Source organism: Felis catus, chromosome B2 (genome assembly GCF_018350175.1).
Source record: "Felis catus isolate Fca126 chromosome B2, F.catus_Fca126_mat1.0, whole genome shotgun sequence".
Classification (NCBI taxonomy): Eukaryota; Metazoa; Chordata; class Mammalia; order Carnivora; family Felidae; genus Felis; species Felis catus.
Window position 1 is genome coordinate 9,327,381 of NC_058372.1, and position 72,089 is coordinate 9,399,469.

The following is a 72,089-nucleotide window of genomic DNA, read 5'->3' on the forward strand; positions in this document are numbered from 1 at the left end:
TGAGCTCACGAACTGTGAGATCATATCTGAGTCAAAGTTGAATGCTTAACTGACTGAGCCACCCAGGGGCCCCTAAATGGTGAAAAATTAAAAGCATTTCTGTAAGATCAAGAAGACAAGGATGTGCACTCTATCACTTGTCCAACATAGTAATGGGAATACTAGCTGCAGAAAGAAGAAATAAAATACACCCAAATTCGTGAACAAGTAAAACTGTCACAATTTTCAGATGACATGACATTGTACACAGACACTAAAAAAACCACCCAAAAACTTTTAAAACTGATAAATGAATTCAATAGAGTTGCAGGATATAAAATCAATATACAAACAGTTGCACTTCTATAGAATAGTAATGAACAATTAGAGAAATTAAGAAAATGGCCATTTATAATTGAATCAAAATAAAATACTAATAAATTTAACCAAGCACAAAAACCTCTATGCTGAGTAATAAAAGACATTAATGGAAGAAATTAAAGACTACACAAATAAATGCAAAGATATTCCACGCTCATTAAATGGAACAATTAATATGAAAATGTCAACACTGTCAAGATAGGACATTTGAAATTATCTAGTCAGAGAAGAAAAAGAAGTGAAAAGCAAAAAGAAAGAATGAAAGAAAGATGAAGAAAACCCATGGTACTTATGGGACAGAATGTAAAGAACAACCTTGGCAATATGAGAATTCCATAAAAAATGACAAAGAAAAGGGAAAGTATATTTAAATCAATAATTATGGCTGACAATTTATAGTTCAGCCATGAAATGTCTATTTCATGTCTATGAAATAGACATCCGGACACAAGATGCCCAAAGAACCCCAAATAAGGTGAATAGGGCTACAAAGAGACAAAGTAATATCAGGTTATCAACCATCAATGACAAAGAAAGAGCTGTGAAAGCAGCAAAAGGAGAGAGAAGTTACATAAAACCCCCATAAGGCTCTAGGAAGATTTCTCGCAGAAACCTTTCAGACCAGAGGAGAATAGGATGACATAGGCAAAATATTGAGGAAAAAAATCATTAATCAAGAATGCTATATCCAGGGAAGCTCTTCTTCATAAGTGGAAGAAAGATGAAGGCTTCCCTAAATAAACAAAGGTTGAGGGAATTCATCACCACTAGACATGCTTCACAATTTAATGCTAAAAGAAGTTATTCCAGTGGAAATAAAAGCATGCTAATTAACATCATAAAAACATAAGATAGCAGCGTAAAACTCCCTGGTAATGGTAAATATATAGTCAACATTAGATTCTGTAATACGGTAATTGTGGCACATAATTCACTTGTAACTCTAGCTACAAGTTTTTAAAAAAGGAAGTAAAGGGGCGCCTGGGTGGCGCAGTCGGTTAAGTGTCCGACTTCAGCCAGGTCACGATCTCGCGGTCCGTGAGTTCGAGCCCCACGTCAGGCTCTGGGCTCATGGCTCAGAGCCTGGAGCCTGTTTCCGATTCTGTGTCTCCCTCTCTCTCTGCCCCTCCCCCATTCATGCTCTGTCTCTCTCTGTCCCAAAAATAAATAAAAACGTTGAAAAAAAAATAAAAAAAAAGGAAGTAAAAATAACCATAAGTACAATAATCTGTATTAATTATACAATATAAAATTATGTAAATTATAACATCACTAACCTAAAATATGAGAGGGAAGGTAAGTAAATTTTAAAGTGTAGGAATTCTATTGAGGTTATTAGTTTAAAATAGGGTATTATAGTTTTAAGACATTTTATATAAGCTTTATGGTAGCCCAAAAGGGAAAATGTATAGTAATTACACAAAAGACTAAGATAAAAAGTAAACACCTACTGATACCAAAGACATCGAAACACAAAAGAGATGGGAGGAGAGGAAACAAGAAACAATGGATTTGCAAGACTCCAAAAACAATTTAAGAAATGGCAATAGGGAATCTTTAGATATCAATAATTACTTTTAAATGCAAATGGACTAGGGGCACTGGAATGGCTCAGTTGGTTAAGCCTCTGACTTCAGCGCAGGTCATGATCTCATGGTTCATGAGTTTGAGCCCCGCAACAGGCACTGTGCTGATAGCTCAGACCCTGGAGCCTGCTTCAGAGTCTGTGTCTACCTCTCCCTCTGCTCCTCCCCCACTCATGCTCTTTCTCAAAAATAAGTAACAAACATTAAAAAATTTTTAAAAAATGCAAACGGACTAAATACTTCAATCAAAGACATAGAATGACTGAATAGATGTGAAAAAAAAATCCTGTGATCTGTTGACTACAAGAGGCTCACTTTATCCTGGAAGACTCACATAGACTGTGTGAAGGGACCAAAAAATATTTAGGCAAAAGAGATTTTAAATTAAAAATGATAAAAGTATTGGGGCACCTGGGTGGCTTAGTCGGTTAAGTGTTCGACTTCAGCTCAGGTCATGATCTTGTGGTTCATGGGTTTGAGCCCCGCATCAGGCTCTGTGCTGACAGCTCAGAGCCTGGAGCCTGATTTTGATTCTGTGCCTCCCTCTCTCTCTGTCCCTCCCCTGCTCATGCTGTCTCTCTCAAAAATAAAACATTTAGAAAAATGATAAAAGTATCAAATAATTGATAATGCTAAATGGGTCAGTGTAGCAAGGAGATCAAACAATTGTAGATATCTAAGCAACTATTCTGAGAGCCTGAATTTATTTCAAAATTAAAATAAAAAAGAGATTCCTTAGGCTATATAAAGAGAATCTATTAAAGAGAAGGCAAGAAAACATGTGGAGCCCATATAGCAGGTGGTATAGTCATCTGAGAGAGCAGTTCTGGTAACTTGGTAGCAGTGGTGATGGAGAGGAATTGAAGGAAACAATAAGTATTTAGGACATGCAACAGACAGGATTTAATGAGGATATAGGGCTGACAGGTGATGGTGATGCCATTCACTGAAATAAATAGTGGAGAATCTCCAGGAAATGACTTTCACTTTGTATAAGAAATATGAGATGCCTTTGGAATGTCCATGAGGAGAGTCAGGTTAGGCCGTGAAAATTTGCAGTTCTAGAGCTCAGGTAAGAGACCAGGACTGAAGACCACAGTTTGATTCTATTTATCACATGGATAGTAACTAGAGCCATGAGTATGGGTGAGGTTTTCTAAGAAAGCAAGTGGAACAGAGAGGAGGGCTGAGGAAGTTCAACATATAAATGTTGGGTGGAAAGGAAAACAAACATATCTGCATGAAAAATGAAAATGGAGAAGCAACCAGAGGGATGCATACAATAAAAATTATTTTTGTATTTATAATTGTTACAAAAGGATATCATATACAATATCAAATGTAGAGAAAATAGATAATTTTCGAGCAACATACAAATTACCAATTATAAAACTTGGACTGATCGTAACAAAAGAACAAATTGTAAAGGTTACTAAGGGTCTACTTGCCACTGAAAATGGAACAATACCCAGATATTTTTCATAGAGTTCTTTCTAACCTTACAATACAAGAAAACTTCTGTTTCTAAGGTCTTAACCTTGGAAATACACCTAATTTGGGGACAGATGAAAAACTAGGAAGAAATGATCAGAGAATTAAGAGAACATAAAAAGTCAATGGTATAATAACCAACACAGACAGGGGAGGACTGACTCATGGCCTAGTTCCTGCACTAGTATTCATAGTAAACATTCCCTGCTTGCTACCCAATGATAGTATTTCCAGTATCTCTAACTCTTGGTAAAATCACAACTTGAGGATTGGGACCTTGACACTGTGGCTAATTATAGAACATTTGTAGAACATTTGCCAGGCATTAAAGAGACATATTGTAGTACATAAATCCAAGACTAGTTATTATTGTCTTGTTTTCTAAGAATCTTCCGTAGAAAATTTGGATACAAGTATCTTCAAAATGTTGAGCTTGTGCTTGGAGCTTGGAGTCTCTCTCTCTCTCATTTACAAAGCCCTATGAGAATAAAATAGTGTCATTTTATAAAGTGGTCTAGTCTGAACTCTTACTGGATGGAGTCCTGGGATCCCTGGAAACCACAGTAACAGCTAACCAGGGTGCTGGTAAAGTCAGTCGCTTGAGTAAAAGGAGTTCATAAGATTTTCAGGCTGTGGAGCAGCTGGGATCAGTGTGAGTGGGCAGAGGTCCTGGGTGACTGTGTGGGACTTAGACCTGATTTGAGATTTGTGAATGTCTTTCCCTGTTGGTCTTTGGTCTTGGGCACTCAGAGCACAGTTCAGTTTTTGGTGCTAGATCTTAGGAACGTAGGTGTAGGCTGACACACACATGGGTCCTGGAGCTCTCCTTGCTTGGCACATGCTTTCTTCACCATATATTTTGGACCAGGACATGAACTTGAAAAATGTTTTTTTACATTACCAAGCTCCTAAAGCTGTGAAAATGGTGGTTGAAAATGACATCAGTATCATAGTCGTGTGAGACAATCTTTCTTTTTGTCTACCATTTTAAACAATGAATGAGACATCCATCCATGAACAAAAGTGCCTTTGCAGATGCTGTCCCATATGCCTAGGGACCTGAGAATAGTCTTATCCACTTGTACATCTGGTGAAAGGCAGACAGATTTTGGTACCAGTTTTGGATCAAGCAGAGCAAGCTAGCTTGCTCTAGCCCCTCTTAGCATATTTGAAAACACAACACAACAAAACTGGAACGTGATGACCAAGGCAAATACCTATAGACAGGAAAGAATTTGCAGAAGTGTAGCCTTCCCAAGTGGAGATTCAACATTCTATGGATGGATGGATGGATGGATGGATGGATGGATATATGTATATGCTAAGAGACATTTTCCCTGCCCTGCACCCTCCCCTAAGTCAACTTTGAATGGGGCTGACCTATCCAGTGGTGGTCACCTCTCCCACTAGGGAAAAGGAGAGCACTGAATGAATGTCCTGCTACCTAGTTGTATGGGATTTGGAGAAACCCATTTTTCTCCAGCAACACCCAGAGCACTGAAATGGGACCTGCATGACTGAAGGGCTGGGAAGATTAGGAAGAGGCAGATTAGAATAACAAAGGGCATTAAAGGGGTTCAGTTCCTGCTGATGGCATGTAGAACTTTAGCAGGCAGTGCACTCATAAGTCTCTGAGAGTGCCATATCCACACATCTCTTCACTGAGTCCATAGGAACTCCCAGTGCCCTTGTGCTAAACTCATACCTCTCCACACTCTGTGACCAACTCTTTGGGTGCAACACCCAGTGCATGGTGGGAGTAAGTCTGGTAATTGGAATGCTAGCAGAAAAACAGACCAGGATCTGTGGGTCAAAAGAGAAACCACAAACTTGAGCTGTAGCTAACTTCTAGAAAATCTATAAAGGGGAGACAACCCTAGACATATCAGCATCAGTGAAAACTATATCTCATCTGAAGGCATCTAGTATAGATGTAAGGAGCGTCTGCTACTTCAAATGTGAAAGCAGTGCACAAAAATGCAAAAAGATAAAAATCATGGGAAAAAAGATGATAATTCTGCAATATTCATACTCAGAATGGAATTGATAAATAAAAAATACCTTCATGAAAACTCAATGAACTATAGGAAAACTCAAAGAGATAATTCAGTGAAATAATGAAAAACACATTAACAAAATGAGATATTTGTCAAAGAGATAGGTACTACTAAAAAGAAGCAAATTAAACTTCTGGATCAGAATAATTCAATGAATGAAATGAAAAATGCAGAAGCAGGGGGTGCCTGGGTAGCTCATTTGGTTAAGCAATGTGATTTCAGTCATGATCTCATGGTTCATGAGATAGAGCCCTGTGTTGGGCTCTGTGCTGACAGTGTGGAGTCTGCTTGGGATTCTCCCTTTCCCTTTCTTTCTGCCACTCCTCCACTCATGCTCTCTCTCCCAAAAATAAATATACTTAAAAAAATTAAAAAAACCCACTATGTTCCTGGCATAAAAGTAGACACATAGACCGATAGAACAGAGTAGAGAACCCAGATGTAAGCCCATATATACACAATCAACTAACATTTGACAAAGGTTCCAAGAACACTTAACAGAGAAAGGATTGTCTGTTCAACAAATGATGTTTGTAAAACTGGAGAACACATGCAGAAAAATGAAACTGGACACACAATTTACACCTCTCACACAAAGTAAGTTGAATGGATTGAAGACTGAAACATAAGTCCTTCTACTGTAAAATTCCTAGAAAAACACGTAAGGAAGAAGTTTCTTGACATTGCTCTAGGCAATGATATTTTCAATCTAACACCAAAAGCACAAACAACAAAAGAAAAACATCAATAAATCAGACCACAATAAACTAAAAAGTGACTTCGCAGTAAATTCACCAATATTGCATCATAGGTCATTCCTAAGATGAACATTGAAAAACTATTAATGGACAGGACCCCGAGAAAATTTTAGAAGATGGGGTGAGGTCAAAGCACTCTCTTAAATCATAGTGACCAAGAATAAGAGGAGCGATTACATGACGACATTTCTCCACCCCAGGTTGGCCTATGCCACTGCACTGCACATAGACTGCATAGCCACCCAAGTCTGTGGTTTCTACAATGGCAAAGGAGGGCCCATGGTGGATATACATCTTCCTGGCATTGTTGGTCACTTCTTGGAGTCCCCAATGGGTTTGTGTGGGAATTTCTAGAAGTTGACCACAGGAAAGGTTATTCTGATGCAGAAAAATGCGAAAAGCTTGCAACTACCAACACTTGGACCTTGGCTGACCAACTTCCTACCTTTGCTGCCCAAGTAATAGTCCCAACCAGTATCTTTGCTCATCTGCAGAACAAAAATAGTGGTGCAGTCTGACCAGAAAACTCAGTGGGGTACTGGTATGCCTAATTCTGGTTTTCAAATGAGGAAATTTTCTGACCTTGGAATGAGGTCTCCCAGGCAGGGTTGCTGAATCAAATAGCATCTCATCGATGAATATAGTTTTTGATTGAATCTGACCAGAAAGGCTGTTCTGAACATCTAAAAATTTGGATAGCTCAGCAACACTAGACAGTAAGGCAGGCAAAGGTGAACATATGTAGAGTAATGCCAGTAGCACCATTTGGAAAGGAAACTTGGGGAGTTAATCAGCTTAAGTAAAGACCACAAAGAACCCCTGAGGCTTGGAGTGATTCCCTCACTCCATGCAAGCAGGGAAGGAATTCAGAGTCCCACTCACTGGTGAACATAGCTTTTGGGCCCTCCCAAATGGGAAGGTTGGTGGAATGCTGCTTGGAGTTGGACCTCCCAATTTGCAGGCAGGGGAGCTAATTCAGAATGCCCTGACAAGAAAGCCTGGCTAGAACACCTGAAAGCTACATAGTCCAGTAAAACTTGAGCAGAGACTATGTCAAGCAGAACTGATCATCTTCAGAGCAAAACCCCTGGCAACGTTTGGCCAGGGAACTTGGGCAACAGATCGGTTTGAGTCAAGACCATGAAAAAGATCTCTTGCAGTTGGGTTTGTTCCCTAGCTCTGCTCATGAAGGAGAGCGAATTCATAACCCCACTCACTGTCTTGACCAGAAAGCCCGGCCAGAACACCTGGAATGGCACAGCCCAACCACAATTAATGACTAGGAAAATAAAAGCCAAAATGTAGGAGAAAGGAAGAAATGCTAAGGATTAGAACAGAAATAAGTGAAATACATACAAAAACCCACAACAGAATCAATGAAACCAGTAGGAGTTTCACTGAAAAGATAAACAAATTTATAAGCCTAGAGCTAGACCAACTAAGAAAAAGAGTGTGAGAGCTCAAATAAGAAAATCAAAAAGTGAAATAACTGACACAACAGAAATACAAAAGATTATAAGAGATTATGAAAAATTATATCCCAACAAATTGAAAATCTAGAAGAAACAGATAAATTCCTAGACACACATAATCTTCCAAATTTTAATGAGGAAAAAATAGAAAATTTGAATTGACCAATTAATGTAATGAAATAAATCAGAAGTTTAAAAAAACTCTTAACAAATATACAATATCAGATATATTCACAGGTTAATTCTACCAAACATTTAAAGAAGATTTAATAACTACTATTCTCAAACTATTGCAAAAAATTGAAGAGAAAAAAATTCCAAATTTATTCCATGTGACTGGCATTATACTGATACCAAAACCACATAAACACACAACAAAAACAGAAAAATGTCAGCCAATATCTCTGCTGAACAAAGACACAAAAATCCTTAACTAAATATTAGCAAACTGAATTCAACAACACATTAAAAAGTCATTGGCCATAGTCAAGTAGTGTGTATTCCAGGAATACAAGGGTGGTCAACACTTGCAAATTAATCAATTTGCATTAATTAAAGGAAGGATAAAAATGTTATGATCATTTTAATAGATGCAGTGGAAGCATTTGACAAAGTACAAGATTCCTTTATGATAAAAATTATCAACAGTGGGTTCAATGGAAACATACCTCAATGTAATAAAGAACATATATGAAAAATCCATGGCTAACATCATAATTATGTAAATCTGAAAGTTTTTCCTCTAAGATCAGGAACAAGACAAAGATGTACACTCTCACCACTTTCATTCAACGTAGTGTTGGCAATCTTAGCCACAGCAATCAGACAAGAAATAAAAGGCACTCAAATTAGAAAAGTATCATTATTTGCAGATGACATGATACTATATATAGAAAATCCTAAAGACTCCACCAAAAACTATTAGAACTGATAGATTCACTAAAGTTGCAGGATAAAAAGTTAATATACAGGATCTGTTGTCTTTTTATACATTAATAATGAAGTAACAGAAAGATCAAGTAAAAAAACAATCTCTACAATTGTATCAAAAAGAATAAAACACCAATAAACTTAGCCAAGGTAAAATACTTGTACTCTGAAAACCATAAAACATTGATGAAAATAATTGATGATAGCTCCAACAAGTGGAAAGATATTCCATGTTCATAGATTGGAGGAATAGGTATTGTTAAAATGTCCAGGCTAACCAAAACAATCTAAGATTGAAAGCAATATTTATCAAAATACCAATAGACTTTTGCACAGAACTAGATCAAATAATACTAAAATTTGTGTGGAATTATAAAAGACCCGAATAGCCAAAACAATATTGAGGAAGAACAAAATAGGAGGTATCACAATCCCAGATTTTAAAATATACTACTTAACTACAGCAATCAAAACATTATGGCATTGGAATAAAACAGATATATACAAATGCTTATATGGTCAATTAATCTATGACAATGTGACAAGAACATACAATAAGGAAAAGAAAATCTCTTCAATAAATGGTGGCAAACTGGATGGGAAAACTGGACAGTTACATGCAAAAGAATGGATCTGGACCATTTTCTCACCCCGTACACAAAAATGAGACCAAAATGGATTAAAGTCTTAAATGTGTGACTTGAAACCATAAAACCCCTAAAAGGAAACACAGGCAGTAATATATTTGACATTGGCTTGGCAACATATTTCTAGATAGGACTTCTCATGCAGGAGAAACAAAATAAAAAGTAAAGTATTGTGACCATACCAAAACAAAAAGCTTTTGCACAGTGAAGGAAACCAACAGCAAAACAAAAAGGCAACTTACTGAATGGGGGAATATACTTGCAAAAGATATACCAGATAAGGAGCTAATAGCCAAAAAATATAAAGAACTATATAACTCAACACCCAGACAATCTAATTAAAAAATCATCAGAGGATCTGACTAGACATTTTTCCACAGAAGACACATACATGACAAGAGACATGTGAAAAATATGCTCAATATCATTAGTCATCAGAGAAATACAAATTGAAACCACAATGACATATACCTGTCAGAGTGGCTAGAATAAAAAAGACAAGAAATAACAAGTGTTGGTGAAGACTGAGAAAAAGGAAGTCTCGTGTACTGGTGGTGGGGATGTAAACTGGTATAGATACTATGGAAAACAGAGTTTCCTTTAAAATGTATAGAAATACCATACGATTAAGTAATTATACTACTACCCAAATAAAATGAAATCACTAATAAAAAATATGTAGTATTATTTACAATAGCCAAGATATTGAATCAACCCAAGTGTCCATCAAGAGACAGATGGATAAAAAAAAGATGTATATATTTACAATGGAATATTACTCAGCCATAAAAAGGATGAGATGTTGCCATTTACAAAAACATGGATGGACCTGGAGGGTATGATGCTAATGAAATAAGTTAGAGACAAATACCATGTGATTTAACTTATATGTGGCATCTAAACAAACAAAGGAACAAACGGAAAATAGAGTCAAAATACAAAGAATAGTTGTTGCAGAGGGAATGTGAGTGGAATCATATGTGAAATAGATAACTGGGATTAAAAGGTACAAAATTCCAAGTATAAAACAGGTTCCAGAGACAAAAGCACAGCACGGTGCATATAGTCAATACTATTGTAACAACACTGGTAAGATGGTAGAACAAGAGAATCCCAAGTTCACCTCATCCTCTGGATACACCTAGATAACACCCACCTCAGTGCCACAGATAATCCTAGAGAAGAGGCCATACTAAAAATAGTAGAAAGGGCAAGACACAGTGTGGAAACAAACTAACCTGCAAGACTAACACAAAAGGGAGGGACACCACAAGCATGGAGAAAGGAGTGGAGTAGACTCCACCACAGGCACCTCAAGTACAAAGGACCTGCAGCATTGGGAAGATGAGTCCCCATAACATTTGGCTTTGAAAACCAGAGGGGCTTAACACCAGCAACTTTAAAAACCAGTGGGCTTGGCTCTGGAAGAGTCTGCGGGTGACCGGAAATAGTTCCTATTCTTAAGGAGACAGCATAGGGGCACCTGAGTGGCTCAGTTGGTTAAACATCTGACTTTGGCTCAGGTCATGATCTCATGGTTCGTAAGTTCCAGCCCTGTGTCGGGCTCTGTGCTGACAGCTCAGAACCTGGAGCCTGCTTCGAATTCTGTGTCTCCCTCTCTCATTGCCCTGCCCTCATTCACACTCTCGCTCTCTCTCTCAAAAACAAATATTAAAAATATATATAAAAAATACAGTATGACAATCACAGAGATATAGCATAAAAACAGTGCTTCGAAATTGTCTGAGGTATATGAGATTTCCATAGTAATCTCAGAATGTGCAAGGGAGGGCAGGGATCTTTAGGAGACCTTGCCAAGGACAAAAGAGCTGATGGACTCCAACTCTCTCAGTCACCAACCCCCTGCCCCCAGATACAATGATATCTTTGGGAATGACAGCAAACGCTCTCCTTCTAGTTTGCAAATGGTATGCCCTGCTCCCACATTCTTCTACAGATCCACCCGATCCAACTGGCCCACTTGGCTGGAGTTCCTCCAAATTGGCTCCAGACCTCTTGCCATAAGCAGACCATGGATGTCTTGCTAACACCATGCATACCGACACTGTATTCTCCTGCAGACTGCTTCATCGAAAACACCCACCTCAGTAGGAGTCCATCCAAAGTGACATCACAAGCGTGGCATTGTACAAGCAGCTCCAATAGTGGCCAGCACCACTCCAAAGTGAGCCCACCCTGGGGAGAGGGGAAGATAATGGCACACACAAGTTTGACCATAGCCCCAGGGGTGGGCTTAGGGCAGACATCTGGTCTGACTGCCAGCCCTGCTCACCAATATAAACCAGCACAAGAGACAGCATAGTACTACAGGGTCACAGCAACCCCAACAAAAAGACTGGCAGATGGCAGATATCTGGTCTGACTGAAGGCCTTGCTTCCCAAGAAAAACCTCACAAGGGACAACACAAGGAGTGTGCCTATAATTTGATGCAACCACAGTTCTAGCAAACAAACTGAGGGCAGGCATCTGGTTGGACCCAACTGAAGCTCAAGGTGGCCCCCAGACTGGACCCTTAAGAGCATGGGACAAAACCTTGCCCATGACAGTCAAAGAGAGCCATTGCATATTACTTGATTGGGGGCAATTATTACTCAACCACAACAGTAGGGCACCCTTGCACTATAGGGCACCACAAGACCTCTTCTTAATTAGCCCCTACTTCCAAGAACTAGAAACATAGCTGACTTTCCTAACACATGGAAACAGACACACAGAGTTTTGGATTTGTGTGTCTAGCTGAGGGTGGAAGGAAGCAAAAATAAACAATTAAAACTGCTTCAAACCAATAAGTTTTTGCACCATCTTTTAAAAGAACCATCAGCAAAATGAAAATACTACCTACCGAATGAGTGTATTTACAAATAACCTATCTGATAAGGTATTAATATCCAAAATATGTAAAGAAGTCAAGTCCTACAGGTCAACACCAAAAAGGCAAATAACCTAAAAATAGGCAGAGGACCTGAGTAAATATTTTTATAAAGAATATATATATATATATATATATATATATATATATATATATATATATATGGTCAACAGACACATGAAAAGATACTCAGTGTTACTAATCATCAGGAAAATGCAAATCAAAATCACAATGATATATCACTCCACACCAATCAGAATGGTTAGTCTGGAAAAAAGAAAAAAAAGTGTTTCCAAGGATGTGCACTGTTCGTGGGAATGTAAATTTGTGCACTGGAAAACTGTATGGACTTTCTTCAAAAATTTAATCTAATACACCCAATGCTGGGTATTTACCCGAAGATAATGAATATACTAATTTGAAAAGACAGATGCACCCCTATGTTTATTACAGCTTTATTTAACAATAGCCAAGATATGAAAGCAACCTAAGTATCCACTGATACATGAATGGGTAAAGATGTGGTAAACACACACAATGGAATATTACTCAGACATAAAAAAGGATGAAATCTTACCATTTGGAACAACATGGATGGACCTAGAAAGTATACTAAGTGAAACAAGTCAAAGACAAATCCCATATGATTTCACTTATATGGAATCTAAATAAAAAAACTGAACAAAAAATAAATGAAACTCAAAGTACAGAGAAGAAACTTGTGGTTGTCACAGAGGAGGTTGGTGGGAGGATGGAAAAAACAGGTAAAGGGTATTAAAAAGTACAAACTTCCAATTACAAAGCAAACAAGCCACAGTAATCAAAGTACAGCATAGGGAATATAGTCAATAATATTATAATAACTTTGTATAGTGGCTGATGTTAAGTGCAATTATTGTGGTGAGCATCTTATACTATATACTGATCTGTATAATTGTCAAATCACTGTTTTACACCTGAAACAAATAAAATTGAAAACAAAAAGGTGTAAGAGTGTACGTCTTTTTGATCTGTCCACTTTAATGGAAGTTGAAAGCACTCCACCCACCATTTTTATCAACATAAACTTATATCTTAAAATAGTTTAAAGGCTTATGATGCAAGGCAAAGTAGATGTAATATTATTTTTTAAATAGGTGATAAAGTACAGACCTATGCATACAAGGATGCAAAAGTAATATTGCTACTAATCAAACAGATCAATGAGATGGAGTGAAAGCCATGCTTAAGTGTTATATCTTTAAACTAATATATTAGTAAAAAATAAGATCTGAAAATAAGCCTTCATCTCAAGAAATTAGAATGAGATAAATTAAGTCCCCTTCCCAAATACAAATATTAAGGTAAGAGAAAAAAACTAATGAAACAAAAAGCAATCAAGAAAGAAAATCATTAAAGCTAAGAGTTTGGCCTTAGAAAGGAATAATAAGTCAATTAAATCCAGAATAGATTGATTAAAAGAGAACAGGTAGAAACCACAAAGAACTAATACCAGGATTACAAAAGGAGACAACACTATGGATCCTGCTGCAAACACTTAAAAGATTTTTAGTATATTCTAATCTTTAAACAGTGTTTACTAAGTTAGAAAAAAGGACATTTCACAAAAATGTTAGTGGTGACTTTGACACAAGAAGAAATAGGAAAGTCAGAATTATATTAAATAAATTGGATTTATAATCAACAACCCTCTTATAAGGAAACTTTAGGCTCAGAAGTATCACTGATTAAACCTTCCAAATATTTTACAGAATACTAAATTTTATAACTTCAATTATAATGATTATTTTAATAGATGCATAAAACGCAATGAAAAACATTCAGTATCTAGTCATGATTTTAAAAAGCCTTGACAATGACACACAAATATGAAGGATTATAAGACTCTCCAAGCAATCATATGCCAACTTATTAGACAATGTAAAAATATGGATAAATTCCTAGAAACATTTAACCTTATAGTACTGAATCATGAAGAAATGGGAAATCAGAAGAGACTAATTACTACTAAGGAGAATGAATCAGTAATAAAAACCTCCGTGCAAACAATAGTCCAGGAACAGATGGTTTCGCAGATCTTTGTGAAAACAGACGTTTGGTGAATTCTGCCAAATATTTAAGGAAAAATTAATGCCAATCTTTTTCAAACTTTTCCAAAAAAGAAAAGAGGAGGAAATACTTCCAAACTCATTTTATGAGGACAGAATTACTGTGACACCAAACACAAACAAGGGAACTACAAGAAAATTGCAGGCCAATGTCTTTGATGAAATACAGAAGTGAATATCCTCAACAAAATATTAGCAAACCAATTTCAACAAAACCTTAGAAAAATTATTCACTATGATCCAGTGTGATTCATGCCAGTGATGCAAGGATGGTTCAATACACTCAAATCAATCAGTGTGACACATCACATTAACACAAGGAAGAATAAAAGCCATGTGATCATCTCAATAGGTGCAGAAAAAGCGTTGAACAAAATACAGTATCTGCTCATGATAAAAACTCTCAACAAAATGTGTTTGGAGAAAACACCCCTCAACACAATAAAGACTATATATAAAAAAACAGGGTTTATGGTTAAAAAAAATACCCGAAACTTTCGTCTAAGATCAGGAACAAGATGAGGATTGCAATCACCACCTTTATCCAACATAGTATTGGAAGTGTTAGCTGCAGCACTAATAAATAAAAGACATCCAATGTTGTAAGGAAGAAGTAAAATTTTCACAATTTGTAGATGATATGATGTTAAATACAGATCACAAAAAACGGAACTTATAAATGAATTCAGTAATGTTGCATGATATAAAATCAATATACAAAAAATTGGATTTCTATACAATAATAATAGAGACATCAAGAAAATATTCCCATTTACAATTGCATCAAAATAAAATACTAGGAATAAATATAAGGAGGAAAAATATGTGTAAACCAGCTCCTAGGACAGAAAGAAATTGAAAATTACACAAATAAATGGAAAGATTTTCTGTGTTCATTGACCGGAAGAGTATTGTGAAAATTTGCATATTACCCAAAGCAATGTACAGATTCCATGCAACCTTTATCAAAATTCCATTGGCATTTACACAGACATAAAAGAAGTAGTCCTAAATTTATATGGAGCCACAAGGACCCCATATCGCTAATCTAGAGAAAGAACAAAGCTGGAGGCATCACGCTTCCTGATTTCAAACTACGTTAGAAAGCTATGCTCATCAAAAGAGTGTGATATTGGCATAAAAACAGACATAAACGAATAAAGAGATTCAAAATAAACCCACTAATACATAGTCAATAAGTTTATGACAAAAGGTCTAAAATATACAATGAGAAAATGACAATATCTTCAATAAATGATGCTTGGAAAACTGGACAGCCACATGCAAAAGAATGGCTGTCATACATCATACCCAAAGTCAACTCAGAATTCATTAAAGACTGAGTGTGACACCTGAAACCATAACTTCCAGAAGGAGATTTATAGGGGTGTGCTTTTTGACACCAGCCCAGGTGATAATTATTTGAATTTGACACTGAAAAGCAAAGGCAACAAATATGAACATAGACAGCTGGGACTATGCAAAACTAAAAATCTTCTGCACAACAAAGGAAGCCACCACCACCACCATCAAAAAACAATCTATAGAATTGGTAAGATATTTGCAAACCACATATATGACAAGGGATTAATACTTTAAAAAAAACACAACAAATACAACTCAACAGCAAAACAAAAACAAAAACAAATCCCACCCCAAACAATTTGAATAAAAATGGGCAGAGAAGCTGAATAGACATTTTTCCAAAGACAACACACAAATGACAAATAGGTACATGAAAATATGCTCACATCACTAATCAGAGAAGGGTAAATCAAAACCACAATTGGATATCACTTCATACATGTTAGAATGGCTATCACCAAAAAGACAGGAGATAGTAAGTGTTAGCAGTAATGTGAAGAAAAGGGAACATTTGTACCCTGTTGGTGGGATCACTATGGAAAACAGTAAGGAGTTTCCTCAAAATATTAAAAATAGAATTACCATGTGCTATTGCAATTCCATCTCTGGGTAATCATCCAAAGGAAATAAAAACACTAACTCAAAAGGATATATGCACCTGCATGTTCATTATTTATAAGAGCCAAGACAAGGAAGCAACAAAAGAATCTATCAAAGGATGAGTGGATAAAGAAAATATGGTGTATATATATGTATGTACACACATACACACACATTCACATACAACCCATGGAATATTATTCAGCCACAAAAAAGGAGGAAATCTTTCCGTTTTTAACAACATGAATGGACCTTGAGGGCAATATGCTAAGTGAATAATTCAGACAGAGCAAGAAAAATACCATATAATGTCACTAATCTTAAAAAACCCCATGAACTCCTAGTTACAAAGTGGTGGTTGTCAGCAGCTGGGTGTGGAGTGTGTGTAATGGGTAAAGGGGTTCAAAAGGTAAAAGCTTCCAGTTATAAAATAAATAAGTCATGGGATATATAATATAAAACACAGTGACTATAGTTAATATACTGCATTGTATATTTCAAAGTTCCTGAGATAGATCTTAACATTTCATCACAAGAAAAAATTTATAAGTAAACATGGCGGTAAATGTTAAGTAGCTAGACTTATCACTTCATAATATACACACAAATATTGAATCATTATGTGATATATCTGAAAGTAATAAAATTTTATATGTCAATTATATCTGAATGAAAAATCCCATTTAAAATCAAGAAAAGAATAAAATACCTGAGAATAAGTTTAACTAAGGAGATGAAATACATATGCATTGAAAACTGTGAATATTAATGCCAAAAAAATGAAGACACAATAAAGATATTTTGAACTCATGGATTGAAAGAATAAATACTGTTAAAATGTCCACACTACTCAAAGTGGTGGACAGATTCAATGTAATCCATATCAAAGTTCAAATGGCATTTTTTTTCACAGAAATAAAACAATCTTAAAATTTGTGTGGATCCACAAAATACCCCTAATACAAAGATAAGCCACTCTTGATATAGAAGAAATTTAGAAGCGTTACACTTCCTGACTTCAAGGTACGTGGCAAGACTACATTCATCGAAATACTATGGTATTGACATAAACACACACACATTGATTAATGAAACTGAAAAGAGAGCCTGCAAATAAAGTCATGCATATATGGTCAATAAATTTATGATACCGTGTCAAAGAACATACCGTGAGGAAAGGACAGTCATTTAATAAATGATGCTGGAAAACTAGACCCCCACATGCAAAAGAATAGAATTAGACCTATTTTACCATACACACTAATGACCTCAAAATTTATTAAAGATTTGAATATAAAACTGGGAACTCTAAAACTCCTATGCAACTGAAATCAAATGCAATAAAAGGAAAAATAAACATGTGAGACTACATCAAACTAAAAAGCTTCTGCACAGCAAATGAGATGATTAACAAAAAGAAAGTCACACTATTGAATAAGAGAATATATTTATAAATCATATATCTGATAAGGGTTTAATACCCAAAATGCATAAAGTCATACACTCAACAGCAAAAAACAAAAACAAAAACAAACAAAAAAAACAAACCCACCAAAGAATCTTAACAAAGCACTGGCAGGGGAACTAAATAGATTTAGCCCTAAGAGCAATAAGTAGTTGAGTGTGTTCAACATCACTTATCAGCAAAATGCAAATTAAAACCACAATGAGATATGTATTTACCTGTTAAAATGGCCATCATCAACAAGACAAGAAAGAGTTGTCTATAATGTGGACAAAAGGGAACACTTGTGTATGGGAATGTTCATTCATTCAACCACTATAGAAAACAATATGGAAGTACTATAAAAAATTGGAAGTAGAGCTTCCGTATAATCCAGCAATTCCTCCGTTGTGTATATATACACACTCTTCTGAAGCTGTATCTGCAAACCCATGTTCATTGCAACATCATTTACAATAGCCAAGGCATAGAAACAGTGTGTTATTGACAGATAAATGGATAAAGGAGCTGTAGTATGTTATGTGTATATGTGTGTATACAGACATACACACACACAGTGGAATATTATTCAGGTATTAAAAAAAAGGAAATCCTTCCATGTGTAACAACATGGGTGGACCTTGAGGGCATTATGCTAAATGAAAATGTCACACAGAGAAAGGCCAATAGTTCATAATCTTACTTATAGCAGAATCTAAAAAAGCCAAACTTCTAGAAATGGGGAACAGATTGGTGGTTTCCAGATGTAAGTGGCGAATGGGGGGGGGGGATAGATAAAGGTGGTTAAAAGATACAAACTTCACTTGTCAGAATAGCTAAAATTAACAACACAAGAAACAAAAAGTGTTAGAAAGGATGAAGAGAAAAGGGAACCCTTCTTGCACTCTTGATGGGAATGCAAAGTGGTGCAGCCACTCTGGAAAACAGTAGAGGGGTTCCTCATAAAACTAAAAATAGAACTACCCTACAATCCACTATTAGGTGTATTTATTCACTATTAGGTATTTATCCAAAGAATAAAAAATACAGATTTGAAGGGGTACACGTGCCCCAATGTTTATATCAGATTGTCAACAATAGTCAAACTACGGAAAGAGCTCAAATGTCCACTGACCGATCAATGATAAAGGTGTGGTACACACACACACACACACACACACACACACACACACACACACACACACACAGAGGAATATTACTCAGCCATCAAAAGGAATGAAATATTGACATTTGCAACAACGTGGATGGAACTAGAGGGTGTTATGCTAAGTGAAATAAGGAAGGGAGAGAGACAAATACCATATGATTTCACTAACATGTGGAATTTAAGGGAAAAAAACCCACATAAACATAAGGGAAGGGGGAAAGAAGGGAGAGAGGGAAACAAACCATAAGAGACTCTAAAAGAGAACCGAGAGTTGATGGAGGGAAGATGGAGGGGATGGGTTAAATGGGTGATGGGTATCAAGGAGGGCACTTATCTTGTTGAGCACTGGGTGTTATATGTAAGTGATGAATGACTAAATTCTACTCTTGAAAACAATATTACACTATATGTTAACTAACCAGAATTTAAATAAAAATTAAAAAAATACAAACTTCAGGTTATAAACAAGTTCTGGGATGTAGTGTGCAACACGGTGCTATAGTTAATAATACAGTATATTTCAAAGTTAAGAGAGTAGATCTTAGAAGTTTGTATCACAAGAAAAAAATTGTGAGTATGTGATGTTTTGGATTTAACTGGACTTATTGAGGTAATCATTTTGCAATATATAGAAATATCAAATCATTGTGTCGCATACCTCAAACTAATACAACGTTATAGGTGAATTATATCTCAATACAACTGGGAAAAAATAAGTATATGACTCCAGTACCCCACTCCCAAGAACAAAAAAAAGCCTTGGAAAATTAGAGATAGAAGTTTCCTTTACCTAATGAACACACACACACACACACAAAAAACGTGTGGCAATTGTACTTAAAAGTTAAATGTTGAAGCCTTTCCTCTTAAAATTGGGGAGAAGAAAGTATGTACTAGAATTCCTAGTAATTACAATAAAGCAATAAAAAAGATATAAGGGTAGGAAAAGAAGAAATACATCTTTTATTAAATGCTATAATTTTATAAAGAGCAAACCCTGTAGTAAAGACATACAGATATATTTTTCGATCAATAAATAAGCTTAGCAAAGTCACGAAATACAAGGTCTATATACAAAAGTATTTCCATAATAAAAAAACAGAAAGCAAATGAAAATAGCTAGACAAAAATATTATAGGGTCCTATTTTATATAAAGTGCAAGAAACAGGAAAACTCAAAGTATATTATTAAAAGTCATTGTAGTCACTTGTAAGAAACAGAGAGGAGGCAACAGAAGTCCTTCTAGCATTCTGGCAATACTCCATTTCTTGATCTAGATGGAGGCTACACAAATGTTCACTTTGGGATAGTTGAGCTGTACATTTACAATGTTTTGTTCACTTACCTGCATGTATGTTAAAATTCAACACAATAAAATAAGCCAGATATATCAGTTTAGTAAGATGTAATTTCTATAAATATAATTTCCATAAAAAATTTTAAATGTTTATTTATTTTGAGAGAAAGCATGAGCCAGGGAGGGGCAGAGAGAGAGGGATAGAGAGAATCCCAAGTAGGCTCTGCACTTCCAGCAATGAGCCCAACCTGGGGCTTGATCCTATGATACCAGTGAGATCATGACCTGAGCTGAAATTCAGAGTTAGACACTTAGCCAACTGAGCCACCCAGGTGCCCCTACAGGATTTTTAAAATTTAAACTTAATTTTTTTTTGAGAGAACAAGTGAGCAGGGGAGAAGGAAAAGAAACACTATTAAATAGGCTCAATGCCCAGAACACAGAGTGATGTGGAGCTTGATCTCATGACTGTGAGATCATGACCTGAGCTGAAATCAAGAGTCAGATGCCTAACTGAATGAGCCACCCAAGTGCCCCTATAAATATCATTTCTAATATTCTAATATTTCTTATATATATATATACACACACACACACACACACACATATTTGTTTCAGAAACAGTTATTGGAAAGCAACATAAAAAATAAGCCAACATGAATTTTTCACCACATAATTCCACTATCAAACTGCGTAAAAAATATAAGGACACAACAATGCAAAAATGAACAAGCCTAATGTGGACACAGAAGAAAATGCCAGGAATGATGTCACAAAGATGGCAGTGTAGGCTGTTTATGATATCACTTCCTCTCACAAGAAGAACAACTATTCGTGGACAAGACATCACTGAGAGAATCCTAGAACATGAGAGTGAGCTGAAGCAATCCCTACACCACGAACATCTAAACAAACTACATCAGAAGCATTAGAGAAATGGCTACAAGCTGACTGCATTGGCCCTCCAAGACACCAGTGGAGAAACATGCTAAGTGGTCTCCCCTGAGTCTATGGTTCCTGGGAAAAGAGGACCCAAGGGTGAATATTCCCCCAGTATTGTGAGTCATTTCATGGGAGACCTTACTCTGATTTTGACCCATGGGAATAGTAATCTGCCAGGCTCAGCCACTGGGAATCTCTGATGGAGATGAGGGGAGGGTCTTGAAAACACCAGCATTCAGATCTTGGCAAACTGAGTTCCTACCTACAGAGCCCAGTAATAGTACCAACTTGTGTCATTGATCATCTGCAGAACCAGTCAGCGGAACAGTCTGCCTGACCAAGGAACTCATGGGGAATAGGTCAGCCTCCTTCAGATCCTAAACGAGTTTCACTAGTTTCAGAGCATGGTCTGTCCATGCTCAGGCAGAAGAGCTAGTCATAGGCACATCCACTGGAGGGTAAACATGGCTCCTACCCACCCCTCCAAACCTATCTGGGAAATTTGGGAGTTTCCTGAAATGTGTCCTCCCAGGCTCACCCAGGCAAGAGAACTAAGCCATAGCCCCATTTGCTGCATAGCATGGCCCCTAGCTCCATCTGACAGGAAGGGCTGGCAAGCACACCTGGAAGCTGTTAACTTAGCAATGCTTGAAAGGATGGTGGGCAGAGCTTATTGCCCTCAGAAAAAATCCAGTACTGGGCCTGGAGGGTTTCCCTTTTATGACTGAGAGTTAATTCACAACCCAACCCACTGTGGAACATGGCTCTTAGCCCCAGCCCCATCTGACAGGAAGGGCTAATGAGAACACCTGGAAACTGGTACAAAACCGAGCAATGCTTAAGCCAAGAGGCATGTGGGCAGATCTGATCATCTCCAGAGCCAAGCCAGTGGCCCTGCTCAGCCAGGAAATTAGGGCATGGTCAACCTAAGACCCCAAGCCAAGAGCTTTAGTGCCTTAGAAGCTGCTTCTCCTGCTGTACCGAGGCAGGAAAACTAATCCATAACCCTGTTTATGCTGAATACAGAATTCAGGTCACCACCAGGGGTCCTTACAGAGTACCTGGGAAGCTGCATCACTTATCAGTCAGTCATGCTTACAGTAGAACTTGAACAGAAAGCATACCCCATGACTTTGTAGAGCCAAACCACTGCCCTCACCTGACTAGGATATTCAGTGCACACTCTTGCCTCTTTTGGATCCTGAAACAATAAGCCATGCAGCCTCTGGGACCTGTTCTGCTGCCCTATTAGGGCACGAAAGCTAATTCATAGCCCTGTACTGAATTGTACTGCTGAGTACAACACCTAGTTCTGACCATATAGAAACTTGGTGGAAAAATCCAGGAAAATCTGGAGACCATTCTAGAGCCTCACTTGGGCAGGATCAAAACTTGCAGTTTTATATTGCTGTTCTCAGAAAGGGGCACATCTCCTTATGCTTGACCTCAGAACTTGAACAGTTGCCTTGCACAAAAATATACCTTAATAGCAGGCCCCAACTTTACAAAGATGTTACCAGCAGACACATCCAGAAACCCAAACTGAAGTGACTGGTGAAGAACTCTTTCTACAAAAACAAACCCCAAAATTCTGAAAGAGGAGACCACTTACTCAAATGTAGTTATAACTGTGAGGAATGATCCTTGGATCATGAAAAATCAGGTAAATATGATATCACCAAACTAATAAAATTCTAATAACTGATCCTAGAATGTGGAGATTTAAGAAGTGTCAAAGAATTCAGAATAACACGCTTAAATAATTTTCATGAATGACAAGAACACACAGACAACCAAATTGATTTACGGGAAAATGCATGGACAAATCAAGGGTTCGATAAAAAAATAGAAACCATAAAAAAATACCCAGCCATCCTAGAGCTAAAAGATATAATAACTCAACTGAAAAAATTGAATAAAGAATTCAAAAGCCGACTTAACAGAAGAAAGGATCATCAATCTGGAAGATAAGACACTTGACTGGAATGATCCAGTTAGAGGAAATGGAAAAAAAAAAGAACGAAAAAGAGTGAAGAAAGCTTTTGGGATGTATAGGACAGAATGAAAAGGACAATATTTACATTTTAGGAATTCCAAAAGATGAGAAAGAGAGGCAAAGATGTATATTTAAATCGATAATGGCTGAAAATGCACAAACCTGGGCAGAAAAATGGACATCCAGATCCAAGATGTAACTCTACTAGTTCAACCAGAATAGGGGTACACAGATACAGTATCATTTGGTGAAAAATCAATGCCAAAGAATTGTGAAAGCAGCAAGATAAAAGAAAAAAAAGTTATATACAAGGAACCCATTGTAATTAACAGTGGATTTCTCAACAGAAACTTTTCAGGCCAGAAGAGAATGAGATGATATATTCAAAGTATTAAAAAAAAATGTGAACCAATACTCTATCCAAGGAAGCTGCCCTTAAGAAAGAAAATGAGGTCAAGATTTTCCTGAATAAACAAAAACTGAGGGAAATACCACTAGACATGCTTTACAAGAAATGCTAAAAGAAGTTATTTGAGTGGAACTAAAAAGACACTAATAACATAAAAAACATAAGATGGCTGTGCAAAACTCCACGGTAACAGTAAATGTATAGCCAAAGTTAAATTCTGAAATATGGTAATGGTTGTGCATAATTCAATCACAACTCTAATTTAAAAAACAAAGATAGTAAAAATAACCGTAACTACAATTATCTGTATTAGTTATATAGTTAAAAAATATATAAATGTAAATTGTAACATCAGTAACCTGAAACGCGGGAGGAGATGTAAAGCATAGGAATTTTACTGAAATTGTTATTAGTTTAAGAAATAGGGTGTTATTTCTGTGCATTGATTTTATATCCTACAACTTTGCTGAATTCATGAATCAGTTCTAGCAGTTTTTTGGTGGAATCTTTTGGGTTTTCTATATAGAGTATCATGTCATCTGCAAAGAGTGAGAGTTTGACCTCCTCCTGGCCAATTTGGATGCCTTTTATTTCTTTGTGTTGTCTGACCAGAGAGGCTAAGACTTCCAATACTGTGTTGAATAACAGTGGCGAGAGTGGACATCCCCGTCTTGTTCCTGACCTTCGGGGGAATACTCTCAGTTTTTCCCCATTGAGGATGATATTAGTGTTGGGTTGTTCATATATAGCTTTATGGTCTTGAGGTCTGATCCTTCTATCCCTACTTTCTTGAGGGTTTTTTTTTTTTTTTTTTTATCAAGAAACGTTGCCGTATTTTGTCAAATGCTTTCTCTGCATCTATTGAGGGGATCATATGGTTCTTGTCCTTTCTTTTTTTTTTAATTTTTTTCTCAACGTTTATTTATTTTTGGGACAGAGAGAGACAGAGCATGAACGGGGGAGGGGCAGAGAGAGAGGGAGACACAGAATCGGAAACAGGCTCCAGGCTCCGAGCCATCAGCCCAGAGCCCGACGCGGGGCTCGAACTCACGGACCGCGAGATCGTGACCTGGCTGAAGTCGGACGCTTAACCGACTGCGCCACCCAGGCGCCCCACTTGTCCTTTCTTTTATTGATGTGATGAATCACGTTAATTGTTTTGCGGATATTGAACCAGCCCTGCATCCCAGGTATAAATCCCACTTGGTTGTGGTGAATAATTTTTTTTAATGTATTGTTGGATCCAGTTGGCTAATATCTTGTTGAGGATTTTTGCATCCATGTTCATCAGGGAAATTGGTCTATAGTTCTCCTTTTTAGTGGGGTCTCTGTCTGGTTTTGGAATCAAGGTAATGCTGGCTTCATAGGAAGAGTTTGGAAGTTTTCCTTCCATTTCTACTTTTTGGAACACCTTCAAGAGAATAGGTGTTAACTCTTCTTTAAATGTTTGGTAGAATTCCCCTGGAAAGCCATCTGGCCCTGTACTCTAGTTTGTTGGCAAATTTTTGATTACTAATTTGATTTCCTTACTGGTTATGGGTCTGTTCAAATTTTCTATTTCTTCCTGTTTCAGTTTGGGTGGTGTATATGTTTCTAGAAATTTGTCCATTTCTTCTAGATTGCCCATTTTATTGGCATATAATTGCTCATAATATTCTCTTATTATTGTTTTTATTTCTGTTGTGTTGGTTGTGATCTCTCTTCTTTCATTCTTGATTTTACTTATTTGGGTCCTTTCCTTTTTCTTCTTGATCAAACTGGCTAGTGGTTTATCAATTTTGTTAATTCTTCCAAAGAACTTATGGTTTCATTGATCTGTTCTACTGTTTTTGTTTTTGGTTTTGATAGCATTAATTTCTGCTCTAATCTTTATTATTTCCTGTCTTCTGCTGGTTTTGGGTTTTATTTTCTCTTCTTTTTCCAGCTCCTTAAGGCATAAGGTTAGGTTGTGTATCTGAGATCTTTCTTCCTTCTTTAGGAAGGCCTGGATTGCTATATACTTTCCTCTTATGACCACCTTTGCTGCATCCCAGAGGTTTTGGGTTGTGGTGCTATAATTTTCATTGACTTCCATATACTTTTTAATTTCCTCTTTAACTGCTTGGTTAGCTCATTCATTCTTTAGTAGGATGTTCTTCAGTCTCCAAGTATTTGTTACCTTTTCAAATTTTTTCTTGTGGTTGATTTCGAGTTTCATAGCATTGTGGTCTGAAAATATGCACGGTATGATCTCAATCTTTTTGTACTTAGGGCTGATTTGTGTCCCAGTATATGGTCTATTCTGGAGAATTTTCCATGTGCACTGGAGAAGAATGTATATTCTGCTACTTTAGGATGAAATGTTCTGAATATATCTGTTAAGTCCATCTGGTCCAATGTGTCATTCAAAGCCATTGTTTCCTTGTTGATTTTTTGATTAGATGATCTGTCCATTGCTGTGAGTGGTGTGTTGAAGTCTCCTACTATTATGGTATTACTATCGATGAGTTTCTTTATGTTTGTGATTGATTTCTATATTTGGGTGTTTTCACATTTGGTGCATACACGTTTACAATTGTTAGGTCTTCTTGGTCTATAGACCCCTTGATTATGAAATAATGCCCTTCTGCATCTCTTGATACAGTCTTTATTTTAAAGTCTATATTGTCTGATATAAGTATGGCTACTCTGGCTTTCTTTTGTTGGCCATTAGCATGATAGATGGTTCTCCATCCCCTTATTTTCAATCTGTAGGTGTCTTTAGGTCTACTTGTAAACAGCATATAGATGGATCTTGTTTTCTTATCCATTCTGTTACCCTATGTCTTTTGATTGGAGCATTGAGTCCATTGACGTTTAGAGTGAGTACTGAAAGATATGAATTTATTGCCATTGTGATGTTTGTAGAGTTGAAGTTTCTGGTGTTCTTTGGCCCTTTATAAGCTTTTGTTGCTTTTGGTATACACCAAGAATGAAGCAACAGAAAGAGAAATCAAGGAATCGATCCCATTTACAGTTGCACCAAAAACCATAAAATACCTAGGAATAAATTGAACCAAAGAGGTAAAAAATCTGTACACTGAAAACTATAGAAAGTTTATGAAAGAAATTGAAGAAGACACAAAGAAATGGAAAAAGATTCCATTCTCCTGGATAGGAAGAACAAATATTGTTAAAATGTCGATACTACCCAAAGCAATCTACATATTCAACGCAATCCCTATCAAAGTAACACCAGCATTCTTCACAGAGCTAGAACAAATAATCCTAAAATTTATATGGAATCAGAAAAGACCCCAAATAGCCAAAGCAATCTTGAAAAAGAAAACCAAAGCAGGAGGCATCACAATCCTAGACTTCAAGCTATACTACACAGCTGTAATCATCAAGACAGTATGGTACTGGCACAAGAACAGACACTCAGAACAATGGAATAGAATAAAGAACCCAGAAATGGACCCACAAACATATGGGCAACTAATCTTTCACAAAGCAGGAAAGAATATCCAATGGAATAAAGACAGTCTCTTTAGCAAGTGGTGCTGGGAAAACTGGACAGTGACATGCAGAAGAATGAACCTGGACAACTTTCTTACATCATACACAAAAATAAACTCAAAATGGATGAAAGACCTCAATGTAAGACAGGAAGCCATCAAAATCCTTGAGGAGAAAACAGACAAAAACCTCTTTGATCTTGGCCACAGCAACTTCTTACTCAACACATCTCCACAAGCAAGGGAAACAAAAGCAAAAATGAACTACTGGGACCTCATCAAAATAAAAAGCTTCTGCACAACGAAGGAAATAATCAGCAAAACTAAAAGGCAACCGACAGAATGGGAGAAGATATTTTCAAATGACATATCAGATAAAGGGTTAGTATCCAAAATCTACAAAGAACTTATCAAACTCAATACCCAAAAACAAATAATCCAGTGAAGAAATGGGCAAAAGACATGAATAGACACTTCTCCAAAGAAGACATCCAGATGGCCAACTGACACATGAAAAAATGCTCCACATCACTCATCATCAGGGAAATACAAATCAAAACCACAATGAGATACCACCTCACACCTGTCAGAGTGGCGAACATTAACAACTCAGGCAACAACAGATGTTGGCGAGGATGCGGACAAAGAGGATCTCTTCTGCATTGTTGGTGGGAATGCAAGCTGGTGCAGCCACTCTGGAAAACAGTATAGAGGTTCCTCAAAAAGCCAAAAATAGAACTACCCTACGACCCAGCAATTGCACTAGTAGGCATTTATCCAAGGGATACAGGTGTGCTGTTTCGAAGGGACACATGCACCCCTATATTTATAGCAGTACTGTCAACAATAGCCAAAGTATGAAAAGAGCCCAAACGTCCATCAATGGATGAATGGATAAAGAAAATGTGGTGTATATATATATACAATGGAGTATTACTCAGAAATCAAAAAGAATGAAATCCTGCCATTTGCAACTATGTGGGTGGAACTGGAGGGTATTATGCTAAGTGAAATTAGTCAGAGAAAGACAAAAATTGTATGACTTCAGTCCTATGAGGACTTTAAGAGACAAAACAGATGAAGATAGGGGAAGGAAAACAACAATAATATAAAAACAGGGAGGGGGACAAAACATAAGAGACTCATAAATATGGAGAACAAACTGAGGGTTGCTGGAGGGGTTGTGGGAAGGGGCATGGGCTAAATGGGTAAGGGGCATTAAGGAATCTAACTCTGAAATCACTGCTTCACTATATGCTAACTAACTTGGGTGTAAATTTTGAAAAATAAAAAAGTTAAAAAAATAAAAAATTGGGTGTTATAATTTTAAAATATTTTGTATAAGTTTTATGATAACCACAGGGGAAAAACATGTAGTAATTTACAAAAGAACATAATAAAAAGTCAAAGCATATACATATAGCACATCAAAACACACAAAAGAAAGAAGACAGGAAACAAGGAACAATGGATCTACAAAACAATTATGGCAATACTGAGTCTTTACGGATCAATAGTTAAACATAAATGGATTACATTCTCTAATCAAAAGACACAGAATGGCCGAATGGATTAAAAAAAAAAAAGCTCCAATGATATGCTACTTACCAGAGAGTCATTTTATCCTTAAATACTCCCAGAGACTAAGAGTGAAGGCATCGACAAAATATTTTAAGCAAATCATAAACAAACAGAAAATAGAAGTAGTTATGTCACACAAAATAGACTTTAACAGTCATAAAAAGGGACAAATAGGTCAAAATATAATGGTAAAGAAATCAATGTATTAAAAAGATATTACTTTAAATATCTGTGCAATTTTTCTGTAAGTCTGACTTTATTTCAAAATTAAAGTAAAAAAGATTGCTTAGGCTATATAAAGAGAATTAATTAGCAAGAAGACGAAAGGAAATACATGGAGCTCATGTATCAGGCAGTATATACATCTAAGAAAGCAATTCTGGTAACTTGGCAGTGTTGGCAATAGAGGGGAGTTGATAGAATTGAGATGCATTTAGGACACGCAGCTCACAGAAGTTAATGAGAATATAGGGCTGACAGGTGATAGTGATGCCATTCATTGAAATAAGAGAGTAGAGAATATCTAGGCTTACAGGGAATAATGAGTTCCACTTTATACAACATATATGAGGTGCCTTTGGAATGTCCACGAGGAGAGTTAGGTTAGGTTAGTGAAGATTTGCAGATCTAAAGTTTAGGGAAGAGATCAAGACTGAAGATAAAAGTTTGAGACTGTTTATTACATATATGGTACCTAAAACCATGGTTTTAGTATGGGGGTATGGGTGAGGTTTTCTAAAAAAGGAAGTAGAAAAGTCCAACATATAAAGGTTGGGTGGAAAGGAAAACAAACATATGCATTAGTAATGAAATAGAGATGCAACCACAAGTATACACAGGGTGAAAGTTATTATAAAAAGATATTATTTGCAATTTCATGAGGTATTTGAAAATATACAGAAAATAGATAACATTCTAACAACATACAAATTACCAATTATAAAACTTGGACTGATCCTAACAACAGAATTGTAAAGGCCATTAAGGGTCTACTTTGTATTGAAAAAAGGAGCAATGCTGAGATATTGTTCATAATTAAGTTCTTCCTAAGCTCCCAAAACCAGAAAACTTCTTTTTCTAAGGTCTTAACCTTGGAAACATACCTCATTTAGGGACAAATGAAAACCTAGGAAGGATGATCAAAGAATTAAGAGGAAAACATAAAAGTACAATGGTATTCAAAGTAAACATTCCCTGCTTGCCACCCAATGATAGTAGCTTCCAGTATCTCAAACTCTGGATCAGGGCAGAACATGAGGATTGGGACCCTGACATCTGTGGCTAACTACATAATGTGGAACACTTGCTAGGCATTGAAAAGAGATGTTGTAGTATATAAATGCAAGTCTAGTTATGGTCTTATTTTCTAGGAATCTGCCATAAAATATTTGTGTACAAGTATCTTCAAAATGTTGAGCTTGTGCTTGGAATTGGGTTAATTCCTCATTCTCTCATTTGCACAGCCCCATGAAGTAAAAATGGTGTCATTGTAAAAGGTGATCTACTTTGAATTCTCATGGGATTTCGACCCGAGGGCTCTAGAAACAGACCCAGTAACAAGTAACAAGGGTTATGACAAAAAAGGTTGGTTGGGTAAAAGGAGGCCATGAGATTTTTCAGGCTTGAGAAGCTGGGATCAGTGTGGCTGGGCAGAGACCCTGGGTGACTGTGTGGGTTTTAGACCTGATTTGGAGACAGTCTCCTTTTGCTAATCTTTGGTCTTGGGCACTCTGAGAGCAGGGTTCAGTTTCTAATGCTACATCTTGGGGTGAGGATGCTGTTGGACACACACATGGGTCGTGGAGCTCTTCTTACTTGGTACATATTGTCCTCAATGTATTACTGTAGACCAGGACATGATATTGGAAAATACTTTAAGTTTACATTATCAAGCTCCTAAAGCTGTACAATAAAATGGTGGTTGACTATGACATCAGCATCACAGTGGTGTTCTTTCTTTTGGTCCACTATTTTAAACAATGACTGAGGCATCCATCCATTAACAAAGGTCTTTCTGTGACTTGTCATATCTAACATCACATGCCAAGGGACATAAGAGTAGCCTTAACTACCTATATATCTTGAAATAGGCACACAGACTTTGGTACCAGCTGTGGATCAAGCAGAGAAAGATAACCTTCCCTAGCCCTTTCTGGCATATTGGGAAAAAACATGGAGTGTGATGACCTGGGAAGATACCCATAGATACAAAAGAATTTGTAGAACTGTAGCCTTCCCAAGGTTAGGTCCAGCATACCATTACTGCACATATGTATGCACACTCACATGCTCTCTCTCTCTATACATCTCTATGTCTATATATATGAGTGAATTTGGTTACAGTGGACATGGTAAGAGGATTTTCCCTGAACTGCCACCTCCTTTGAGTCAACATTGCACTGGGCTGAACTATCTATCAGTGGTGACTTCTCTCACAGGGAAAGGAGAGCACTGAACAGGTGCCTAGCTACCTAGTTGTGTGGGTAACACATTGGAGAAACTCATTTCTCTTTGGCAGCAACAAGCATACTGAGGTAGAACGTCTATAACTGAGAAGAATGGGGGAAGATTGGCAAATATTGGAATACTAAAGGATATGTAAAAGGGGGCAGTTCCTGCTGATTGCATTTAGAACTTCAGCACAGATTACACTCACGAAACTCTGAAGGTACCATATCCAAGGATCTCTCCTATTGAGTTCACAGGAACTCACTGATCCCATGGACCCCATGCTAAACCCATAATTTTCCATCCTGTGGCCAATTCTTTGTGTGACTCACCCACTGCAATGGGAGCAAGTCTAGTATACTGAGTGCTGTCAGAAAAACAAACCAGGACCTGTGGGTTATAGAGAAACCACCAACTTCAGTTATCGCACCCTCTTCTAGAAAACCAAGAAGGTTGAGAAACTCCAGACATCAATAAAAAGTATATTCAGCCTGAAATCTCTAGTAAAGATCTAAGAGGTGTCTGATATTTCAAATATGAAAGTGGCAATTGAAAAGTATAAAAAACAGTAAAAAAAAAATCAAGGAAATTTGTCATTACCAAAAGATAACAATAATTCAATAATCAAGCCTAGGGGAATGGAACTATGTGATTTAGCCAATAAGGAAATCAAAATACTTTTGGGAAAATACAATGAGCTACAAGAAAACTCAGGAAGACAATTCACTGAAATCAGAAAAAAAAATGAACAAAATGAGATATTTGTCAAAGAGATGACTGTCATTAAAAATAACCAAAAAGTTTTGGAGCTAAAGAATTCAATGAATGAAAGAGACTCTTAAAAACTGAGAACAAACTGAGGGTTGATGGGGGGTGGGAGGGAGAGGAGGGTGGGTGATGGGTATTGAGGAGGGCACCTTTTGGGATGAGCACTGGGTGTTGTATGGAAACCAATTTGACAATAAACTTCATATATTGAAAAAAAAGAGAAAAAAAAGAATTCAATGAATGAAATGAAAAATGCAAGAGAGAGAATCTGCATCAGAGTAGAGCAAATGGAAGACAAAATAAGTGAGCTAGAGAACAGGAATTCTGAGGTAACCCAGCCAGAGTAGAACAAAGTAAAAAGAATGAAAAAGAACCAAATACACCTGTGATCTATGGGTTCCATTAAAAGAACAAATATTAGGAAAAATGAGATTTCAGAAGGAAAAGGGAGGTAGAAGTGGGATATAATTATTAAAAAAAAAACAAACAGAACTTTTTCCAACCCTGAGAGGAACTTGGACATCATGGCTCTGTCTTGCCATTACTAGGGCAGCCTCCACCAACATAAGCCCCAACTCCAAGATCTCAAGCCATGCTTTGTTGCCATTTTGGTTGCTGCTGCCACTCTGAGCCCCACCCACTGTGTTCCAGGTTGCAGCTCGGGATTGTCATTGCAGAGCTACTGCGACTTTGTTGAGCCCCATCCCCCACTGACAAGTCAAGGTCTATGACCTATCATAGCTGGAACTATGCAGTGGCTGCCCTGAAATATACCCTTCATCCCACATCAAAGCTCTGATTCATTTTGCCTTGGGGTGATAACACTGCCCTAAGCTCCATCCTGGGTTCAGGTCATGGCTCTGCCAGTAATTTCCAGTGCTGTCCCTGAGTCTCAGTTCACAGCACTGAATATCATTGCCTTGCAGCCTCTCTTCTCTTCCTAGCACTCCAGGTTCCAACACATAACTCTAACAGACCATCATTGGAGAAGAACAGAAAGCATCCAGCAGCCTTTACCTCTGAAGATCCCAAGAGCTCTACCAGCCATTACCACCTACACATCCTCTGCAGTCCTAAATTCAGTTGGGAAAACATCAACCTCAGCTGAATGGAGTGAAATGGAGACTCTGCCACTGTGCTTTCTCAGGAACAAAAGACACCAAAGAGGTGTCCTTATAGACATTGCTAGGTGAAAGTCTTGACTCACTGAAGCCTGGCTGAAAATACCAGGAGAGGTGACTGCACCCTCAGATGTACAGCCATTAATACAAAGCCATTAGAAACACACACAAAAACAAGGAAACATGACATCACCAAAGAAACAGTAATATTCCAGAAAAAGATCCTAAAGAAAATTTGACATTATAAGAGTCTCAGAATAAGAAGTGAGGAATAAAGGGAAAGAAAACTTATTCAAAGAAATAATGGTTGGAAACTTCCTAAATATGGGAAGGGATGTGGCCATCCAGGTACAGGAAGCTAAAAGATTCTCGGATTCAATCCAACAGATCTTCATTGAGACACATTATAATCAAGTTCTCAGAAATCAAAGACAAAGTTAGAATTTTGAAAGCAGCAAGATAAAGAAGAATATTTTACACAAGAGAATCCCAATAAAACTATAAAGCAGATTTCTCAGAAAATACTTTGAAGGCCAGGAGAGAGTAGTAGGTATATTCAAATGTTCAAAAATAAGTCAACCAAGGATATTCTACCCAGCAAAGTGGTCACTCAGAAATGACAGAAAAATAATTTCCCAGACAGACATAAGTGAATTTATTACCACTAAACCTGCACTATAAGGAATGCTAACGGAAAATCTTCAACCAAATACAAAAGGTTTGTAATCAGTAAAGTGAAAATAGATAGAAGTATAAAACTCCTGGTAAAGGTAAATATGTAGTCAAATTCAAAATAGTTTAATAGTGCAATGGTAGATGAGAAGTAAAAATATTGATTGAGACAAAAATGTTGAAGTATAAGAACTACAACATTATTGTTAATTAATAGGCACACAATATAAAAATGTAAATTCAGAAATCAACATTGTGGGGAGGTTGAAATTAAATGCGTAGAAATTACTTATGCAATATAAGTTGTTATGGGCTTAAAATAGTTACATCTATAAGATGTATTATTAAAGCCTCATGATAACCACAGGGCAAAAAATCTGTAACATGTACAAAAACAATAAAAAGAACTAAGGCATACCACTACAATAAAATTCATCAACCTACAAAGAAATACAGCAAGAGTAGAAGGAAACAAGAAACTACAAAGTATAAGAAAGCAGTAAAATGGTGATAAATTCCTGTCAATAATTACTTTAAATGTAAATGTTTTAATTCTATAATTAAAACACACTAAGTGGCTGAATGGATGAAAAAATAAAACCCAACTATATACTACCTACAAGAGACTCTTCAGTTTTAAGGACACTTACAGGCTGAAAAAAATCTATTTCAGCCAGATGAAAACCAAAAGAACGTGGGGGTAGCTATAATTTTATCAGACAAAATAGACTTTAAAAAAAAATTTAGAGAGTGAGCAAGCTGGGGAGAGGGGCAGAGGGGGAAAGAGAATCTTAAGTAGGCTCCATGCTTATCACGGAGCCTGACATAGGGCTTGATCCCACTCTGCTGGGATCATGATCTGAGCTGAAATCCAGAGTTGGATGCTCAGCTGACTGAGCCACTCAGGGGCTCAAGACAAAATACACTTTAAGACACAAAGTATATTTATCAAGAAGATATAATGATTCTAAACATATAAGCCCCTAAATTGGAGCACCTAATTAGATTTAAAAATTATTAACAGATGTGAAGCAAAAAATAGACAGCAATGCAATAATAGGGATTTCAATACACTATTTTCAACAATGGATATTATTCAGGCAGAAAATCAATAAGGAAACAATGGACTTGAAGGACATTTTACACTAATAGACCTAACAGATATATACAGAAATTTCCATCCAACAGTAGCAGTACACATTCCTTCCAAGCACACAGGGACACTCTCCAGGAGAGTTTACATAATAGGTCACAAAACATATCTTAGCAAATGTAAGATTGATATTACACCAAGTATCTTTTCAAACTACAATGCAACGAAACTAGAAATCACTAGCAGTAGGAAAGCTGGAAACATCACAAAAAGTTGGAGATTAAAATACATGCTTCTATACAACCAATGGGTCAAAGAAGAAATCAAAAGGGAAATCAAGAAATATCTTGAAAAAAATGAAGATGGAAACACAATATATCAAAACCTATGGGATGTTGCAAATGCAGCTCTAAGAGGGAAAGTTATAGTCACAAATACCTTCATTAAGACACAGGAAAGATCTCAAACAGTCTCACTTTATACCTTAAAAACTGGAAGAACAAACTAAGCTTAAATTTATCATAAAAGGGAAAATAACAAGGATCAGAGGAAAAATAAATGAAATGGACTCCAGAAAAACAATAAAAAAGATCCACAGAACTAAGAGCTAGTTTTTTGGAAAGATAAACAAAACTGACAAACCTTTAGCAAGATTAACTAACAAGAGAGAAGATTCAATCAGACATGAAAGAGGAGACATTATAGAAAGGGTATAGAGAGGATTATGAGGCTACTCTGAATGATTATATGCCAACAAATGGGATAATCTAGAATGGGTAAATTCTTAGACACATATGACTTACAAACCCTAACTCAGGAAGAAAGAAAATATCTAAAGAGACAAATAATGAATAAGATTGAATCACTAGTTAAAAAAAGAAAAAGACAAACAAACAAACAAACAAACAAACAAAAAAACAACCCTCTCAACACAGAAAACCCCGGGACCATATGGTTTTCCTGGTGAATTCTACCAAACGTTTAGAAAAATTAATACCAATTCTTCTCAAACTATTTCAAAATAATAAAAGGGATACTACCTCCAAACTCATTTGACAATGTCAGAATTACCTGGATACCAAAATAGGGCAAGGACTCCACAGGAGTAGAAAATTACAGGCCAATATTCCTGATGAATATAGATTCAAACATTCTCAATACAATATTAGCAAACATAATTCAATAGCACATTAAAGGGATCATACTGCATGACCAAGTAGGATTTCTAACTGTGGTAAGAGGATTATTTAACATTCACAAATCCAAAAATGATATATACCACATTAATGAAAGATAAAATTCATATGGTTATCTCAATAGATGCAGAAAAAATATTTGACAAAATACATTCTTTCATAAGAACGATCAATGAATTGGTTATAGAAGGAATATTTCTTAGCACAATAAAGCCCATGTATGATAAACCCATAGCTAACCTCATACGTAGTGATGAAAAGTTAAAATCCTTATCTTTAAGATCAAGAGCAACAAAATTACCCACTGTCACCATTTCTATTCAACAGAGTACTGGAAATCTTAGCCAGACCAATTAGGCAAGAAGAATAAAAATAATCCACATCAAAAGAGAAGTAAAATTACTTCTGCAGATCTATACACAGAAAACCCAAGACTCCACTCAAACTTGTAGAATAAATTAATTCAGTTAATTTGCAGATAACAAAATGAACATACAGAAATCAGTTGCGTTTCTACATACTAACAATAAACTCCCTAAAAAAGAAATTAAGAAAGCCATATTATTTACAATAGTATAAAAAACACTAAAATACTTAGAAATAAATTTAATGAAGGAAATGTAAGACCTGTGCACTGAAAACTTTAAGACATTGATAAAAGAAACTGAAGAAAAAGAAATGGAAAGATACCCCATGTTCTTGGACTGGAAAAATAATATTGTGGAAATGTTCATACTACCCAAAGTGATGTATAGATTCAATACAATCCCCATCAAAGTTATTCCAGTGGCCTTTTTCATCAAAATAGAAGAAACAATTCTAAAATTTTTATGGAACCACAAAAAACTGCAAATAGTGGAAGCAATATTAGAAAAGAGAAGAATCACAATACCTAATTTCAACCTATATTAGGAAGCTATAATAACCAAAACACTATGGTACCGGCATTAAAAGCAGGCATACAGATGAAAGGAACAGAATAGGAAACCCAGACATAAAATCCCATATTAAGTCAACTAATTTGTGACAAGGGTGACAAAAACACACAATGGGAAAAGGATAGTCTTCAATAAATGGTGTTGAAAAAAGTAGATATTCACATGTGAAAGAATGAAACGAGAACCTTATCTTACACTACTCACAAAATTAAGTTGAAATGTGTCAAAGATTAAAGTATAAGACCTGAAACCATAAAACTCCTAGAAGAAAACATGGAAAAAAGTTCTTGAATTTGGTGTAAGTGATGGTTTCTTGGATAAGTTTCCCCAAAGCACAGGCAATATAAAAATAAATACATGGGACTACATTAAACTAAAGAGCTTCTTCATAGCAAAGGAAGCAATCAATAAATCATTAGGCTGAAAAGTCACCCTAAAGAATGGGAGAAATTCACAAACTTTATATTGAATAAGGAGCTAGTATCCAAAAGAACTCATACAAGTCAGTAGCAAAAAACCAAGTAATCCAGGTGAAAAATGAGCAAAAAACCCTGAATGTTATTTTCCCATGTAAGACACACAAATGGCAACTGTTACATTAAAGGATGCTTGACATCACTAATCATCAGGGAAAGGCACATCAAAAACAATGAGGTATAACCTCACACCTGTTAAAATGGCTTTCATAGAAAAGACAACAAATAAAAAATGTTGCCGAAGATGTGGACAAAGGGAATCTTTATACACTGCTGGTGGGAATGTAAGATAGCGCAACCGTTTTTGAAACAATATGGAAGTTCCTTAAAAAATTAAAAAATTGAACTACTACATGATCTAGCAATCTTACTCTTTAGTCTATATCTGTAGATAGACTATATGTATATAGACTGCATAGACTATATCTGTATATATATGTAATTGAAATCAGTATGTAAAAGAGATCTGCATACCAACATTCGCTGCAAATTTATTCAACATAGTCAATATATTAAAAGAGTCGAAACATCTGTGGATGGATAAATGGATAAAGAACATACATATACATATTTGAATATATAAATACATCAACCAACTGTATACCTAAAACTTACACAGTGTTATAGGTCAATTATACTTCATTAAAAAAAAGAAACAAAGGAAAACCAGAGATTAACACCACAGAAAATTACCAGGTTACAAATGTAGGCAAAGGGAGGAAAAGAGAAACAATGGAAATACAAAATAATCAGAATATACTTAATAATATAGCATTGGGTAAGCTATTAGATATCAATAAAAAAATATAAATGAAATTTTTTTGTGAGAAAGAAATGAGTGGGGGAGGTGCAGAGGGAGAGGCGAGGGAGAGAATCTTAAGCAGGCTCCATGCTCAGTGGGGAGCCCAATGTGGGGCTTGATTTCATAACCATGAGATCATGACCTGAGCCAAAATCGAGAGTCCCGTGCTTAACGAACAGAGATACCCTAAATTAAATTAGTTCACAAATTAATGGCACAGAGTAGCTGGGTAGATTAAAAAAAGAGAAGACTCAACTATATGTTGCCCACAAAAGTCTACAGCTTTAATGATACACATAGACTCAAAGTGAAGGGATTGAAAAAGGTATTCCATGCAAATGGAAACCATAATAAAGCAGGAATAGCTATACTTATATCAGATAAAAGAGATTTTAAGCCAAATAGTAACAAGAGAAATGTAAGGTCATTATATAATGTTATAGGGGTCAATTGAACAAGGATATATAACCATTGTAAATATACATACACCCAACATCAGATACCTAATATATTAAGCAAGTACTAGCTAATATGAAGAGAGAAATAGATAAAAATGCAACAATGGGGGATTCTGAACCTCAATGTCAGCAATGGTAGGTCAATCAATAAACTTTGGACCTGAACCACTGTGAAACAAATAGAACAAACGGACCTAACAGGCATTCTATTCAAACGCAGGTTGCATGTTTTTCTCAAATACCCCCAGAACATTCTCAATAATTGATCATATGATAAGACACACACTAGTCTTTAAAAATTTAAGGAGATTGAAATCATACCAAATACCCTTTCCAACCCATAATGGAGTCAACAACTAGAAATAAACAACACAAAAAAAATTTGGAAAACTACAAATATGTGGAAATTAAGCAACACACTCCTGAACAACCAATGGGTCAAAAAATTGAAAGGAAATAGAAAACACATATAGAAGCACCAAGAGTGCATGATGGTTCCCTTTTCTCCACATCCTCCTCAACACTTATTTCTTCCTTTTGATTCTAGCCATTCTGACAGGAATAAGGTGATAGATCATTGAGATTTTGATTTGCATTTCCTTGATGATTATGATGTTAAACATCTTTCATGTGTCTGTCGGCTACTTGTAGCCTTCTTTGGAAAAATGTCTATTCAGGTCCTGCCCATTTTAATTGGATTAATTTCTTTTAAGTTGTACCAGATCTTTATATATTTTGGCTACTAACCCATTATCAGATATGTCATTTACAAATATCATCTCCCATTCAGTAGCCTGCCTCGTTGATGGCTTGCTTCACTGTGCAAAAGTTTTTATTTTGGAGTATTCCCAACAGTTTTATTTTGCTTTTGTTTCCTTTGCTTGGGGAGACATGTCTAAGAATGCAAACTGGTGCAGCCATTATGGAAAACAATCAGAGTTTCCTTAAAAAGCTAAAAGTAGAATTACCCAATAATTTTGCTACTTGGTATCTATCCAAAAAAGTGAAAACACTAATTTGGAAAGATAGATGCACCACTATAATTATTGCAGCATTATTTACAATATGCAAGATATGGAAGCAACCCAAGTGTCCATCCATAAATATGGATGTAGAAGATGTGGTATATTTTACAATGGAATTTTGTTCAGTCATTAAAAAAAAAGATCTTGACATTTGGAACAACATGGATGGACCAAGAAGGTATAATGCTAAGCAAAGTAAGTCAGACAAGGCAAATACTATATTTCACTTATATGCAGAATTTAAGAAAAAAAAAGGACAAAGGAAAAGGAAATACACAAAAACAGACTTAAATACACAGAACAAGCTCATGGTTGCCAGAGGGATGGAGGATACTGAGAGGAGTGAAAAAGACCAAGGAGATTAAAAGTACACCTATTGTGATGAACATGAATAATGTATAGAATTGTTGAATCATATTGTACACCTGAAATTAATGCTAATTGTACTTCCATAAAAAATAAGAAATTATAGAAACAAAGGAAAATGGAAACACAACATAACAAAACCTATGAGACGTTGTAAAAGCAGTTGTGAGAGGGAAATTAATAGCATAAATTCATATTTTAAGAAAGGTAAAACATCTTGTGCTTGCTTTGACAGCATATATGCTAAAACCAGAACGATACGGAGTTTAGCATGGCCTCTGTGCAAGGATGACAAGCCAAGATGCGAAGCGTTCTGTATTTTTGCACTGTGTGGGGCTCTGCTCTGACAGTGCAGGATGTTTCTCTCTCTTTCTCCATCCCTTCCCCTTCTCAAAATAAATAAATAAACTTAAAAAAATTAAAAAAAAAAGAAAGTAAAACATATCAAAGATGTATCCTAACTTTACATAAACTTCAAGAATTAGAAAAGGGAGAACAAAGTCCACAGTTAGCAAAAGAAAGGACAACAGAGATCAGAGTGGAAATGAGAGACTAGTAGATAGAAATCAATTGGTTAACTTTTTAAAAAACGTATACTTTAGTAAGCATGTAAACAAATAGGTACTCTTTTGGAGAAACTGACAGAGATACATCTATTAGGGGACGCAAGTCTTCATATAAATTTTCTATGTTTTTTTTTTTTAACGGAATATTTGTTGAAGTTGATTAAAGTATAATTTCTCATGTGCCATATTGGAAGTCCTTTATCGTAAGGACTATTCTTTTGTTTGATGACAAACAGCAGCCACATGGTCGGTGATTTTTTTGGACCTCCACATTGGATACATTCAATTTCTTCTTGAGACACAAGTTTCTTTCTGTATTGCTGAGGGTTTTATTATTTGTGCAGTATCTGGTGGGTCCAGATGCATCAGCAAGTCTGGTGATTTGCCTCCCTTAGAATGCTGTGAAATTGAAGAAGACTGAGATGGTTGTCCTACTGATCACAAAGCTTCTGATACACTGACTTTAGAATTGTCTCTTCTGGGGGCTCCTGGGTGGCTCAGTCGGTTGAGCATCAGACTCTTGATATTGGTTCAGGTAGTGATCTCGCGTGGGATTGAGCCCGGTGTCAGGCTCTGTGCTGTGTGTGAAGCCTGCTTAGGATTCTCTCTTCTTCTCTCTCTTCAACATCTTTTCTCTCTGAAAGTAAATATTTGAAAAGAATGGTGTCTTCTTTCAGGGAAGCTTAATGGAATATGTGGCTTGATTACCAGAATGACCTTGCTGGCAGATGCCATCTTGGTGCCCATCATGACTCTGAGATGGGGCAGCTTCTGGGGTACTTGGTAGCCATAGAGATAACCATAACTGTTTTTTTTTTAATAAACAAAGTTGATGAACTTTTAGCTACACTAACTCAAGAAAGAGCGAACACTCAATAAAAGTAAAATCAGAAATGAAAAACCAGACATTACAACTTATACTACAGAAATACATCGGGTCCTTAGAGATTATGATCATATACCACTAAATTGCATAAAGTAGAAGCAGTTTAAATATGTAAATCAATAAATACCATTAATAGAATGAAAGATAAAAATCATACAGTCAAATCTCAATAGATGCACAGCATTTGACAGAATATGATATTTTTTCATGGTAAACATCTACAAACATTTGGAAATAAAAGGATATCTCAACATATTTAAAACCACTTATAATAATCTCACACCCTAACATGTGCAACAGTGAATAATTCAAAGGTTTTCCCTGTAAGATCAGAATGAGACACAGTTGCCTACTATCATCACTCTTAGGCAACATAGTACTAGAAGTCCTAGCTATAGAGAAATTAGGCACCAGACAAAGAAATAAAAGCAATCTATATTGGAAAGGAAAAAGTAAAATTGTTATTTGCAACCGATATAATCTTACATATGAAAAATCCTAAAGACTCACCCAAAAAGTATTGGAATTTATCAAACATATTAGTCAAGTTGCAGGATATAAAATCAACACTTAAAAACCAGGTTTCAGGGGTGCCTGGGTGGCTCAGTTGGTTAAGCATCTGGCTCTTGACTTCAGCTCAGGTCATGATCTCATGGTTCATGAGATTGGGTCCCCTGTTGGGCCCTGCTCTGACAGTGTGAACGGCCTGCTTGGGATTCTCTTTCTCCCCTCCACTCTGCTCATGCTCTCTTTAAAAAAATAGTTAAACTTAAAAAAAATCTGTTGCATTTCTCTACACTACCAAAAAATATCTGAAAAAGAAACAAAATTATGCCACTTACAGTTTTATCAAAAACAATGAAAAACTTAGGAATACATTTAACAGAGAAGGTGAAAGATGTACAATAAAAACTATAAGACCTTGGTGAAAGAAATTGAATACAACAAATGGCCAAATACCTTGTTTTCTTGGTACAGAATACTATTGTTATTGTTACAATGCCCATACTACCCAAAGCCATGGATAGTTGCAATGCAAACTTTATAAAAAATGCAATGGTATTTTTAATAGAAATTGAAACATCAACCTAAAATTTGTATGGAACCATGAAAGATCCTAAATAGGTATAGCAATAATTAGGAGGAAGAACAAAGCCAGAGACGTCATGCTTCTTGATTTCAAACTAAACTGCAAAGCTATAGTAATTACAACAGAATGGTACTGAAGAGGAAGAAAGATTGCAAAGTAGGAAGATTCTGAGCTCACTTAGTCCTGTGGGCACACCACAGCTACAACTAAATATAATGCAACTCACTGTGAGAAAGACCTGGAGACTAGCAAAACAGCTCTTCCACAGCTAAAGGTAAGAAGATAAAGCCACCTCAAGAAGGGCAGAAGGGGAAGACATGTTTGGGAGCTAAACCCCCAATGTTACAACCCACAAATGGGAGGGATGTCACAGGTGCAGAGGCCTTCCCTGTGGAGTGATGGGTTGAAGTCCCAAATTTGACACCTCTTACCAGGAAGATTTGTCCTGGAAGATGAGCCCCCATAATGCCTGCTTTTCAAAACCAGTGGGGCTTGATGCTGGGAGACCCAGAGGGCTTTAGGAAATGAAGACTCCAGCTTCAAGGACCCATGCACCATATCACTTGCTCTGAGAACCATCACAAAAAGAAGCAGTTTGCAAAGCACCAGGCCTATACATGATGGATATTTGTTGACTGATTTTAGGGCATGTGCTGGATGGGCAGGGATCTGTAGGAAATTTCCCTGGTGAGTGGAATTTTTATTGCTCTTCTTCATCTTGCCTTGGGGCCCCAGTGCTGGAAGGAGCCAGTTCAGATACTTTTCATCTACCTTGCTAGCACCACTCACCTTGCCCTGGCATCCTCCTGTGGACCCACCTTGCTCCCCCTCCTGCCCTGGCAGGAACTGCTCCATTGCAGCTCCTGCCTTGCCACATCTGGGGAATAGCCTTGATAGGGACTAGTGCCTCTTTAATGTCACTCCTGCCCTAGCGAGGAGGGGGCCAGCTCTGCTCACAAGCAGGTCTACGGCAATGATAGGTGAGTCTTGGAGCCAACCACACTGGAGGGGCCAATCCCAGCCATAAGCATTCCCACAGAGAGTGCAGCTGGGCCTCTCATCTAGCTACACCAGGGGTCAGTCCCACACACAATAGTAGCTGTGGCCAGGCATTGCTGCCAGTTGGGCCAGGGACTAGCCCCACCCACCAGTGTTCTATCAGCAGTCATGGCCTGGTTCCAGAAGGAGGGTACATACAGTCCATTCAGGGGATACCCATAGAGACTGGCTCTGGTGTCCATGGGAGATTACAGTACTGAGCCCCACAGGATAGCTGCTACATAAGCCATGACCTTCTACATAAGGCCATGACAGGAGATGTAGCTGTCTTACCCAATATATAAAAATAAACACAGAGTCAGACAAAACAAGGGAGAGAAATGTGTTCCACATGAAATAAGACAAATCATCAGAAAAAAACTAAACAAAATGGACACAATCTATGTGATAATGAGTTCAAAATAATGATTATTAAGATGCCCACCACTCTTGAGAGAAGAGTGAATAAACTCAGTGAAAACTTACACCAAGAGATGGAAAAAACAAATCAGAGCTAAAGAATACAATAACTGAGATGAAAAAAAAAACCACGAGGCAATCAACAGATTAGATGATGTGGAAGAACTGTGCTCTGAAAGACAAGGTAGTATAAATCATCCAAGCTGACAGCAGAAAGAAAAATGACATTTAAAAAATAAGGATAAGTTGGGGTGCCTGGGTGGCTCAGTCAGTTAAGTTGGCTCAGGTCATGACCTCTTGATCCATGAGTTTGAGCCCCACCATCAGGCTCTGTGCCAACAGCTTGGAGCCTAGAGCCTGCTTCGGATTCTGTGTGTCCTCTCTCTGCCCCTCCCCAGCTCATGCTCTCTCTCTTAAAAGTAAATTTAAACACTTAAAAAAAATGAGGATAAGAGATGACCTCTGAATATACAAATATTCACCTTTTTTTGTGTCCCCAAAGGAAAACAGAGACAGGGGCAGAAAATTCATTTGAAGAAATAATAATTGAAAATTTCCCTAGCCCAGGAGGGAAACCAAATATTCAGGTCTAGGAAGCACACAGAAGCACAAAAAAGATGCACCCAGAGAGGTCCACACTAAGACACATAATAATTAAAATGTCAAAAATTAAAGATAGAGAATCTTAAAAGCAGTAAGAGAATCCATTGATTGATAAATGGATAAAGAATATGTGGTGTGTGTATATTATATTAGATATAATGGAATATTATTCAGCCATGATAAAGCATTTGTGACAACATAGATGGAACCAAGCTAATAGTCCTCTCCAACTGTTCCCAGCCAATGGTACCACCCCACACCTCAGAGCTCAGATGGGGTTACTGGGACACCTGGGTGGCTCAGTCGGTTGGGCGTCTGACTTTGGCCCAGGTCATGATCTCCTGGTTTGTGGGTTTGAGCCCCACATCAGGCTCTCTGCTGACAGCTCAGAGCCTGGAGCCTGCTTCAGATTTTGTGTCTTCCCCTCTCTCTGCCCCTCTCCCACTCATGGTCTGTAGGTTACTCAAAAATAAATGTTAAAAAATTTAAAAAAAGAATAAAGATGTTACCAGCAGACATGTTCAGAAATCTAAATTGAGCTGACTGATAAAGAGCAGTCTCTGTCAAAGTGAAATCGTGAAGTCTGGAAAAGGCAAGTGCTTATTCAAATACACAGATACCAATGTAAAAATAATGACAAAAAATCTGGTAAACATGACACTACCAAAGCAGTGTCAATAATTAAACCTAAGGAAATGTATGTTCATAATTGTCACACAAAGAATTCAGAAAAGTTCTCTTAAAGTAGTTTAACAAACTACATGGACACACAGATCACTAAATGAAATTAGGAGAACAATGCATGAAAAAATAAGGTCAAATAGAGACCATAAAAAAATACTCCCAGAAATTATAGAGATGAAAAATACATGGAACAGAAGAATTCAATAGAGAGCTTCAAAAGATGAGTAGTGCATGCAGAGGAAAGAATTAATGACCTATATGACAAGACATTTGGAATTATCCAGTCACAGGAGCAAAAAGAGGGAAAAAGTAAAAAAGAGTGAGGAAAAACTTATTGGACTTATGGGACATAATGAAAAGAAACAATATTCACATTATGGGAATTCTAGAGGAAGAAGAGAAAAAGGGATAAAAAGCATTTTGAAGGCAATAATGGTTAAAGGCTTCTTTAAACTTGGGAAAAACTTACATCCTGGTCCATTAGACTTAAAGTACCCAACAGTGGTTGAACCTGATTAGGGCTACACCAAGACATATGATTAAATTGTCAAAAGTCAAACACAACACATTAATTTTGAAAGCAGCCAGAAGAAAGTTCCATATGAAGAAATCCCCATAATGCTATTGGTGGATTTCTCAGCAAAACTTTTCAACTTAGGGGAGAGTGGAATGATATATTTCAAATTCAGAAAGAAAAAAAAAAAGTCAACAAAGATTTCTGTACCCAACAAAACTGCCCTTTAGAAAAGGAGAGATCAGGGAGAGTGGGGTCAACATGACAGAGAAGTAGGGGGATCCATACTTCCCACACCTCTTAAACAAAGAAGTGCTGAAGCCAAAGGACTTTGAACCCCGGAGTCTGGGAGGAAAACAGACTGAATCTACCAGGAAGAAAATGGGAAAACTGGAGAAAAGATAGGTGGGTGATTATGAACTGGGGGAGATAAAAAAGGCCACGTGGGCATGGAGGGGAGGGACCCCCTTCTGCGGAGAGACAAAGGGAAGAGAAAGCAGCTAGGGAAGTGTAGGACCATATCTGGACAGGAGAAAGACCTCAGACTGAGACTGAGAGGGATCCTATCTCTAACTGTGGGGCTTTCTTTGGACTGGGGCCAGTTCTCTGTTTGCACACCTGGGGAGGAGGGGAGCCAGTCCTGGCTTTGGCAGTAGGTCAGGGGCACAGTCTGCAGTTGGAGAAAGCGGTCCCCTCCTAGAGGGCTGCATGATAGTACAAAGCCTGCCTGCGCTGCCACTCCTGGGCTCAGTGGCTGGCAGTTTGCAGTAGGAGAAAGCGGCCCCCTCTCTGAAGTGCTGTGGGAAAAGAAAAAGCCTGCCTGTGGCCGCCACCCCTGGAGCTTGGCGGTGAGGTTAGCAGTGCAGTCTGCAGTAGGAGAAGGCAGTCCTCTCTGAAGTGTGGTGACACAGACAAAGCCAGCTGGGATCACATATCAGGTGCAGAGAGAGGCGCTTCCCCAGTACCAGAGCGCATGGAGTGGGGCTTTGAATCCTGGTCAAGCGGAGTGTCAGGGGAGCTGGCAGAGTGCGAAGGACCACCCCCTCTGCGCCTGCAGCACAGTAAGGACTACTCAAAAGGAGTCCACCCGTCCAGGTCCATGGAGAAGACACTAGGGGATCACCATTCTGCCCTTCCCCGCACCCCCACCGGGGCTTCAGGGATCAGTCCCAGGGCCCATGGTGGAGGTGGGTGGGTCCAGACTACACCAAACCACACCCCTTCACACCAGGTAACTGAATCTACAGGAGCTGGGCAGACCCTGTCGAAAGCTCCTCCAGACAAGTGCTACAGCATTGCCTGGATTAACTCAAGGTCAATTCTGGATATATAGATATATTCTTCTCCCCATTTCTCCTCCTTATCTCTTCCCTCCTCTAGGCTGATTACTCTGGTTATTGGTTTGCCTAAACAGATATATTTAATCCATTCTCTTGATACATGTTCTTCACCTCTTTACATTCCTTTCTCTCTCTCTAGAATAATCAAGGCATATAGTTTCTCTCTCTGGGTAACTTTATCTTCATTTCTTTTCCCCTGCCCCTTCTTTATTTTCCTTTCTCTCCCTCTAGATTAAGCCTTTTAGTCTCTCTGCCTAGTCAATGTTTATTTTTTCTACCCCCCCCCACCCCCCATAATTTCTCTGTATGTGCTCTTCCATCAGCACTGCCTCCACCCTCTTATTTACTTGTAGTTGGTGTTTTTGGGTTTTTTTAGTTTTTTGTCTTTGTTTGTGTTATTTGTTTGTGTGTGTATGCATGTTTTTGTCTCCTGTTTGTCTGTTTTCTTTATAGGGCTACTCCAAGGAACAAATCAAAGCACACCTGCTGGGGGGTCCAAAATATAACTAAGAGTAGGGTAATAAAATAACCAAAGTCACAACAACAGAGAGCAAGTAACAATCTCCAAAAAGATGCCTCCTGAAGGGCCAGGACGTGGAGAGTGTATGACCGCCCCCCCCCCCCCCCCCGCTTTACTATAGCAGTGCTCACAGGTGCAGAGCACACAAGCTTTTAACATGCATAAGGGACAGAAAACTACCCAAAATTATGAAATGAAAGAATTCTCCTCAAAAGAAATTCCAGGAAGTAGCAACAGCTAACAAATTGATCAAAACCGATTTAAGCAAAATAACTGAACAAGAATTTAGAAAAATTGTCATAAAGTTAATTGCTGGGCTTAAAAAAAGCATAGAGGACAGCAGAGAATCTATTGCTACAGAGATCAAGGGACTAAAAAATAGTCATGATGAATTAAAAATGCTATAAATGAGGTGCAAAATAAAATGGAGTCAGCCACAGCATAGGTTGAAGAGGTAGAGGGGAGAAGAGGTGAATTAGAAGATAAAATTATGGAAAAAGAGGAAGCTGAGAAAAAGGGAGATTAAAAAATCCAGGAGTACAAGGGGAGAATTAGAGAACTAAGTGACGCAATCAAACAGAACAATATCCGTATCATAGGAATTCCAGAAGGAGAGAGAGAAAGGGGCTAAAGGTGTACTTGAACAAATCATAGCCAAGAACTTCCCCAATCTGGGGAAGGAAATAGGCATTGAAATCCAAGAGGCACAGAGAACTCTCTTGAGATGTAACTTGAATCGATCTTCTGTATGACCTATCAGAGTGAAACTGGCAAAACAAGAATAAAGAGAGAATTCTGAGAGCAGCTAGGGATAAATGGGCCCTAACATACAAAATAGACACATAAGGGTAGTAGCAGACCTATCTACTGAAACTTGGAAGGCCAGAAAGGAATGGCAAGAAATCTTCAATGTGATGAACAGGAAAAATATGCAGCCAAGAATCCTTTATCCAGCAAGTCTGTCATTCAGAATAGAAGGAGAGATAAAGGTTTCCCCAAACAAACAAAAACTGAAGGAATTCATCACCACTAAACCAGCACTACAAGAGATCCTAACGGGGATCTGTGAGTGAAAGGTTTCAAGGACCACAAAGTACCAGAGAAATCACCACAAGCATGAAACCTAGAGATAACATAATAACTCGAAACCCATATCTTTCAATAAAACACTGAATGTAAATGGACTAAATGCTCCAATCAAAAGACATAAGGTAACAGAATGGATAAAAAAACAAGACCCATCTATTTTCTGTCTACAAGAGACTATTTTAGACCTGAGGACACCTGAAGATTGAAAATGAGGGGATGGAGAACTATCTATCATGCCACTGGAAGTCAAAAGAAAGCTGGAGTAGCCATACTTGTATCAGACAAACTAGACTTTCAATTAAAGGCTGTAACAAGAGATAAAGAAGGGCATTATATAATTATAGGGTCTATCCATCAAGAAGGGCTAACAATCATAAATGTCTATACACCGAATTTGGTAGCACCCAAATATATAAAACAATCACAAACATAAGCAACCTTCTTGATAAGAATGTGGTAATTGCAATGGATAGATCTAGACAGAGAATCAATAAAGAAACAATGACCCTGAATGATATATTGGACCAAATGGACTTGACAGATATATTTAGAACTCTGCATCCCAAAGCAACAGAATATAGTTTCTTCTTGAGTGCACAGGGAACATTTTCCAAGATAGATCACACACTGGGTCACAAAACAGCCCTTCATACAAGAATTGAGGTCATACCATGCACACTTTCAGACCACAATGCTATGAAACTTGAAATCAACCACAGGAAAAAGTCTGGAAAACCTCCAAAAGCATGGAGGTTAAAGAACACCCTACTAAAGAATGAATGGGTCAACCAGGCAATTAGAGAAGAAATTAAAAAATATATGGAAACAAATGAAGATGAAAATACAACAATCCAAACTCTTTGGGTTGCAGCAAAGGCAGTCCTGACAGGAAAATACATTGCAATACAAGCCTGTCTCAAGAAACAAGAAAAATCCCAAAGACAAAATCTAACAACACACCTAAAGGAACTAGAAGCAGAATAGCAAAGACACCCCAAACCCACCATAAGAGAAATAATAAAGATCAGAGCAGAAATAAACAATATAGACTCCAAAAAAACAACAACAAAAAAAAACCAAAACAGTAGAGCAGTTCAATGAAACCAAGAGTTCGTTTTTTGAAAAAATAAACAAAATTGATAAACTTCTAGCCAGGCTTCCCAAAAAGAAAAGAGAGAGGACCTAAATAGATAAAATCATGAATGTAAATGGAATTATTACAACCAATCCCTCAGAAATACAAGCAATTATCAGGGAATACTATGGAAAATTACATGTCAACAAACTGGACAACATGGAAGAAATGGAAAAATTACTAAACACCAACACACTTCCAAAACTCAAACGGGATGAAACAGAAAATCTGAACAGACCCAAAACTAGTGAAGAAATTGAATCAGTTATAAAAATCTCCCAACAAGTAAGAGTCCAGGACCAAATGGCTTCCCTGGGGAATTCTACCAGACATTTAAAGCAGAGGTAATGCCTATCCTTCTCAAGCTATTCCAAAAAAGTAGAAAGGGAAGGAAAACTTCCAGACTCACTCTATGAAGCCAGCATTACTTTGATTCCCAAACCAGACATACCCAGCAAAAAAAGAGAAGTACAGGCCAATATCCCTGATGAATATGGATGCAAAAATTCTCAACAAGATACTAGTAAGTTGAATTCAACAGCATATAAAAAGAATTATTCACCATGATCAAGTGGGATTCATTCCTGGGCTGCAGGGCTGGTTCAACATTCACAAATCAATCAATGTGATACATCACATTAATAAAAGATAAAAACCATATGATCCTGTCAATTGATGCAGAAAAAGCATTTGGCAAAATTCAGCATCCTTTCTTAATAAAAACCCTTGAGAAATTCAGGATAGAAGGAACATACTTTACCATCATAAAAGCCATTTATGAAAAGCCCACAGCTAATACCATAGTCAATGGGGAAAAACTGAGAGCTTTTTCCCTGAGATCAGGAACATGACAGTGATGTCCACTCTCACTGCTGTTGTTTAACATAGCATTGGAAGTGCTAGCATCAGCAATCAGACAACAAAGTGAAATCAAAGGCATCAAAATTGGCAAAGATGAAGTCAAACTTTCATTCTTTGCAGATGACATGATACTCTACATGGAAACCCGATAGACTCCACCAAAAGTCTACTAGAACTGATACAAGAATTTGACAAAAAGTTGCAGGGTACAAAATTAATGTACAGAAATCAGTTGCATTTTTATACACCAATAATGAAGCAACAGAGACAAATAAAGAAACTGATCCCATTCACAATTGCACCAAGAATCATAAAATACCTAGGAATAAACCTAACCAAAGATGTAAAAGATCTGTATGCTGAAAACTATAGAAAGCTTATGAAGGAAATTGAACAAGATATGAAGAAATGGATAAACATACCATGCTCATGGATTGAAAGAATAAATATTGTTAAAATGTCAATTCTACCCAAAGCAATCTACACATTCAATGCAATCCCAATCAAAATTGCACCAGCATTCTTCTCAAAGCTAGAGCAAGCAATCCTAAAATTTGTATGGAACCACAAAAAACTTGAATAGCCAAAGTAATATTGAAGAAGGTGACCAAAGCGGGAGGCATCACAATCCCAGACTTTAGCCTGTACTACAAAGCTGTAATCATCAAGACAGCATGGTATTGGCACAAAAACAGATATATAGACCTATGGAATGGAATAGAAACCCCAGAATTAGACCCACAAAAATATGACCAACTCATCTTTGACAAAGTAGGACAGAATATCCAATGGAAAAAAGATGGTCTCTTTAACAAATGGTGCTGGGACAGCTAGACAGCAACATGCAGAAGAATGAAACTAGACCACTTTCTTACACCATTCACAAAAAGAAACTCAAAATGGATAAAGGACTTGAATGTGAGACAGGAAACCATCAAAACCCCAGAGGAGAAAGCAGGAAAAAACCTCTCTGACCTCAGCCGCAGCAATTTCTTACTTGACACATCCCCAAAGGCAAGGGAATTAAAAGCAAAAATGAACTATTAGGACCTCATGAAGATACAAACTTCTGCACTGCAAAGGAAACAATCAACAAAACTAAAAGGCAACCGATGGAATGAGAAAAGATATATGCAAATGACATATCAGATAAAGGGCTAGTATCCAAAATCTATAAAGAACTCACCAACTCCACACCTGAAAAACAAATAATCCAGTGAAGAAATGGGCAGAAAACATGAATAGACACTTTTCCAAAGAAGACATCCAGATGGCCGACACATGAAAAGATGTTCAACGTCACTCCTCATAAGGGAAATACAAATCAAAACCACACTGAGATACCATCTCATGCCAGTTAGAATGGCTAAAATGAACAAATCAGGAGACTATTGATGCTGGAAAGAGAAACGGGAACTCTCTTGCACTGTTGGTGGGAATGCAAACTGGTGCAGCCGCTCTGGAAAACAGTGTGGAGGATCCTCAAAAAATTAAAAATAGATCTACCCTACTACCCAGCAATAGCACTGCTAGGAATTTGCCCAAGGAATACAGGAGTGCTGATGCATAGGGGCCCTTGTACCCCAATGTTTATAGCAGTACTTTCAACAATAGCCAAATTATGGAAAGAGCCTAAATGTCCTTCAACTGACGAATGGGTAAAGAAGATGTGGTTTATATATACAATGGAATACTACTTGGCAATGAGAAAGAATGAAATCTGGCCATTTGTAGTAATGTGGATGGAACTGGAGGGTATTATGCTAAGTGAAATAAGTCAGGCAGAGAAAGCCAGATACCATATGTTTTCACTCATATGTGGAACTTGAGAAACTTAACAGAAGACCATGGGGGAGGGGAAGAGGGAATAAAAGTTAGAGAGAGGGAGGAAGGGAAGCAAACCATAAGAGACTCATAAATACTGAGAACAAACTGAGGGTTGATGGGGGCTAAGGGTTAGGGGAGAGGGGAAAGTGGGTGATGGGCACTAATGAGGGCACCTGTTGGGATGAGCACTGGGTGTTGTATGGAAACCAATTTGACAATAAACTATATTTAATAAAAAAAGGAGAGATCAAGACTTTTTCAACAAACAAAAACTGAGAGAGTTTATACCAGTAAACCTGCTTTAGCAGAATTGCCAAAGAGCTTGTTAGTGGAAGTAAAATAGTGATAATTATCATAAACACATAACAAAATAGTCTTAAACTCCCTGGTTATGGTAAACATATAGTCAAAATTAGATTCTAGTTTGTAGTTCATTTACAAGTTTAGTTTAAAAGTTAAAAATAAAATGTAGTAAAAGCAATCATAACTACGACACTCTGTTCTTGGATACACAATACAAAAAAAAAAAGTGTGTAACCTGTAACATCAATACCATAATATTGAGGTAACACTTAGGGATGCTCTTGAAGTTAAGTTGTTGTTAGTTTAAAATAGGGTATCATGATGTTAAGATACTTTATCTAAACCTCATGGTTACTGTGAGATAAAAGAAACTCCTAGATGAGGTCCTGTCACTGAGAAAAAAAATCCCATGATTAGAAGACTTGAATTTTTAGTCATAGTCCCTAGATAATTCTCCTGAAAAAGGACAAGCAGTAAAAATGAATTTAATGTTCAACCATGCCTATATGATAAAGCCTCCATACAAATTTCAATAGCATGTGGTTCAGAGAGCTTTTAGGTTGATGAACACATCCTCAACCAGGAGGATGATGGACTCAACTGCACAGGCAGAGAAACTTCTGTGCTTAGGATTCTTTATGGCCTTGCCTTTTGTATCTCTTCGTCTAGCTGTTCATCTGCATTCTTTAAGTGTTCCTTTAATAAACTAATAAATAGAAGTGTTTTCCTGGGTTCTGTGAGCTGCTCTAGCAAATTAATCCAACATGAGGGTGGAGCTGTTGATTTTACCCATTCTGACGGGTGTGAGATAATATCTCATTGTAGTTTTGATTTGCATATTTCTGATAATGAGTGATGTTGAGCATCTTTTCATGTATCTGTTGGTCATCTAGATGTCTTCTTTGGAAAAATGTCTGTACATATCTGCTGCCCATTTATAAATTAGTTTATTCATTTTTTGGGTGTTGAGTTTTATAAGCTTTTAAAATATATTTTGGATACTAACCCTTATCAGATATCTCATTTGCAAATATCCTCTCCCATTCCATAGATTGCCTTTTAGTTTTGTTGACTGTTTCCTTCCTGTGCAGCTTTTTATTTTTATAAAGTCTCAATATTTTTGCTTTTGTTTCCCTTGCCTCAGGAGACATATCTAGAAAGAAGATGCTACAGTCTATGTCAAAGGAGTTACTGTTTGTGTTCTCTTCTATGATTTTTATGGTTTCAGGTGTCATATTTAGTTCTTTCATCCATTTTGCATTTATTTTTGTGTCTGGTGTAAGAAAATGGTCCAGTTTCATTGCTTTGCATGTTTCTGTCTAGTTTTCCCAACATAATTTGTTGAAGAGATGATTTTTTTCCATTGGATATTGTTTCCTGCTTTGTGGAAGATTAATTGACCATATTAATTGACCCAGTTCATTTCTGGGTTTTCTAACCTGTCCCACTGATCTATGTGTCTATTTTTGTGCCAGGACCATACTGTTTTTACCACTGCAGCTTTGTAATATAATTTAAAGTCTGGAATTGTGATGTCCTCCAGCTTTGTTTTTCAAGATTGCTTTGGATTTTCCCATGCCTATTCTTGTTCCATACAGATTTTAGGATTCTTTATTCTAGTTCTGTGAGAAATGCTGGTGGTATTTTGATAGAAATTGCATTAAATGTTAGATTGCTGTAGGTAGTATAAGCATTTTAACAAGATTCGTTCTTCTAATCTGTGAGCATAGAATGTCTTTCCATTTCTTTGTGTCATCTTTAATTTCTTTCATTACTGTTTTAGTTTTCAGAGTACATATCTTTCACCTCTTTGGTTAGGTTTACTCCTAAGTATCTTATGGTTTCTGATACAATTGTAAATGGGAGTGATCCCTTGATTTCTCTTTCTGCTGCCTCATTATTCTGCTGCCTCAGAAATGCAACAGATTTCTGTACATTGATTTTATATCCCGTGATGTTACTGAATTCGTGTATCAGCTCTAGCATATTTTGGGTGGAGTCTTTCAGGTTTTCTGTATAAAGTATCATATCATCTGCAAATAGTGAAAATTTGACTTATTCCTTGCTGGTTTGGATGCCTTTCTTGTCTGAATGCTGTGGCTAGGACTTCTAATGCTATGTTAAATAAGAGTGCTGATAGCGGACATCTCAGGTTTGCTCCTGACTATGGAGGAAGAGCTCTCAGTTTTTCCCCATTCAGGATAATATTAACTCTGGGTTTTTCATATATGGCCTTATTTATGTTGAGATATGTCCCCTCTGATCCTACTTTGTTGAGGGTTATCATGAGTGGATGTTGTACTCTGTCAAATGCTTATTCTGCATCTATTGAAATGATCATATGGTTCTTACCATTTTTTTTAAGTTTATCTATTTTTAAGAGAGAAGGAGACAGAATGCAAGCAGGGGAGGTGCAGAGAGAGACGGAGACAGAGCATCTGAAGAAGGTCCCAGGCTCTGAGCTGTCAGCACAGAGTCCATCGCAGGGCTTGAACTCACGAACTGTGAGTTCATGAACTGAGCTGAAGTTGGACGCTTAACTGAGCCACCCAGCTGCCCCAGCTCTTACCCTATTTTTAATGTGATGTATCATGTTGATTGATTTGAAAATATTGAACTACACTTGAAGCCCAGGAATAAATCCCATGTGATCATGGTGATTTTTTTTTAGTGTACTGTCGGATTTGGTTTTTTAGTGTTTTATTGATAATTTTTGCATCTATGGTCATCAGGGATATTGGCCTCTAGTTTTATTTTTTAGTGGTGTCTTTATCTGATTTTGGTATCAGAGTAGTGTTGGTCTCATAATGAATTTGGAGGTTTTCCTTACTTTTCTATTTTTTGGGAATAGTTTGAGAAGAGTAGGTATTAACACTTCTTTAAATTTTTGGTAGAAGATGCCTGTGAATCCATTTGATCTTGAAATTTTTGGAAGATTTTTGATTACAGATTAATTTTTTTTTACTGGTTATTGTTCTGTTTAAGTTTTCTATTTCCTCCTGTTTCAGTTTTTGTAGTGTATATATTTCTAGGAATTTATCCATTTCCTGCAGGCTGTCATATAGTTTTTCATGATATTCTTTTGTAGTCATTTGTATTTCTGTGGTGTTATTTCTCTTCTCTAATTTGTGATTTTATTTATTTCAGTCCTTTCTCTTTTCTTTCTAATAAGTCTAGCTAGGAGTTTATCACTTAGATTTTTTTGAAAGAGCCGCTCCTGCTTTCATTGTTCTGTTCTACTTTTTTTTTTTTAACTATCTCTATCATTTATTTCTGCCCTAATCTTTCCTTCCCTCTGCTAGCTTTAGGTTTCATTTGTTGTTTTATAGCTCCTTTAAAGTTAGATTAGGTTGTTTGAGATTCTTCTTACTTCTTCAGGTGAACCTGTATTCTATATACTTCTTTCTTAGAATTGCCTTTTCTGCATCCCAAAGGCTTTGGCCCATTGTGTTTAAAAAACTTTTTTCTTGGGGCGCCTGGGTGGCGCAGTCGGTTAAGCGTCCGACTTCAGCCAGGTCACGATCTCGCGGTCCGTGAGTTCGAGCCCCGCGTCAGGCTCTGGGCTGATGGCTCAGAGCCTGGAGCCTGTTTCCGATTCTGTGTCTCCCTCTCTCTCTGCCCCTCCCCCATTCATGCTCTGTCTCTCTCTGTCCCAAAAATAAATAAACGTTGAAAAAAACAATTAAAAAAAAAACTTTTTTCTTTGATTTCCTGGTTGGCCAATTCATTGTTTAGTAATATGTTGTTTAATCTCCATGCATTTGTGGTCTTCCAAATTTTTTCTTGTGGTTGACTTCAAGTTTCACAGGTTTGTGGTCAGAAAATATGCATGGTATGATCTCAATCTTTTCATTCGTGGTGAGGCATGATTTATGACCCAGTATATGATCTATTCTGGAGAACGTTTCACGTGCACTTGAAAAGAATGTATTGTGTACTGTGTATTCTGTTGCTGTAGAATGGAATGTTTTGAGTGTATCTGTTAAGTCCATCCTGTCCAGTGTGTCACATAAAGCCATTGTTTCCTTTTTGATTTTATGTTTAGATCATCTGTCTGTTAAAGTAAGTGGGAGGTTAAAATCTCCTATTGTGTTTTTATCAATTTGTTTTTGTTTGTTTTTGTTTTATATATTTTGGTGTTCATGTTGGGTGCATAAATATTTACAATTGTGATATTCTTGTTGGATTGCCTCCTTTATTATAATATAGTGCTCTTTTTCATCTCTTATTGCAGTCTTTGGTTTAATATCTGGTTTGTCAACATGATTTTATATATAGAAAATCCTAGTCTCCTCTGAAAAACTGTCAGATATAATCAGGAAATTCAGTAAATTTGCATAAGAAAATTAAACAAAATTAATATACAAAATTAACTACAAAGCCAGCAGTTTTTATACACTAACAATAAATTTAAGAAGAAATAAATCTAAAACAGCATCAAAAGTAATAATATATGTAGGAATACATTTAGACAAGGAAATAGAAAGATCTCTACTCTTAAAACTTCGAGACATTGCTGAAATAAATCAAAGCAGACACAACCAGAATGGTATACCATGTTCATGGAGTAGAAGAATATTGTTAAAATGTCCATACAATACAATACCATCTATAAAATACAATGACATTTAAAATGTCCATATAATACAATGCCATCTTTAGATTAAATGAAATCATTATAAAGATTCCAATGGGCTATTATACAGAAGTGCAAAAACCAGTCTAATGTGTACATGGAATCACAAAAGACCCTAAATTGCCAAAGAAACTCTGAGAAAAAGAACAAAGTTGGAGGCATCAGACATCCTGATTTCAGGATATATTATAAAACTATAGTGTTCTAAACAGTATGGTACTGGCATAAAATCAAATATTGACCAATGGAACAAAATAGAGAATCTAGAATTATGCCCATGCAAATTTGGTCAACTAATATTTGACAAGGAAGTCAAGAGTAGTCAATGAAAAAGGTTTTCTAAATGGTGCCAGGAAAATTGGGTATTTACATGTTAAAGAATGAAACAAGAGGGGCGCCTGGGTGGCGCAGTCGGTTAAGCGTCCGACTTCAGCCAGGTCATGATCTCGCGGTCCGTGAGTTCGAGCCCCGCGTCAGGCTCTGGGCTGATGGCTCAGAGCCTGGAGCCTGTTTCCGATTCTGTGTCTCCCTCTCTCTCTGCCCCTCCCCCGTTCATGCTCTGTCTCTCTCTGTCCCAAAAATAAATAAACGTTAAAAAAAAATTAAAAAAAAAAAGAATGAAACAAGATCCTTATCTTATCCTACTCACAAAATTTAACTTAAAATTGATTAAAGATTTACATGTAAGACTGGAACTGTAGAATTCCTAGTAGAAAACAGGCAAAAAGCTCTTTAATATGTCTTGGCAATGATTTTTTTTGGATTACATCTAAAGCACAAGCAACACAATAATAAGCCAGTGAGACTTTATCAAACTAAAAATCTTTACAGCAAAAGAAATAATCAACAAAATTAAAAGACTATACAGTGGGAAAATAGTTACAAACCATATATCTGATCGGGGGTAATAACTAAAATATACAACAATATCATACAATTCAATAACAATAAAACAAGTAATTCAATTTAAAATAGTCAAAGGATTTGAATAGATATTATTTTAAAGAAGATATAGAATAGCCAAGAGGTACATGAAATGGTACTCAACGTTACTAATTTCTAGGGAAATGCAAATCACACCGCAATGATATCACCTCATGCCTCTTTGAATGGTAATTACCAAAAACACAAGAAATATCAAACGCTGGTGAGAATGCAGAGAAAGGGAAAGGCTTGATCACTGTTGGTGAAACTGTAAACTGAAACAGCCACCATGAGAAACAGTATGAAATTTCCTCACAAAATAAAAGCTAGACCTACTATATGATCTATCAATTCCACTTCTGGGAATATATCTGAAGGAAACAAAACACTATGTTGAAAACATATCTGCGCTCCTATGTTCATAGCACCATTATTTACATTAGTTAAGACATAGGAACAATCTAAATGTCCATCAACAGGTGAATAATTTGTTTTATTATACACACACGAATATTATTTAGTTTTTAAGAAAAAATAATCATTCCATTTATAACAAAACGGATAGACCTAGAGGGCATTATGTTAAGTGAAATTAAGTCAGACAAGACTTAATTAAGTCAGAGATAGACAAATACCAAATGATCTCATATATATTTGGAATATATAAAAGCCCCCAAAACCTTAAAACAAAAATAGAAAAACAGGTCAGGTTTGTGACTTACAGAAGTGGGAGGAGGTTGGGAGAATTGGATGAAGGTAGTCAAAAGGTACACGCTTTCAGCTGTAAGATAAATAAGTAGTAAGGATGTAATGTACAGCATTATGACTAATGTCAACACTGCTGTATGGTACATTTGAAAGGCTTTAAGAGAATACATCCTAAGAATCTTCATCATCACAAGAAAAATAAAGGTTTTATTTTTTGTGTTTGTCAGGTTTTGTTTTTTTTCTCTCTGTATGAGATGATGGGTGTTATCTAAACCTGTGGCTATCATTTCACAATATATGTCATACATGCCATACATCTTAAACTTATAATAAGTTATATATCCTTAAAACTGGAGGAAAAATAAAAAGCTTCTTCAGAGCAAAATAAAAAATGAAGGAGTTCAGAAGAATGGCAGAGTAGGAGGATCTTGAGCTTACCTTGTCCCTTAGACACACTAATATAACAGCTATACCTATGAAATTAACTCTCCAAATTACATGAAAGGTGGCAAAACAGAGCTTCCATTGTTAATCATAGATGACCACCTTCAAAAAGGTAGAAGGGGTAGAGATGTGGTTGGAAAGCAAATCCCCAGTGAGACTAACCATAAATGGGAGGGATACCACAAGCATGGAGAAGGAGGAAGGTGAGATACCACCCCAGGCAATGGAAACCTCCACTTAAAAAATGAGTCCATATAATACCTGATTTGATAATCAACAGGGCTCAACTCCAGGAGCTTTTAAAATCAGCAGGGCTTAATTCCAGGTATTTTAAAAATCATCCAGCTTAACTCTAGGACAGACAGAGGCAATAGGAAACTGAATCACCACCATAGGAACAATCCCAGTAAATACCTTGGCCTGAGACACGACACAGACACAGCAGTTTGAAAAATGCATAACATATACATGAAGGAGATGATAGACTCTTCTCAGAACATGCACTAGAAGGGCAAGGATCTTCAGATTTCTCCAAGAACAAAAGTGTTGGCAGGTGCCATTTCTCTTTCCTTTTCTAGCCTATATGACCAGACACTTGCAGGATGCTGCACTAACACTCTCCACCTATCTTGCTAGCACCGTGGGCCTTATCCCCACATCCCCCTGAAAACCCACCCATCTGTTCATTGGGCATCCTTCCAAAGCATCTCCTGCCCTTTTGCAACCTCTAAGCAGCCCAGACACTGGCACCACTCCAAAGTGATGGGGGAGAGGAGATAATTCCACATATCAGTGTGCCTCAAGTTCCAGCAGGCAAATCTTTTAGCTGACTGCTCAAGGAGAAAGCCCTGTCATTTGTTGAGCCCACAACAACTGTAGCAGGGAGGTAATTAAAGTTATCTCATTTGACTGCTCACCCTACCCATCAATAAAGCCTCTTGACTTCGGAGGGAGAAAGTGCTGCCCTTTGGTGCACCTGCAACTGTGTCAGAAAGACTAACTGCAGACATCTAGCCTGACTGCTGACTTTACAACTTATAAGCCTGTGGAGGCTTTAGGCAGACCATCCAATAATACAGGGACAAAATTCCATCCACCATACCCACAGAAGGCAAAGCAGGTCATTGCAGCCCACTGTGTTGAGGGAAAATGCAGCTAAGCCACAATGGTAGGGCACATACAGCCAACTTAGAAGATACACCTGTGGCACCTGGTTGTGGTGATGGGGGAAAGGGACCATACTACAGGGCGCCACAGGACCTCTTCTACACAAGGCTACTACATGCAAGACTAGGAAATGTAGCTGACTTCCCTAATACACAGAAATAAACATAGAGAGTTAGACAAAGTGAGGAGAAAGAGGAATATGTCTCAAATAAAGAACATGATAAAAACCACAGCAAAGAGCTAAGTGAAATTGAGATAAGCAATGTGCCTGACAAATAATTCAAAGCAATGGTCGTGAAGATACTGAACTTGAGAAAAAAGTGGACTGATTCAGTGAGAACTTCAACAGAGAGATAGAAAATATCAAAAAGAGCCATAGATAAAAAAATTTACTAATTCAAATAAAAAACACAGAAAGAGTCAACAGCAGATCGGAGGATGCAGAAGAATGTGTCAAATCTAGAAGACAAGGTAATGGAGAGCAACCAAGCTGAATAGCAAATGAAAAAAGGATAATAAAAATGAGAATGAGTTAATGGAACTCAGTAATATCATTAAACATAATAGCATTTACATTATAGGGACTCCATAAGGAAAAGAGAAGAGGGCAGAAAACTTACTTGGAGAAATAGCTGAAAAGTTTTTTAATCTGGGAAAAGAAACAAATGTCTAGGTCAAGAAACACAGTCCCTAACAAGGTGAACCTGAAAAAGTCCACACCAAGTCCACATAATAATTAAAATGACAAAAAGTAGTGATAAGGATAATTTAAAAAGTAGCAAGAGGAAAGAAAATAGTTATATACAATGTAAACCTCATTAAACTATCAGCTTTTTTGTCAGAACATTGCAAGCCAGAACAGAGTGGCATGATATATCCAAGTACTGAAAGAAGAAAAAAAAAAAACCCTGCAACTAAAAATACTCTACCCAGCAAGATTATCATTCAGAATAGAAGAGCTAGTTTCCCAAAGGAAGAAATTAAGAAAGTTCATAACCATTAAACCAGCCTTATGAGAGATGTTAAAGGTAATTCTTTGAGTGGTAAGAAAAGGCTATAAATAGAAGAAAATTATTAATGGAAAAAAATTTTCACTAGTAAAAGCAAACATTTAGTAAAAGTAGATTAATCACTTATAAAGCTAGTATGGAGGTTAAAACACAACACTAACCAATTATACGTACAATAATTGGTCAAAGGTACACAAAATAAAAAGATGTAAAATATGACATCATATATATAAAACTTGGAGGGGGCACTTAAAATTTAGTGCTTTAAGTCTGTGTTTAAACTTAAGCAACTATCAATTGAATATAGACTATTATATGCATACAATGTTATGTATGACCTCAGTGGTAACCACACACAAAAAAACATATAATAGATGCCTAAAAAAGAGAAAGGAATCCAAGCAAAATAATAAAGGCATCAAATCAAAGGAAGGAAAAAAGGAAGGAGCACAGAAGAACTACAAAAACAAGTAGTAAACAGTTAACAAAATAGTGATAAATACATACCTATCAATAATTACTTTAAATGTAAACAAACGAAATGCTCCAATCAAAAGACATAGTATGACTAAATGGATTAAAAAACCCCTACTCATCTATATGCTGCCTACAAGAGATGAGACTCATGTTAGATCTAAAAGGCACATACAGACTGAAAGTGAAGAGATGGAAAAACATACCATGCAAATGGAAGGGGGAAAAGGGCAGGGTACCAATAGTTATAACAGACAAAATGGAGTTTAAAAGAAAGACTTATCAAGAAATAAAGTAGGGCACTACATAATGATAAAGGCATAAATCCAATAAGATATAAAAAATTGTAAATGTCTATACATGCAACATAAGAGCATCTAAGTACATAAAGCAAATATTTACAGACATAAAGGTAGAAGGGGACAGTAATACAATAATAGTAGGGGCCATTATCAGCCCATCTACATCAATGGATAAATCATCCAGACAAAATCAACAAAGAAACAGTGACTTTGAATGACACAGATGGCCTAAACAGATATATACAGAACATTCCATTCAAAAAACAGAATACATATTCTTTTCAAGTGCACATGGAACATTCTCCAAGATAGATCATATATTAGGCCACAAAACGTAAGTGTCAAAAATGTAAGAGGACTGATACCATCTGAAGCATCCTTTCACCACAACAGTATGAAACTAGAAATTAATTACAAGAAAAAAATCTGGACAAAACACAAACGTGGAGGCAAAACAACAGAACACCAAACAACAATTGGGTCAATAAATAAATCAAAGAATAAATGAAAAATACACGGAAACACAGCAAAGGCAGTTCTTTGAGGGAACTTCATTGTGATACAGGTCTACCTCAAGAAATAAGAAAATCTGAAATAAAGAAACTAACACCTAGAGGAGTTAGAAAAAGAAGAACAAAGAAAGCCCCAAACTAGTAGAAATAAGGAAATTTAAACAAGGATAGAGCAGAAATAAATGAAATGGAGACTAAAAAACAATAGAAAACATTATGAAACAAAGAACTGGTTCTTTGAAAAGATAAAATTGAAAAATTTTTAGTCTGACTCATCAAGAAAAAAAAGGAGAGGACTCAAACACATAAAAGCAGACATTAAGTGAGAGAAAACTCACACCACAGAAATACAAAGGATTATGTAAATATAAAAAAATATTTACCAGCAAAAGGGAAAACCTAGAAAAAAATCGATAAACTGCCAGTAGCATACAATAAAAAAAAGTATATCAGGAAGAAAGAAAATTTGAACAGATTATTAGTAATAAAGGTGAAATAAAAAAAAATAATAAAAAAATCAAGAAAACCTTTTCAAATCATTCTACCAAGGTCAGCGTTACAGATACCAAAACCAAAGACACCAGGAAAAAATAAAACTATAGACCAATATCTCTGAACAAATTTTCACAAAATGTTAGCAAAATCAATCAAAAACGCATTAAAAAAACATCACCATCAAGTGAGATTTTTTATAGGACTCAGAAGGATGCTTCTATATTCCAGATCAATGTAATGCATCACATTAACAAGAGGAAAGATTTTTTAAAAAGAAGAAAGATAAAAACAATATGATAATCCCAATAGATACAGAAATGCGTTTGACAAATCAACATCAAATCCTGATCAAACTCAACAAAATGAGGTTAGAGGAAACATATCTCAACATAATAAAGTCATATACAACAAACCCACAACAGCATGCTAAATGTTGAAAAGCTGAGAGCTTTTCCTCTAAGACAGAAGCGAGACAACTACGTTCATACTCACCACTTTTATTCAACATAGTGCTAGAAGCCATACCTGCAGCAATAAGGCACGAAATAAAAGGTATTATAATTGATAATAAAGAAGTAAAACTATCATTATAGATGACATGATGCTACATATAGAAAACTCTGAAGGCTCTAACAACCATTAGATCTAATAAATTAATTCAGTAAAGTTGAAGGATACTAACTTAAAACAGAAATATGTTGCATTTCTATACACTAATATCAAAGCAACAGAAAATTTAAAAAAGAAATACCATTAACAACTGCACCAGAAAAAGAATAAAATACCTCGGAATAAATATAGCCATACAGGAAAGACCTGCATTTTGAAAGCTATAAGACACTGATGAAAGAAACTGAAGATGACACAAATAAAAAGATGCCATGCTCATTGTGTAAATAATTATTAAGTTGTCTATACTACCAAAGCAATATACATATTCAATGTAATCCCTGTCACAATGCCAATAGCATTTTTGACGGAACTAGAAAAAATAATCCTAAAATTTGTATAGAACCACAAAAGACCTTGAATAGCCAGTGAAAACTGAGACAGAAGATTAAAGCTAGAGGTATCACAATCCCAGAGTTCAAGTTGCACTACAAAGCCACGGTAATCAACCCACTACGATACTGGCACAAAAATAGAGACATAGACCAATGGTACAGAATGGAAGGCCAAGAAATAAACCCAAACCTATATAGTCAACCTATGACAGAGTAGGAAAGAATATACAATGAAAAAAGATAGTCTCTTCAGTAGACGGTGCTGGGAAAGCTGAACAGTTACATGCAAAAGAATGAAACTGGACCACTTTCTTATACCACACACAAAAAATGACCTCAAAATGACTTAAATGTGAGACCTGGAATCATGAAACTCCTAAAATAACACATAGGCGGTAATCTCTTGGACATTGCCCTTAATAACACATTTATGGCTATGTTTCCTCCAGCGAAGGAAACAAAATCAAAATTAAAGTACTGGGACCACGTCGAAATAAAAAAGCTTTTGCACAGTAAAGGAAACATTAACAAAACCAAAAGGCAATGCTGAATGGGAAAAGATATTTGTAAATGATGTATCTGATAAGGGGTGAATAATCAAACTATGTAAAGAATTTACACAGCTCAACAAAAACAACAATCCTATTTAAAAAATGGACAGAAGACCTGAAATTTACATTTTTCAACAAACCCAGAAAAAAAAAACCCAGTTGGCTGACAGACATATGAGAAGCCACTCAGCATCACTAATTATCAGGGAAATGTAAATCAAAATCACAGTGACCTATCCTTTCCCACCAGTCAGAATGGCTAGTGTTAAAAAGAGAATAACAAGTGTTGGTGACAATGTGGAAAAAAGGGAACTTTCAGGCACTATTGGTGGAAACATAAATTGGTACAGCCATTTTGGAAAACATCAGGGAGATGCCTCAAAAGCTATAAATAGAAATACTACGTGATCCTGTAATTCCGTTACTGTGTATTTACTCAAAGCAAATCAAAACACAAACTTAGAAAGATATATGCATTCCTAGGTTTATTGCAACTTTATAATAACCAAGATATGGAAGCAACTTAAATGTCCATCAAGAGATGAATCGATAAAGAACATGTGGTTTAGTCCTACATAGCCATGCATCCCAGGCCACTGTCACACACTGTACCCAGATGCATGCCCCCAGGCACCACTAGACGCTGAACTCAGCTCTTTCCAGCCATCATAGTGCACCTCACCCAGCCTCACACCCCTGGTCACCTAAGCCTCTGGCTGCCATAGCACTTTGGGAGACCCAACAAATAACCAGTGCAAATTTTGCTAAAACTGCCACTGTGCACCAAAGTTTCACGGCAGGCATGCCCCCTCAGAGCCGGCCTGACAGGGTCCCACCAACACCACAAAGTATAAGTGCAGTCCAGAACAGGGAGAGAGTGAGTGCAGATAACTGCACTGAAAGGAAAAGGGAATCAGACAGAATAGTAGGGCATAAGCAACATAAATAAAATAGTGTCCTGAAGTGTCAGGTTCTACACAGGGGACACCGCACTCCAGGGCAGTCTAGGACCTTTTCTTCATAGAGTCTCTACTTCCAAGAGCAGAAGAGACAGTTGACATTCTTAACACAGAGAAACAGACAAAATGAGGAGGCAGAAAAATTAATCCCAAATGAAAGAACAGAAGAAGTCTATAGCCAGGGACCTAAGCAAACATCTAAGGAACATTCCTGATAGAGAATTTAAAGCAATGATCATAAGGATACTAACTGGACTTGAGAAAAGAGTGGAAGACATGAGTGAGAGGCTTACTGCAGATATAAAGTATAACATAGTAGAGGTAAAGGGCAAAATAAATGAAATGAGAAACACATTTGGATAGAATTAGCAGCAGAGGAACAAATCAGTGACCTAGAACACAGAGTAATGAAAAGTAATCAAGTTGAACAAAGGAGAATTATACAAAAATGAGAATAGACTTATGGAACTCACTCCACCAAACTTAGTAACATTCTTATTATAGGAATCTCAGAAGAAAATAGGGAAAAAGGGGCAGAAAATTGTTTTGAAGAAATACTAACTGAAAACATCCTTAATCCGGGGGAGGAAATGGATATCCAGATCCCGGAGGTAAAGAGAAACCCCAACGCAATCAACAAAATCAGACCTACATCAAGATAGGATTTAATCTAATTTGCAAATTTGAAAAAAATTAAAGGCAGCAAGAAAAAATAAATCATTAACTTACAAGGGAAAATCCATAAGGCTAGCAGGAGATTTTTTCAACAGAAACTTTGCAAACCAGAAAGGAGTGGCAGGATATATTGAGAGTGCTGAGTGAGAAGAAACTGCAGCCAAGAATACTGTATCCAGCAAGGCTATTATTCAGGATAGAAGGAGAGATAAAGAATTTCCCAACAAACAAAAACTAAAGGAGTGCATGACCACTAAACTACTCTGCAATAAATGTTAAAAGAGACACTTTGGCTGGAAAGGAGAGGCAAAAGTGACAATATAGAGGTAGGAAAAACAAGAGCGGTAAAAATTAATATTTCTAAAAAAATTAGTCAAGGAACTCACAAAATAAAATGATATAAAATAATAATAATAATAATAATAATAATAATAATAATAATAATAAACCTAAAACATGGGAAGGACAGGAGAAAAGAATGAGCTCAAAATTAAATGAAAATCAACTTAATGTATGTTGCTACATACAGAAAAGATTATATGCAAACCTAACAGCAACCATATCTCAAAAATCATTAATATGCAAATTTAGAGAAGGAAATCCAAATGCAGTACTGAAGAAAATGAGCAAACCATGAAAGAGAGAAAGGCAAGAAAGAATCAGAGAAAATCTTCAGAAACCACACAAGTAGTAAAGTGGCAATAAATACATATCTATCAATAATTATTTTGAATATAAATGGACTAAATGCTCCAATCAAAATACACAGGGTGAGAGAATGAATAACAAAACAAAACTTATCTATATGTTCCTTGCAAGAAACTCAGTTTAGACCTAAAGACACCTGCATATTTAAAGTGAGAGATGGAGAAACATCAATCATGCAAATGGATGTCAAAAGGAAGTCAGGGTAGTAATACTTATATCAGAAAAAAATAGGTATTGAAACAAAGACTGTCACAAGAGACAAATAAGGACACTCTATAATAATAAAGGGGACAATACAACCAGAAGATATAACAATGTAAAGTATTTATGCAACCAACATAGGAACACCCAACACATGTAATAGCTAATAACAAACATAAAGGAGCTAATTGATAATAATACAATAATAGTAGGGGACTTTAGCACCACACTTCTATCAATGGATAGATCATCTAAACATAAAATCAACAAGGAAACAATGGCTTTAAATGACACACTGGAACAGATGGATTTAACAGACATATTCAGAACATTCCATTCTAAAACAGAATATACCTTCTTTTCAAGTGCACACAGAACTTTCTCTAGATCACATATTAGCTCACAAAACAAACCTCAACAAATTCAAGAAGATCAAAATCATACCATGCACCTTTTCTCACCACAATGCTATGAAACTGGAAATCAACCACAAGAAAAATATCTGGAAAGAGCACAAATATATGGAGGTTAAATAACATGTTGCTAAACAATGAATGGGACAACCAGGAAATAAAGTAAGAAATTTAAAAGCACATGGAAACAAATGAAAATGAAAACACATTGGTCCCAAGTTTTTGGGATACAGCAAAAGCAGTTCTAAGAGGGAAGTTTTTTTTGTTGTTTTTTTATTTTTATTTTTATTTTTATTTTTTTTAATATATGAAATTTATTGTCAAATTGGTTTCCATACAACACCCAGTGCTCATCCCAAAAGGTGCCCTCCTCAATACCCATCACCCACCCTCCCCTCCCTTCCACCCCCCATCAACCCTCAGTTTGTTCTAAGAGGGAAGTTTATAGCAATGCACACTTGCCTCAAGAAGAAAAATCTCAAATAAATAACCTAACCCTTGCACCCAAAGGAGCTAGAAAAAGAACAACAAAACCTAAAACCAGCAGAAGGAAAGAATAATGATTAGAGTAGAAATAAATGATATAGAAACTAAAAAAAAGATAAAACAGATCAAACAAGGAGCTCGTTTTTTGAAAAAACAAAACAATAACTCTAAAATCAATAGACCTCTAGACAGAGGTTCCATTTCACTGGAACAACAAAATATTCCAAATAGCCAAATCAATCTTAAAAAAGTAAAGCTGGAGGTATTACAGTTCCACATTTCAAATTATATTACAATGTTACAGTGATCAAAACAATATGGTACTGGTACACAATCAGACACATAGATCAATGGAATAGAATAGAAAACCCAGGAATGAACCCACAACTATATTATCAATTAATCTTTGACAAAGCAGGAAAGAATATCAAATGGGAAAAAGTCTTTTCAACAAATGGTGTTGAGAAAACTAAACAGCCACATGCAAAAGAATGAAACTGGACTACTTTCTTATACTATACACAAAAATAAATTCAAAATGGATTAAAGACCTAAATGTGAGACCTGAAACTATAAAAATCCTAGAAGGGAACTCAGGCAGTAACTTCTTTGACATTGGCCATAGCAAATTTTTTTCTAGATAGGTCTTCTGAGGCAAGGGAAACAAAAGCAAAATAAACTATTGGGACGATATAAAAATAAAAAGCTTCTACACAGTGAAGGAAACAATAAACAAAACTAAAAGGCAAACTATGGGGTGGGAGAAGATATTTGCAAATGAGATATTTGATAAAGGGTTAGTATTCACAATATATAAAGAACTGATCAAACTCAACAAGAGAAAATAAGCCAATTAAAAATGGGCAGAAGACATGAACAGACATTTCTCCAAAGACATACAGAAGGCGAACAGACACATGAAAAGATGCTCATCATCACTTCCCATCAGGGAAATGCAAATCAAAACTACAAGGTGATGTCACCTCACACCTGTCAATGGCTAAAATCAATAACACAAGAAACAACAGGTGTTGGTGAGGAACTGGAGGAGAAGGAACCCTCTTACATTGATGATGGGAATGCAAAGTGGTGCAGCCTCTCTGGAAAACAATATGGATGTTCCCCAAAAAGTTAAAAAAAAAAACTACCTTACAATCCAGCAATCTCACTACTGGGTATTTACACAAAGAATACAAGAACACTAATTCAAAGGGATACATGCATTCTGATGTTTATAGAAGCACTACTTACAGTAGCTAAGATATGGAAGCAGCCCAGGTGCCCATCAGTTTTAAATGGATAAAGAAGATATGGTGTATATGTGTATGTCACACACAATGGACTATTATTCAGCTATAAAAAAGGATGAATCTTGCTATTTGCATAGACATGGATGGAACTAGAGAGTACAATGGTAAATGAAGTCAGTTAGAGATCATATGATTTTACATATATGTGGAATCTAAAAAAGAAATGAACAAACAAAATAAACCAGACCTCTAAATACAGAGAACTGGTTGTTGCCAGAGGGGAGGTATTTGGAAGGTACATGAAACAGATAAGGATTACTAAGAGGTACAAACTTCCAGTTGTAAAATAAGTAACTTACAGAGGTAAAAAAAAAAAAAAAAAAAAGAAAAGTTGAGGGGATACAGTCAATAATATTTTAAGAATGTATGATAACATGTGGTGAGCACTGAAAAATATATAGGACTTTCGGATCTGTATATTGTACACATGAACCTAATATAACATTGTATATTAATTATACTTCAATATCAAAAAGAAAAAGAGGAGTCAAAAATCAGTAATGAAACAAAAGTTACAACTGGCCATAGAAATATAAAGGATTATAAGGGAATATTATGTGGTAAAATTAAAATGAAATGGATACATTCCTAAAATCATAGTTTTCCAAGACTAAATAAGAGAGAAATCAAAAACACGAACATACCAATTACTAGTAACAAAATTGAATCAGTAGTTAAAAAAAACCAATAACAACAACAACTCCCAAGAAACAGAAGTCCAGGACCAGATGATGTCACAGGTGAATTCCACCAAATTTTTTTTTAATTAAAAAAATTTTTTTGAGCTTTATTTATTTTTGAGAGAGAGGCAGAACACAAGCAGGGGAGGGGCAGAGAGAGAGGGAGACACAGAATCCGAAGCAGGCTCCAGGCTCTGAGCTGTCAGCACAGAGACCGACGTGGGGCTCAAACTCAGACTATGAGATCATGACCTGAGCCAAGGTTACATGCTTAACCGACTGAGCCACCCAGATGCCCCATATTCCACCAATTTTTTAAGAAAGAATTGAGACAGAAGATTGCAGACGAGGTGGGGATACTGAACTCACCTCATCCCACAAACACACTGAGATGGACACTGCATGTATTGCAACTCACGCTCAAAACAACCTGAAGACTGTCAGAAGATGTTCGACAACTAACTATAGAGAGAAGGGCACATAAAAAAGGGTAGGAATGGCAGAGACACAGTCAGGAATAAGATATCCACATTGACCAATCACAAAAAGGAGGGACATCACAAGCACAGAGGATGGAGGGGACCAGATCTCATACCAGGCACCCCTGGCCTTGGGGACCCGCATTGGAAAGACAAATCCCCATGACATCTGGCTTTAAAAATCAACAGGTCTTAACTCTGAGGGAGCTAGAAACTGTGTCCCTTCCCTTAAAGAGCTAACACACTAAGTGTGTGAGACACAGCACAGAAGCAGTAGTGTGAAAGGTGCCTAGGGTATCTATGAAGGAGATGTAAAGGAGATTTATTGACTCACTTTAGAACATATGCTGGAGGGGCAGGGATCTGTAGGAGATTTCTTCAGGAACAAAAGTACTGGCAGGTGTCCTTTTTCTTGTCCTCTCCCAGCCAGATTCTTGCAAGAGCAGTTCTCAGTTCTCTATCTACTTGACTAGCACCACATGCCTTGCCCTACTTTAGCATTTCCCTATGAACCCACCCTACCCACCCTACCTCCCTTGGGGGCTCTAAAGTGGCTCTCATCCTGCCATACCCAGAAGGCAACCCCAGCTGGGACTAGCTCCTCTCCTCGGTCATTTCTTTCCTAGAAAGGAAGGAAGTTAACCACATATACCAATGACCCCACTGTTCTTGCAGACAAGCTTCTCACCTGGCTGTGCAGGGAGCAAGCTTTGTCCTTCAGGTGCCTGCAGCTGTGCAGTGGCTAATTGCAGATGGCTAGGCTGAGGGTTGACCCTCCCCACCAGTGAGCTCCCAGTAGCTACAGTAGCACCTCTCAGCATGATGCGGCGCAAAGCCTGCTCAATAGTGCCCCCCCCCCCCCAGCTTGTGAAGTTGATCATTGCAACCAGCCGGACTGAGGGCCAACGCTACCCACTAGCATGCCCACAGCAACTGTGGCTTAACCACAACAGGAGGGTGCATTCAGCCCACACAGTGGACACCCCTAGATCACCTGGTTATAGTGACCAGGGGGTTTGTGTTACAGGTCACCACAGAACCCCTTTTATACAAGGCTACTAGTTCCAGGATAAGGATACATTGCTGACCTACCTAATACATAGAAACAAACACAGGAAGTTACACAAAATGAG

General features: G+C 36.9%; 1 non-coding gene across 1 annotated transcript; it reads left to right on the top strand.

The window, feature by feature from the left end:
* Positions 1-40,161: 40,161 nt before the first annotated feature.
* On the top strand, positions 40,162-40,265 carry LOC111560662. Its single transcript, XR_002742662.1, has one exon. It is a non-coding gene; the product is annotated as a U6 spliceosomal RNA (small nuclear RNA).
* The last annotated feature ends 31,824 nt before the right edge of the window (positions 40,266-72,089 follow it).